Raw genomic sequence first — 72,089 nt, forward strand, 5'->3', positions numbered from 1 at the left:
TAGTATCGCTCATGAGGTGTGTTTTTCTTGGCGGTATAGGGAAATGAAATGTTTGCCCACCCGTCGTACACTGTTATTACAAAGTGTTAACTATTTATTTTAATGCTTGCTTCCAGGTAAGTGCTCGCGCGAAGGAAGTTGATTGACGCTCCACTGGGTGCAAATTTCAATTTTGAAGTGAAGAAACAGCGGTGGAGATGCCCTAAAAGGTTGTAAAGTTAAATTGAATACTTTGATTTTAGCATTTAAATGAAACAATATTCATCCTTTATAAGAATGGTAACATGAAGTTGGAGGTGACCTAAAAGTAATTAAAACTCATTTGAACACCAGCGGTAGAGATGCTCTTAACGATTAGAAACTCAGAGTTGGAATTCATACAAGAGCATCTCAATATTTTTTCTACACTCGAAATCAAGATGGAAATGTCATAAAAAAATCAAACCATTTAAAAGCATCAAGGGCATCTCCACTTTTACTCCAAAGTTCTACACTCGGAGTAAAAGTGGAAATGCCATTAAAGCTTTTGATGGGTTTGAGATTCTTTAAGGGCATTGCCATCTTGATTCCGAATGTAGAACAACGATTGAGATGCTTTAAAAAATGTTTGAATTCGATTCACCTTTTTAAACGGCACATTCTTAGTTTCTGAGAGATTTGTTCTGATTTAGAGCATCTCTACCGCTGGATTCCAAATGAAATTTAGATAGAATTAGGTCATCTTCAAACTACCATCGTAGCTTTTGAGATTCTATTAGGTCATTTCCACCATGATTCCCCTTTATGATTGTATAATTTGGATTGCCAGACAATTTTGATCATTTAGGGCATCTCTACCGTGTGAATTCCCTCAATAATATTTAAATGTATTTTCATCTCCATTTAGAGTTTAAATTTAACTAGAAAATTTAGTACAGATAATTACCTAAAACAAAATAAAATTAAATTTGGTCGGTTAAAATGCCCTGAATCATTTTTAACTATTTATTTTTCAAGTCTTGAATATTTGAGGAAATCCAGCAATCAAAGCATTCGACCAGCGTGGTCCAATTCTAAGCCAATTGTCCCACTTGACAGAACTTGAACTAATCGCCAGCTGAATTTGTCCAAATTGACAGCTTCCAAAAAATAAAAGACCCAAAACCAGTGCAGTTGCACTGGTATGGATCACGAATCGTTTTGCGGAAAAAAATATTCAATTATGATTCCACCAGTACCAGATTAATCGAGAAAGTTTTTACTCTCTCGTTTTTGACAGCTCGAGAAAAAAAAAACCCGTCAGAACTTTCGGCCACAGGAATGAAATTGAGAGGATTCCTGGTGAATAAAATATGCATCACAAAAGCCGCCGCGAGGAGGCTGATTGGTGCAAAATTGATTGGTTCCCGGAAAGCTGCTTTTGCTCTCTATTTCGGTGTTGAATGTGTAATTTATAGTGTGATTAAAAGAGAGGCCCGGTGAATCACACCGTTTTTTTCGCGGGATTTTTTCAAAAGCACTGCTGAAAAATCAGCTTTGCAGTTAAACTTCAGCCAAATTTGTTTGAAATATAACCTCAAAATAGTTGGCAACAAATTTACAAGCAATTCCACGTAATTTTGCATCTTTTTCACTGTGACCACCCCGGGTGTGACGGCCAGGTGAAAAATTAAGCCTCGCGCTCACCATGAATATGGTTTCGATTCTGTCGAAAAAAACAACAACAATAGAGAGAAGGCCGTATCAATGGCCAATATGGCCACCGACCGGCGGATTCCAGCAGGTTCGATGGCGTTGGGAGAAAGTAAGAGGTGGCCCGCAAAAAATCCCACCAATTCCGAAAAAAAACGGTGGACTGGCAGCTGTTGTGCACGGAAGTCTTGAAAAGTTTAGTTTTTTGGGTAGTTTGAAGCATGCATGTTAAAGTGACAGTCGACATTGAAGTGAGAGCCGTTATGTCGACTTAGCTGTCAGATTGGTTGAAAGCGTCTTGACGTTACAGTTAAGTTTCGTTTGCGTTTTAGAAATTGTTTATTTAAGATATTTTGAGCAAAACGTGTAAAGTGACAGTTCTCAAGTCGACATAGGGGAAAAATGCGCCAGTCGTTATGTTGACTTAGTTGTCCGATACATTTAAGTCGTTTTAGCTAAGACTTGCACCTTTGTTGGCCCTTATTGACATTGTTTTTTTCTGTAAACATTAGCAGAAAAGTAAGCGTTAGCATTAGCATTAGCAATTATTGACAATTGCTTTAGTTAAGTATTTCAAGATAGAATTTCCAAACGTCAAGCACACCGTGCTGCCAGTAACTCTTTTTTTTGTGTGCCACCAATGGAAATTTGAACTAAGAACAATGCCCACCGAGAGTGAATGGCAAAAATCAGCGAAAATTGCCTGAAATGGTGGAATGAAACCTGGAGATCGTTAATAAAATATGAGACGAATATGGCGCCGAGCTGGCAGCACTGTCATTCTAGCCATTCACGATAAAAGCCTGGATCGCTGGCGGTATGACAATGTCCACGGTTCCCGCGCGATAAGGATTCTCACTGTGGACGGGTTTTTGATGTAATAAAGGTAGCTCGGGCAGGGGGTTTGACGGGTTGAATGGAACTCCATTCAGGAAAGTTTGCACTGTTTGAATTAAGCGCTGTTTGCCGTAGAATGCACGTAAACAGAGTCGATGCAGACGGCATCGACTCCATTGAAGGGTTTCGGATTAATGGTTATCGCCTGCTCCGGAAATCCAATAAACAATACCAATTGATTCGCATTATTAATGAACTTGTCCCATTTGTCAAGATTATCTCCAATTACATCGTTTTCATCGCAAAAACATCGAACCAGTCGACCACGTGTCACCACGCACGCACGCACTACCCAGGAAGAACAATAACTCAATCACGCCCTTTTGCGCTGCGAGGGGAAACCCACTTTGTTATTGTAACTGATCTCATCAGTCCCGGGCACAAGCAGAAACCCATTTGGTCCTTCTGTTGCACCCTTCCCGCTTTGTCTCCCGGAAGGCTCGTGCCCGGTAACGGGACTCTCCGAAAAAAGGACGAAGCAAAAAAGCAGTTAAAATCGACTTCAACAAGGATTATCGTCCCTCTTTCGTCCTGTTTGTATAACGGAATATTGAATGCACTCCCTCTTGGGCTTTTTGGAGTCCCTTTTTTCTACGTCTCTTTGAGGGTCGTTGCACTTTGCGGGGAAAACGGGAGTCCTGGCGGCGCCTAGTCCACTTGACTTGAACGCCCCGATGCAGAAATGCACCTGGAGCAGAGTTTAATGGGAGGGAGTGCCGATTTGAAGTCGCTGTAACTTGGGACCGGTGCGAAGTACTTTGAGGTTTTGAGTGATTCTTGTGTAAAATTTGCCGGAGAAGACGATGGTGATGAAATAAATTGAATTTAACCACATGTTGTCGTGAAAAACTTTAAATTTATCAAAAAATCTTAAATATTGATTCAAAATTTGATAAAAATTAACGTTGAATGCTCGTTTTGAGCTCCTGATCGCACCCGAAGTATTTTTTTGCAAGTGAACTTTTATGTTTACATCAAAATCACTGTAACTTTGGATCAGTTCATAATATTTTGGGGTTTCAAGTGATTCTTACGTACAATTTTCCGGTGAATTCGATGGTTATGAAGCTGAGTATTTTTAATCACATGTTGTTATCAAATTTCAACCAAATTCGAAGTCAAATTGGAGGAGGTATTCACTCCGCATAGAAAATCCCAATTTTACATCCCGATTTCAACTCAACCACCTAACACAAAAGCATTTCGCGTGTGAATTTAGTGCGGTTTCGTCGAACCTCAACGCGATTCCACGAGGGGTTCGCCTTTTGTTTCAACGTTTTACTTTGTTCGGGCAAGGGGACCTGTAATGACGACTCCTTAGGGAACAAACACAACTTTTGCTCGACCAAAGTTCAGCAAAAAAGCGAAAACTTGACAAAAATAAAGCGCCATAAATTACGTGACATTTCGGCTTTCTTTCACCCCCCGAAAATCCCGGGTTATCCCTCCCTTCAGAATGGGAAAAAAGGGCCGATCGATAGCTCAAAGTTTGCTTCCTAGAGATCGTCGAGGCAAACTTCAGAAAATTACAAAGTAAAATCGCTGTTTGGCCAGACGTCCGAGCGGGGTTTTTTCGGCGGTCAAATTTTCACATTTGAATTACAGATTTGCGGGACGAAAATAGATGTCCTGAATAATTTTGTCGGTTGTTTTTTTCGTCTTCGTGGGTCACGGTTTGCTACCGTTCAGGTGAAAATTAGATTCATCATTCCCTGGTTGGGATGACAGAGGGGTTCGAGGATGGCCCAATCGGGAAGATTTCTTGAGATGGCGAAGGGGTCGGATTGTGTCCCGGGACGAGTCGGGTTGCATGAAGGACCTCCCTTTTTTCGTCCGGAAGGAAGCTCACACGCACACACGTGAGGATTTTTGTTTTGTGTTGAATTTGTTGGGTTTGAATTTCCCCTTTTCTTAGACTTTCAGTTGTTAAGGTTCAATGCAAAGTTATGTCGAATCGACTTCTTTTGTGTTGGTTGATCAACTTTCGGAGGGATGCTTGAATGATTCTCCATGTTTTTGGAAAATAAATGCTTGTTTATCGGCATTATGAAGCTCGATTGGAAGCTTAAATACTCTTGAAAAATAAAAATAAAACAATCTGAATTTTACGGTGGTGATGCCCTTAATGATTTCAAATGCAACTTCACAGAAAAAAAAATCATGGTAATATTACATCTAGAAAGGGGTACATCTTTTATGTCAGAAAAAATGTGTAATTTTACCTCTGTAGATGTGTAATTTTACCACTTTTCTGAGGTAAAATTACATCATGAAAGAGTTTATATTCAACCTTCCAAAATTACACCTTCCAAATTTACACAATTTTTTACTGTGTAGATCACAAATATTAAGGTAGGGATGCCCTTAACAGTAATTTAGTTTAATTAAATGTTTACTTACTTTCTTTAAGTTTAAAGAGTAAAGTGACAGTTCCCAATATAAACCTTTATTAGCAACTTGCATTGAACTCTTTTGCTTTTTGGGCATCATGACCGCCGCATCTATTAAAAATAATAATAAGCAAATTTGGAGCAACTTCACTTCTATTTCTTTGTACGAAAAACTTGTAATCACATGGATAGCAATCAACTTTTTAAATATTTTATAAGAAAATCAAATATTCAAAAATTAAATTCGGGTGGGGTTAGGTAATAATGCCCTAACTGTTATTTAAATTTGAACTTTTTTGTCTCTTAGGGCATCGTTACCGGTGCATCTCTTCTATCAAATTTAACCTCTTTTAGGCCATCGCCACCTTTAACCTTTCACATGGGTACCCAAGTAACATTTTAGGCTTTATCAAAGCTGTCACAACCGCTATAAAACCTATCAGCCAAAACCAACATTAAAACCCCTTAGTCGTAACAAACTCCCCAGAACCTTGATAAACCCCACTTAAAACCCAAAAGGACCTCCGCAAAAGGTTGTTACGGCCTATTTATAAAACCTACATAGGAGTTCAAGGCTATACAACTGAATCCTAACAACATCCTCAAAGCCTTGATAAAACCTTTGTTAAAACCTAGTCAGGAGTTATGGAAAAATGACATTTCATACGTCTTCAAACGTCTTATGCCAAATAGGTTTTATTTTGGCAAAAATAAGTCTTCGTCTTGCCAAATGAAATTATGGAGATGGTTGTCAAAAATGGCGATGATAAATAATAGATATTAGAGCTAATCCAAATAAGTTGAAAGCTTATTTCTCACAATTGATGGCTCAAATTCAACTGCGGTTGAAATTTTATTGATAAATGTAGGGGAGATAGAGCCAAAAAATTCAACTCGCTTCATCAAAAATCAATATTTTGTAATCATAGTGTTTAATGTTAAAAAATATTTTATTGCAATTCATTGAAAAAAATGTTCAAAATATTTTTAAACATCTATCGCTATATAAATCATACCAGAAATTCAGTATAAATGTTTGTTTTCATCAAATTTAAATCAAATTTTTCAGTTTTCTATTTTTTCAACCAAGATGGCGGTCAATCATATTCAATCAGAGCACGCGTCTAGCGCCATATTTATGCACTGCTATTTGGCCGCGATAAATGCTCTTTAAGGAGCTTATGGTTTTAAGTGAGCTTTTTACATGCCTAATGGCACTTGACAGCTACAACACCCTAGGTTTTAACAAAGCATGCGATAAAACCGTTTGGCATGGCATTGCCATCTGGTTTTAGAGCCTCTGTTAAAACTTTCATAAAACCTTATTGAAAGCCAGTCGGCTTTTATTTCCACCCGGTTTTATGTCCGAGGCATAAAACCCTGTTAGAACCTATTAATCAGCTCTTGCTTGTTGGTTGCGGTGAATGCTCAAATAAAACTATTAGGCAATCAAGATGCTACAATAAACCCTTAATAAAACTTGGTGGTGGCTAGTTGGTTTAAAAATGTTACTTGGGTAGCAATCAACTTTATTTAAAATTTTATAAGAAAATCAAATATTCCAAAATTAAATTCGGGTGGAGTTGGGTGATGATGCTCTAACTGGTATTTAAATTTAACTGAATTGAAAGGATACATGTTGAAAATTGGAGATATTTTTTTCATTCAATATTAAATTATCTACGTATGATTTGAAGTGTAGAAAGATCAATCTTTTTGTTAAATTTAGCCTCTTTTAAGTCATCTCCACCTTCACAAGAAACTTTTTACCTTCTGAGTAGGACCTAGGTTTAAAAGATCTAGATTTAAATTTTCAGAGCATCTCCATTGGCATTTTTTACATTGTTTTTACACTTAGGACATCATTACCGGTGCATCTTTTCTACCAAATTTAACCACTTTTAGGGCATCTCCACCTTTCAAAAAAACCTTTTCACCACCTGAGTGGCTTATAAGACCTTTTGTAATCTAGATTTAAACTTTAAGATCCTCTCCTTTTGATCTTTTTTGGCTCTTAGGGTATCATTACCGGTGCTTATTTTCTAACAAATTTAGCATCTTTTTGAGTATCCCAATCTCTGTTTTTTTATCAAGAAATTATTCATATTCTGTGTTGTCGTGACTCTTCTACATGTTTAAGGGCATATCTACCGACCCAAATCTTAAATTTTTCATAAATTTCTAACATAAATATTCATAATGTTGATGCCAACCAATCTTGATGCGTCTTAAACTCTTCAAAAGCTTATCTGCAAAAATCTAATAAATTTGGAGACTGTGCATGCGAAAGCACTTTGTCTCTCTTTGAAGCATTCACTTCCAATTTCGAAACAAGCCAAAAAAACCGTTGCAATTAGCTAATACCTGTGCGTAGCACAACTCCCTTTGTCTCTTGGCAGCCCAGCTTCCCACAGTAAATTACGAAACCCGACCTTTTATGATACCCCGCTCGATTTTCACTTTCAAAAACAGTAAATTAGAAATTTAGATCACTGTTCGCTCAGCTGCTCCAATGCTAAAAAGCCCCCCAAAACATAACGGAGCTAGAAAATCATAAAAAAGCGAAGAAGGGAAAATAAAACAAAACGAGAAAAAAAACAAGTCACCAGGAAATGATTCAACTAAAAATCCATTTACTGAATAGGGTGAGAGCATCTAGTCGGTCACCAGATGAAAGAGACGACTCCGACTCACTGGCCTTATTCAGCACAAAAATTGGCTAGGAAAAACACATTAAACGAAACAACACTAACCAAAAAACGAGTGGGGAGGGGCACCCCTCCCCCCTTAAGGGAAGGGGGGGATCGCGCTCTTTCAACGGCAATTTGCCATTTGCGCGCCAGACAAAGAGTCGTCACTTTCATTTTAACTATTCTGTGAGCCTCGGGTTTTTATACGTGTTTTGCTTGTTATCTAACCCTGCTGCGAGTGAGGCTCCAAAACTAATAAAACCTCCCGGGAAAAAAATGGTGGGAAGAGGGGTGGGGTAGCCCCCGAAAAACACTCAAATTTTCAGCGCCAACAGCCAAACTGTGCATAATTAAGCACATTTCTATTCTAAGCTAGTTTGAGTCTGGGTGCTGAATAGTCGTTCGCAAAGCGGCCTCAATTTAGAACTGTCAAAGCGGCACCAATTTACTGTTCGCAAAATGCTCCCAAGAAATAGCAAGTATTGTAATCGATCAATAATTTATTAGGTCAGGAATAAAAAAAAGTTGATGGCATCGAACTTTTGAAGCATTCAAAAGTGCCATTTGGATGCTCTTATGATTCACTAAATTCCACCCACTTCTGACGCAATTTTTCGTCACGTGGAATACGAAAAAGGCTTCTTTTGGCCGCCTATCGTTTAGTCTATGAACAAAACACGCGCGAAGTACTTAATTTTGTCAGCGAAAAGTCTAACTTCAACAGATCCAAAATGTTTCAAAACAAATCACTTCAGCAGCAAAAAATATGTCACGCTTGAGCTTGAACATAGCCTTCTACTTTATTTATGTTAACAGCTGTAGTGCAGTTGTATTAGTGAGGAGTAGTGGGGAGCATTCGAAAATCACGTTACGCATTCTGTCTTTTCAGCACCCAGGTTTGAGTGTTTCAATGTTTTGCGCGATGTTTTTTTTTCGATTTCAGCAAAAAAAAACTCTCACTTTTCGACCAACTTAGTTTTACGGCACACGAGGCGCCGCGCGTTCAGATAGCGCGATAGTTGACGATGTTCTAACATTTTGAAGCGGTAGTTTGAATACCAAATGACATTAGGCAATCGCGAACGAGAGTGAGAGAGAGTTCGATATCACGTTTTGGGGGGCAATTTTCGGACCAGTTTTCGGCGTTGTCACCCGGGGTTGATAGAACGTGATCGCAAATTGAGCCAAATCATGCGCGGAAATTTTTAAAATGTTTAGTTTGGGACTAACGAAGTCCCTTTGGACAGATTTGTCGTCGCTGAGTTTGTTGAACGTCTACTTGAATTTGTGGGACAATATTGGCACTAAATTCTCTCAGCTGACACTTTTATTTCCATGAGACAAAAGAGTGCACTATCCTTAGATATCCAAATGAATAGTTTTGAAACAGAACTGGTCACTTTGGCCGAATCTACAATAACTATATTCTTGGGACAAAGCTTGACTCTTTTGTCTTTTGAGACAAAACTGGTCAAATCAAGCTACTTCATTCATGGGACAAAACTGGTCACTTTGACCAAATATTTTATTGCTGCATTCTTGAGACAAAACTGGACACTTTTGTTTTTCCTTAAACCCCTACATTCATGAGACAAAACAGGTAATTTCCAACTAAATTCTTGAGACAAAACTGGTCACTTTGGCACAACTTGCTACTCTGGTAAGATCTTCAACTGAAGCATTCTTGAGACAAAACAGGTCACATTGGCATAACTTGCTTCTTTGGTAAGATCTTCAACTGAAGCATTCTTGAGACAAAGCTGGTCGCTTAAGCCAGATCATTACCAGCTCTTAAGACAAACCAGGTTACAATGGTCCGATTTTTACCACTACATAATGGTCTTAAAATCCTACATTCTGGAGACATAACTGGGCATCCAACAATAATGAGACAAACCTTGTCAATCTGGCACCATTTTAAAGCCAACACTACGAGTTATCTACGTGCGCATGTATTGCGTGTACGTACACGAAAAAAAGTGAGGTTAAATTTTGTACCGTCCAGCAAAACAAATGGCGTGCTAGTGTGCGTGAGAGCGGGCTTAGATAACTCTATATTCACTCGACTGTCAACTGCTTCATTCATGAGACAAAACTGGTCACTTCGGTCAGATCTACAACAGTTTTGAGACAAAACACAAGCCCCGGTTGTTGGTCACTTTTTCGTTTGACACATTTCAGTTCGTACTCCGTTGGTTTGACAAAGTCAATCTAAAAAATGACGAATTGACACTTTATAGACAGATCTCACAAGCACTACCAAAAAAAATGGTTTAGAAGTGTCAGTGACGGCCGTGTAAAAGGGGTGTCAAACTGAAAATGGACCCCGATGGTTTGACAACAATTGATGTCAAACCATCTTGAGACAAAACTGGGATCCTCCATCAGATCTCAAAATTGAGACAAAACTAGACATTTAGTCTGATTTGAGAAACGAATCACTTCTCCTCCACAAAGTCACTTCCTCTAAACACCAAAAATCCGGGTCCAAAACACAAAAAAAATATCGTGCCCTACAAAACTCGCCTTCCATTTTCGACAAACCCGACAACGAGCCTCATGATCCGCAAGACATTTGCCCTTTCGCTCGTTAAATTTTCGCTCCCTCTCTCCTCTTTTTTCTCTTTCTTTCTTTCAACATTCGAAGACAAAAAAAAACCGCGTCAATAACAACAAAAACAAAGCAAACCGCGCGTGTTTGTGTGACGCGACTACACTCTCAGCGCGCGCGGCACAAAAGTGCATAATAAACAAAACACAAATACACACGCTCAGGAAACCGCACAAGAGAGTGTGCGGGGTTTAATTCGCGCGCACTCACACAACGTGAAACGTCAACGAGTTGGTGAGTGCGCGCGCGCGCGAGAATGAGTGACTCGCGACGAAGGGAGAATGAGTGGCTCTAGGTTTCTTGTGTTGACAAATGTGGGGAAATCTTTTTGTTTTCTTGGGTTTCATTAAGATTTTGGACTTCTTTTTAACTGCGCTGCGCGCAACACTTAAATGTCGAAGGGTTGTTCTAAAATTGAATTATTCGCTAGCTGCACTTGACAGCGCGCATCAAACGTCAAAAAATCGAAGAGTTTTGATTCAAATCTGACCATCCCTACCCCCATTTCTGACCACGGGATGTCTGCAGTCGCACCAGTGACCTCTTTATGGGCCAGCCGCAGCCTACTTGGATATTTATCCCATCGTCATCGCAATCTCGGGGGCTCCACACCTCCACATCACATGTATTGGTACGATCCCTTCGCTAGTGTGAGTAATAATTATGCGCCATGCTGCGCAGACGAAGTCCAAAAAGTGTCTTAAAAACTGCGTCTAAACCGCTTTTTCTTGTTGTTGTTGTTTTCTTCTGGTTGGAGCTCGAGCACGTTGCGCGAAAGATAAATAAACCGCGCTCTCTTGGTAGTGGTGGTGACGGTGCGGCGCAACCGACTTAGTACGAATACTAAGAGCGGTGGTTGTGTCACGTCGACCATGTGTTTTTTTTTATCTCTCGTCATTTCTCGCTTAATTAGTCACTTTTTGTTCCCTTCCAGTCGCCGGCCCGATTATCAGCTGTGTATGTATTTACCGTTGTATAGAGTTATCTAAGCCCGATCTCACGCACACTAGCACGCCATTTGTTTTGCTGGCCGGTACAAAATTTAACCTCAATCTTTTTCGTGTACGTATACGCAATACATGCGCACGTAGATAACTCTATTGTTTGGGCGACCCGAACAATACCATGTGACAGCTAGCCGGTCGATTCAAGGTGAGCTAAGCTGAAAGGTGTAATGACTGTCAAAGCAGGCGGAACCAAGTGGACAAGCTCCATTCAGCGGGACCGGCCAAGATCGCGGGATCTGGTCATCGGAGTCGACTTTCACCACTGGCCACGGAACGGAACGTCGACGGCAGCGTGGTGGTGCACGCTCCATCGGCTAAATTTAGCCGACGCCACACTCTTCTGCCAATGGAACATGTGCTGCCGCTTTTTATTTTTAAATTAATATAACCTCCAAAGCGAAGCAAACGCACGCATAACGCGGGATTGAGTCAGCTAGCAGGTCGTCAGGATTCGCGAATGTCGACTGCGTCGACTGGGAATGGTTTGGGAGGAACAAGGTTGTACACTCAACCCCCGGTGGTTGGTCACTTTTTCGTTTGACACTTTTTTAGTTTGTACCCCGTTGGTTGGTCAAAGTCAAACTAAAAAGTGACGAACTGTCACTTTTTACACGGCGCTCACGCACACTATCAAAACAAACGTTTGGTAGTGTGTGTGAACTCCGTGTAAAAGGGGTGTCAAACTGAAACGTGACCCCGTTCGTTTGACAACAGTTGGTGTCAAACCATCGGGGTTTGAGTGTAGATCTAAAGGTAACTGTTCATATGTAAATAGGAATCCCAGAAAGCTTAATATAAGATGGGTATTAGGACAATGGATCAGCAAGATAACTATCCAAAATCCGATTATCTAGATTATCCTAATTTTAAGATTATGATCTGTACTTGATCTTAGTATCTATGGAAGACCCTACATGTATCTGGATACAGGATAACCTAGGAATTCGATTATCCTGGAAATGGATTACTAAGAACAGTTCAATTATCCGGACTACCCGTAACAAACTCAAGATTCTAGCTCCTGTAGACATCCAAATTGTTTCGAAGTTGTACCTTCTATTAAAATCCAATACTTATCCCTCTTCCAACAACCGTGTTACTCCAGCTATTGGCAGTACCTACCACTCTGGGCTGACTCACACGTGCCGTTGCACCAATCTCCAAACATCAATCTCGCATCGAGGAAAACAGCCGGAAAGAAACAGCAAAAAACGAGTGTGTCAGAAAGAAATGTGAAGGGAATTTTCGGAGGCAGCACAAAAAAACTAGTACACGCACGCCAAACTCCGGTTCGATAAAAACGAAACCATCTTTTGCGCGTTTTAGCATACGCCGCGGAGTTGCTTCAGCATTGATCACTTTCCCCTCGGTGGAGCTATTCATCGCGTACATTTTTTCCGATTAGTCGGTAGGTTTGCATGACTAGATCTTCACCACACGCGAGTAGGAAAGTAAAATTAAGTGGCTTATGCAAGTGCCCGACGCGGGAAAGTGAGCTTCAAGTTGAAGAAATACTCGTAAAGACCGACCACACTAATCCGGTTGAGTTTTCCAAACCCCGGCCAACCTAACCTCAAACGCTCTAATCTAGTCCGAATACATATTCAGCAGGAAGAGGAGGAAAAACGCCTTTCTCCGCTGTGCCGTTCGATTCCGGTCCCCGGGAGTCCCGTTGCAAGCGACAACTGACCTCTATTTGCAGAACCCCGCGATGACCAATCTCGCGGTGTGGGTCGTTGGAAAATTGAGAAAGTCACGTTATTCAACGAATCGCTGTGTGGTTAAGGTCGGTCGTCTGTAACGGTTCACAGCGCGACTTCGAAAGAGGTCGTAAAGGTGGAGATTTGGTGACCTGCTGGAGCAGATTTGATCTTGTAAAAAAATGAACAACACTAGTAGAATGAGTTCCCATTCGTTTCAGCACCAAACGTCTGCTTCTAACGTCTGAAGAACATGTATTTTGACAGTTCGTCACGGATTGGATCTTGACCATTATCGGCGCCGTCCAGGTCAGAATGTAGATCTCAACGAAAACTAGATTTCAAACCATATGATTTCCAGTTTGGACAAAATCAATCGGCCAACAAGTCAAGACCCAGGTCAACTCTCTAAACCGAGTTTGCCCAAGCTCGTCGACACTTTCTCCGAACCGGTACCTCGTCGTAATTCCTCAAGGTAATTGCACTCACCGAACCGCTCAGTCCAAAAGAAAAATCCATAACAACTTGGCAAAGGTTGTGCCCACCGAAATGGAACCCTCAAAAATGAAAGGTGAAATCTGACCAAAAAAGCGAAACATAACCTCTTTTCGGCCTTGTCTCCGTTGTCGCATGACTTGGAAAATAGTGCGGACTTCGCTTAATTTATGTGGCGCTATCGCGTCTTCGAGCCAAAAATGACTAAAATGGCTATCTTTACGAGCGCCTCCTGCGCTTCGCGCAGTTCCCACGTGCTGAAACCATTTTCAGCTCCTTTCGCGGCAGTTGTGTACACAAAGTAGAGCTAATCTGTATCTCTGAAGAAGCCATCCGCGTGCCCCATAAAGTTCGCGTTCTCTCTGTCTAGGTTATCTTGGCGAATAAACCAGTTTTTATTGACGGCTTCCCGGCTTCGCCGGGAAATCTAACCTCAAAATATTCTTTCGAAGGCAAACCGCGCGCCACTCTGTCAGCGCGAATTAATTCGTATATCGTTCTGAGGTAATAAAACAACTTCGCCGAATGTCCAACCGAGCGATCATCACTAATTCGATCTGTCAGATGATGGTGCTGCTGACTTCGTCAGCGGGAACACCCTATTGACCTTGTCGGGCAGGGTGGTCCACGCTGTGTTCTTGGCAGACTGTTGAAGTTTTTTTCTTTCAAGTTTGAATTCGGTGGACCGGAATTAACATGTGACTAGCGGTCGAAACATCCCGTGAATCTCTTAATCATAGTTCGTTAGGGTGGTTCAATCATTTATTGAAGTGTTGATATGTTTAAAATTTGCTTTTGTGATTAGAAAATCTGATTTTTTAGGACAGGTTGTTAAAACTGTTTGCACTTCTTGCTAAAAATAAATTGTTCAAGAAAATCTAAATAAGTTGCACTACCCTAACAATCTTTAGAAGCGATTTTCCGCCTTCTAATGCATGTGCGCGTTTGAGCTTTTCAGTGTTGTTTTTCGCGTGATGAAGATAAATCGTGCTTTCATTTCCGCTTGTAAACGAAAAGGAAAATGCCGCCGGTTTTTAAGGGGGACGAGTTAGAAGCAAATCTGACGTGTCCCCTTAACGCAAAGCAAGATCAGAGCGTTTTTTTATTTTTGCAAATTTTTGTTGAACATTCACACAGACTCTTGAAGAAAGGCCGACAAGGTGATGGACAGTGCAATGTCTCGTTCTTTTCCTGTATTTGAGGGCAAAAAATGTTTTTGAAAAATTTATGAGAAAAAAATTAATGAAAATTGATAAAATTTCAAGAAAAAATATTTGTTCAACTGATGAAATTTTTGAGAATCTTTATAAATTATCAATTTGTTTTATGCTGAAATTTCAAATTTCATGTTTACTTATTAAAATTTAAATGATTAATTCAACAAGAATAATGACTATTTTACCCCTTTCTTTCCCACTGTGATAGCAAATTTTGGTCGCCACAATTTTACACGCAATTTGAAAAAAAAAGTGTCACTTTCTTCCGCTCGATTCTTTTTTTCGGCTGCGGGGGTGACAGCTCGGTCAGGAAAATGAAATGACAAATAGTCAAACCGGCTGATTTGTGGGAAAATGGTTTGGGAAGCTGAGCTTGACTTGAGGCTTTCAAATGAGATGATTCACTTCACGGATGGTGGCGGATTAGAAAGGGGTAATTTACACGACAATTTGAGATTTTTCATTTTTTTGTTGAATTTGACTGCATTTTTTTAAAACAGACTGAGAAAGTTCTTCTCGATCAAAATTTGTGTGACTTGCATCTAAATTTGAACTACAACCCTAAACGCAGCGTATTCAAGACAATCTATCTTCCCAAAAACCAACCAACTCCAAAGATACTTACTTAGGGATACTGCGGAGATTTTCCCTTATCCTCTTAAAAAAGGAGCATCAACACTTCTTATCTACCAAAAAGTGGTGATAATCAGGTTCATATAGAATGGGTTCTATTCATAGTTATCAATTCTAGGCAACTTAGGCAATCATCAAATATACATGGCGAAATCCAGACTGCAATCCGCTGAAATCTCCAAGCGAAGCGAATCTAAACTTCTTCAAATCGTTCATCATCTTTCTCCATTCAAGAAGCGGTCCAACCTGCAACTTTGACCCTTTTGGCCGTCCCATCGACCCGTCGACGAGACAATGCAATTTCACGCGCGCTAAAATAATAAGCCCACGTGTGACCTCGGTGGGACAACACCTGTCCCGTGTCCTCGCCTCACCCCTATGTTGAATGACTATTTTTCGGGTTGCCCCCTTAATTTATATTCCGGTGTGTGGCAAAAGTTATCTCGGTCATTAATCAGGTACCGAGCGACGACTTGCCATGCAAAAGCCAGACGGCAGTGACTGCCAGGGTTACCAGGTCAAAATTTTGAAAATCTTGCAATGTATCGATCAAAAATCTGGAAAAATCTGGCAGACGAAAATCTAACAAATCTCAATGGTGAAAATTGAGAAGGATATGAATGAATATAAAAGTTTGTAGAATTCAGATGTTTTAACTGTTTTTAAGGCTTAAAAAGTTAGTATATACTTATTATTTAATAAAAACACATTCTAATATTTTTGTTTTTCAATTAAAATCATTCATTTTAATCAAAAAATTGTACAAAATGGGCATAAAGTGAAAAATCTGGCAAAATCTGTCAATATCTGGCACTGAGAAGGATGAATCTTTATTCTGGCTGACACTTGAAAAATCTGGCATTCCCAGATTTATCTGGCAACCTGGCAACCCTGGTGACTGCATTCTCTGCTGGGTTGGCAGGGCTTTGGGACAACCGGGACAACCCTTGCATCCCGGGACTGCTGGTTGAATGGGGTTGCCAACCTAACCTACCGTCGGTTGGTTGAAAGAGCTTGGTTTGCCGACGGAACTGAAACTCTAAAAAAATCATCAATGAGTAAACGATATTTTCATGATTTTCTCTTTTGATTTAGTGGTTTAATCATTGTTTACATTTAGCGTCGTTTGACGTTTATTTTGCGAATGTAGTAGTGAGATCTTATGCCGATATTTCGCGCAAAAGAGCCTTTATATCAGTGAGTGTTCAGTGAAACTCCGTTGACGAACCCTTCTGCTCCAAAAACCAACAAGCCGTCGGCATTCGCTCCCTCAACTGTTCGACTCCGTCCAGTTAACGAAAACCACCAAACCAACAAAAAAAAAACGAAGCCAAGAAAAATGCTAAAAACCAGACCAAAAAGGCAAGAACTCGCTGGCTTCAAAAAGGAGACATTGCGCTGCATATCGGCAAGTCTACACCAAGACCCCGGCGGCGGCACTAGAACCGGTTTCGGTTTCGGTCGTGCAACTTTTCCGAACTGCACTCTTTGGTGAAGCTGGCCCAGCCTGCCCAAGTTAGGCTTCAACGCGCTGCGCTAACCCTTAACATCGAGATGAGGAAACCACGTTGCGCTGGTTGGAGAAACTGGTTCAAATTGGCGCACACACACACACCAACTCAGTAAAGCCGTAGCAGGCTCTGGAATCAGGTTTTTTACGTGAAAGTAAAAGTTGGGTATTGCGAGTTACGGGGTAAATTTTGACCGGCGCTGAACGGTTTTTGTGATCACCTGATCACAAACTCCTCAAAATTTATAATTTTCTTGAAGAAATTTAAACAAAAAAACAATTGGACCATTTAGCCAAAGGTTATTAAAGTGTTGACACCGCTTATAAAATGCAGTTCAGTTTTTCCTTCTTTTTCTTTCAACCAAATTCAAAAGGCGCAAAAAAGAACGGAAAATTTACATCGCTTCATTATCGCACCACCACCACCACCACCGTCGTCGTCGATTGTGAAGAAATGTTTTATTACTAAAACCACGATGCAAAAAAGAAAAAAAAAACGCAAAACAAGTCGTCGTCGTCGCCGCCGACGAGGGATTTTCTGCTGGTAAATTTTTCTTGTTTTGTTTTAGCAAATTTTCCGCGCGCGTATATTTTAACGTGCCGGTTTGTGTGTTGAAGATGTCTGACAGCGAACAAAAAAAAAAAAAAAAAGAATGAATAAAATAGTCGGCGGCGAGAACCGAACCCGCGAGAGATGCAAGTCGTCGACGTTCGAGAATTGTGTGGGCTTTTTTCTGTTGATATTTCACGATCGCGCGCGCGATCGTATTTTTTCAAACCCGTCATATCGTTCTCTGCCCACGCACACATACTCATACGACGGTGGCGATCGTCGACAGAGTGTTGGGCACAGTGAGATTTATAATGTTTAATTTGTTAAATTGGTAATAGTTATTACTGCTGCTAAATAAAGAAGCTTAAAGCTTTAAATTTATTTTTTTTATTTCACAAAAAAAAAACTGTGAATGCAACTTCTTCGTATACATATACATGTGTAACAGAAATGAGCAAAATCCTAAATCTTCATAATATATAAAAAATAATAAAAGTTATTTTTTTCATTAGGCTGGTACAAATATTTTTTAAAGTTTTTGTCACCCCCCCCCCCCTTCAAAATTGGCTCGAAAAATCAGGGGGCAAAAAAAATATTTTTACAATAAACTTCAAAATTTCAATGAAAATTCAAGTGCAACCAGCTGAAATCAAATTAAAATACATTCTCCTGCGTTTAAAAACATTTTTAGCATGTTTGGGTTTATTAAAAAATCTCAAGATTTTTTGAAAATTTTCGATGCAATTTTTGTTTTTGTCAGATCTTAGATTTTTTGAAAACTAATGATTGCAAAACAACTGAACTAGTGTAAAATGCATTCTAAAACACTTTTTTCATTTAAATGTGAAGACTATGGCTTGTTATTTAAATTTTTATTTTTTTTTATTTTTTTGCCCCCCCCTTGACCTCGGCCAGGGCCGAGGGACAAAAACTTTTTTAAATATTTGCATCGGCCTTATCACGTTTAAAGAATTATTATTCAATATTAGTTCATGCAACACGTTGCAAAAAGATGAGTTTTGCAACAAGTTCCATACAACATATTTTTTGCAATTCTGATAAACATTCTTCAAGTGGAATTTTAAGTCAATTATCTATTTGTTTAGTCAATTCACTGATAAAATCAAAACAATATTGAAAAGTATAACTTTTCGACACACATTTCAGTGCTGAAAGTAGAACTTTTTAGCACTTGTATCGAGAAGTAATACTTTTCGATTCTTTTATTTTTAGTAGAGAAAAGTAGGCCTTTTCGTCATGCGAAAATGACAGGAAAAGTCAGTTTCACAACGGAATTGCAAAAATGTCACTTTACTCAATTATTACTAAAACATTCTCTCCAATACATAAAACTTTTTTAAGAGAAATGTTATATTGTCAAAAAATTAAATTTCAGCCATAGGCTCTACATTTGAATTAAAAAAAAGGTTTCGAAATGTATTATAATACACCAGTTTATTATTTTGCAATCATTTATATTAAAAATATCTAAATATTAACGAAAAGAAATCGCCGAAAAAAGCTTAATGCGTTACTGAATATCGGGATTTCTAAAAAAAATCTAAATATTTTAAATCAATTCCAAACATGCTAAATATGAATATCAACACAGGAAAATGCATTCCAAACTGTTCAGTTGATTAGACATCTATTTTCATTAAATTTTTTTAAATTAATTTTAATAAAATAAGGCCATTGCAATTTTTTTCATGTTTTTGTCCCCTCTTTTGGTGCAAGTTAGGCCGTTGCAAATATTTTTTGAAGTTTATGTCCCTCAACTCTGACGAAGGTCAAGGGGGGGGGGGGGCAAAAAAAATAAAAAAAATTTAAAAATTGAAATTACGAGCCATGGTTTCAACATTTGAATGAAAAAAGTGTTTTAAAATGCATTATACACCTGTCCAGTTGTTTTGCCATCATCAGTTTCCAAAATATCAAAGTTTTGACGATTTTTTTGTTTTTTGCGCAAAATAAAATTTTTGCGGTGCTGTGCATTGGAATTTCATAAAAATTCAAAACATTTTTTGGAAAAATATTTTTTTGCCCCCTGATTTTTCAGACCAATTTTGAAGGGGGGGGGCGACATAAACTTTGAAAAATATTTGCAACGGCCTTATTGCAAAAAAAAATAGTTTACATTGAACGAATCTGTACAATTGGTTATAAAACTTGAAGAATAATAATGTTTATTTTTGCATTTTTAACCAAACCGAGCATTTCGATGCTTTGAACAAAATTTTGAATTTTGGGGCCACAGATCGTAAAACGACATGAAATATTAATCCTTGCACTGTAACTTGGATTTGGCCCGCACTTTTCTCTCGCACTTTTGACAACAAAATTTCCAAAAACTAGGCACATTTCACATTTCCAGTCGCAGTTTCCACCAAACTGGACATTCGCACTTCAAAATTGCGATTGACAGGTGAGCAACATCGGCTCGCTTTGATAATTTTTTGAGAAAATTAAAATTTCCCAAGCCAGTTTGACAAGTCGCAATAGTGCGATCGATAGCAATAATTTAGTGCGAAGTCCAAGTTAGTGAGAATTGCGCAATATGGGGATTTTTTTTTAATAGATTCATTGATATTTTACAAATTTGTGACAGAGGCATAACTTTTATTTTGTATAGAACATTTTGTGATAATTTGAGCCTTTTTTTACAGTAACTGTTATGTTAATTATTATGCTTAAGATTTTAAATTTAGTTTGTTTTGCCCCTCCACCCTCAACCTCGACTAGTAAGAAAACTTTAAATACAAATTGTACCAGCCTGAGACAAAAATGCACAAACTGCAAGGTCAAAAATGTAGATCATTAAACTAAGGCAGCCTGATCCAGAAATACTGATAAAAAATATCAAACAATCAAGATAAAGCATTTATTAGTACACTGAAAAAAATGGTTATAAATGGTTTAACAAAAAATTTACATCAGGAACTGTTGATCGATTAAATTACTCGAAAAAGGATAATATTCAACCATCAAATTATCAACCCCCTGAAATTCCACTTTTTTGTGGAGGGAATATAACTGACTTGCTTGATATCTTGCATGCAAAAGAATTCGTAAAGTAGTTTATGCAACATGTTGTGAACAGAAGATTTTCTTAGCAAGAATCGTACATTTACCTTGCGAGCTGGATAATTAAAACGAGTGTTGAAAAAATCAAGTATTGCAATGAATAAAATACAACATTTTTTGCATTTCCGGAATTGAACTTTTCCAATGATACGTTACTTTTGGGTACAAGTGCTGAAAAGTTGAACTATTCTGCACTCTAATGGATGCTAAAAATTACTTTCCAGTAGTGTTATTTTTAGCGATAAAGCAGTCTGTTTTGTTATTCGAGAATTACAGGAAAAGTAAATAGTTTCACAACGAAATTACAAAAAGCTCTTTTGGACACTTCTTTAAGAATGCTGAAAAGTTCAGGTTGCTTTCATGTTTCTATGTTTTATTCTTTTTAGCATGTCAAAACTGATTATCATTTTAAAAATTAATTTATGTCAAAATTATTTCCATTTAAATGTTTATTTCTCAACTTAACAGGAGAACAATGTCCCACATTCATTCGCAGTCCGCCCGAAAAAGTCACTTTTGACAGAATCATAAAAATTAATCTCCCTCACTTATCTTCCGATGATCTTGGCCAAAAACGGCACCGCGGCCTTAAACACCACCATCTGCCCCGTCTTGTCAACCTCTCTCTCGAGTCACCGAACCTCGCGAGGAAATAGTGTGAGCAAACAGACGGAGCGCGAAGGGGGGCAAAATGGTACAAAAATATTCATATCTGTCATTCGGCGACATTTCTCCCCGCACGCGAGTGTGTGTGAGTGGAGTATTTATCGTCTTCACCACACGAAGAAAAAAAATAAAGATGAACAAAAACAACAACAAAATCGTAGAATGAAAAGAACAAGCGCGGTCGCTTTTCAGAGTGCGATGAATGTGTGTTGCAAAGATTTTCAAGAGTGTGTGACCGACGACTGTTCTTTTGAGCTCACACTGCAGTCGGGCACGACTTGTTTCTTGCGGTTTACTCATTTTCGCTTTCGTTTTGGGTTCTCCCCTGCTTGAAACACTAATACAAGCGGCTGGGTAGTGGGGGAGACACACTAAACCATTCGTAAGATTGAGCAGAAAGTTGTTTTGAATAAAAATAATAATATTCATTAAATAGTATGCTGAAAAATGCTTAAAATGTAATTAAAATATCTTTTTATGCGAACTTAAGCATAATTTTATTAAAAAAGATTGGAAAAGATTGTCACCTTTTAAATGTGATTCAACCTTAAGCCAACAGCACATACACTCACACAAACTCACACAGGGGTTTGGGTGACTTGGTTTTGGTCACCACACCAGCAGCAGACTCAAGCTTCGCGATATACATGAGCGCTCTTGAAAGACGAACTGGCGTTGCCTTAATTCTAAACCACGTTTTTGAGGCGCCCCCCGGTCCTGAGTCAGATGGCGGCGGTGAATACGGCCTGGACCCGGGCTGTGGTCAAAGAAGTGTAAATAATGAACTGCCAAAGGTAGGGCGAGTCGGGGCAGGGGTGTCATATTTTTAAAATGTAGTGAAAATGTATTTGTTTCAGTTTTTAAAATGCATGTTAATTTCTATTCTCAAATCAGAATTTTTTGATACTTATGAAACGATCTTAGCCTACTCCCCACCGATACTTATTTTATTTTTTAACAAAAAAATATTATTTTCTTTGAAAACAAGATAATAGAGATCTAGGTGGTGCGAGCTGTCAGATTTGTTTTGATTTTACCGTTGTTTTTAAGAAACTTATAGAAAGATGGTAATCTCTATGAATTTAAAAATTCTCGCGAATAAACAACTGCATTCTAAGGATTGGTTTATACTAGAGAATGGGTCGTTGTGGAGAATGGTATTCTGGGGAATGGAATTCTAGGCATATGTATAGAATCCGATAAAATATCAAAAATACCATGATCTACAAAGATTTGTCATAAACTTTGGAAATACTGAAAAAACATCTGGAAAAATCTGTTGATTTGTATATTCAAAATATCGTTCTTCGGAAGCTTTATAAATTTTTGGGGAAACATAAGGTTTGTAATTTTTTAAGAAAAAATATTGATTAAATCATGCAAGAAATAATAAAACCTGAAAAAAAGTTTAATAAATTTTCAGATTTCATGAAGATAAGCAAAAAATCTTACACAGAATGTTTTAAACAGTTTTGCTTATTAGTGCTAAATGTTTCGAAAAAAAAAAATAAGCAAAAAGAAATTCAACTTTAATGGGTGAAAGATTTTTTTGGGTTTATTTAAACTTATTGAATTCATAAATAAAAATTATGATGCATTTTAAATTTAGTGACTCTTTGTTGAAATTTGCAACTAAAATTTGAAGGTCGCACTGGATTTGGTCAAATTTATAATGAGCAAAAACTTCATTTGCAGGTAAATCTCCTGTTTTCTATATGTTGAGAACTGAATGGATTGGATCCGAAAGAGAAATGATGTATAAATAAAAAAATAAAAGTTTAAACTCCATCTATTTTTTCTATAAGTACAAATTTTAATTAAAGTTTTGTCATCAAAGAGCCTTTTCAAAATTTTCCCAAAAAAAATTAGGCGGCAAAAAACTTTATTTTAATAGAAATTTTCATCGAAAAAAAAACTTTGTAAGTGTAAATATTATTTTTGCATTTATAATCATTTGAGGCAGTTTGAAGCTGTTTGGAAATTTTGTTTTCAGTGGCACAGATCTGGAAAAGACTTTAAAAAATATTTATTGTTTGTCGGTTATATGTTTGTAAAACAAGCTTGGATTATGAAATTGCTCTTACCAAACATTTTGTAAGTGTTAATATCCAAACCGTGTAAAAGCATTTTTAATACAGCTGAAATTGTTAAAATAATGGAAAGGCAGAATAAAAAATAAATTTACTCATCAAAACTTGCACAATATATTCCATAAAACGTCTAATTTTCATATGTTCAGCAAAAAAGACACGTTTGAGAATTTTTAAACATTATAGTCTAGAACATTGAAGAACATTTTTTCATTAGGTTGATTGAACTACTTTTGTTTAATATTAAATTTGGAATTGAGCAAAACTTCAGAGAAATCTATCCTAGCATTGTTTTCTTTTCAAACATTTTTTTTTCAAAAAAAAAAAAATGTTTAGAAATAATCTTCTGAAAAATCTGAATGATACAAATTCTCACAATTATTTGTTTCAGATATTGCTCAGGTTTAATAAAAACTAAAACAAATAGAAATCCAAAAAAACTCCTGCAAAGAAATTCGCACTCGCAATCGCACCAAAACTCAAAGAAAATCTTAAAAAAAATCATTTTTTCAAGAACACGCCTAAAAACTCACAAAAATTATCTTAAAAATATAAGTTCAGCCTATTTTGGAAAAAAAAGTACAGCTCATTTTGTAAAACTAAAGCATTTTTTTCGTTTTTTCATGTTTCAAACCATATAGAAATTCTCAAAAAATAAGAAATGAAATTAGATAGCTTTTGTCAGCTATCTTAGAAAAAAAAGCTGTCGAAAATTATCACAGAAATTCACAAATTAACAAGAAATTCAAAAACAATTGTATGTACCAAAATTTAAAAAAAATAGCCAGATAAGTATTGAGGACTTTTAACAAAAACGGCAAAACATTGAATTTGTATTGCATCCTTATCCCCCTGGATAAGACACACAATTTATTTTTGATTTGGCCCATAAAAAATGAAAACCGATTACAAAAATGTTATGACAAAAAAATTATTGAAAAAGAAAAAAAAATATGAATGTAAATTTGTCAATAAATTTTCTTGGTTCTTGGAAAGATTTGAAATATTTTTTATTTCTTTGGAATCAGAAACATTTGTATATAATTTTTTTAGACTAGAAAAAAAATTGCAAAAATAACAGTTTATTGAAATAACAAATGATAGTTTTTTTTGTCAGAATTAAATCTTAAGAATTGGAGATAAAATTCAAGCTCTGAAAATAAAATCTAAAAATTGATATTAACAAGTCACAAAATCTGCACCTTTGGCACCCCTTTCAAACCGATTGCAAAACACTTCCTCAACACCGATTTCCAACTTCCGTCAACCGAAAAACCAACCTGATTTGCAAGAGCCCATAAAGCCCACAACCAACCACTTGAGGCCTTATCGGTTGCACACTACTCAAGTTACTCATTTTTTGTACGAAAAAAAAAAGAATAAAAAAAGCAACATTTTTGTGCAATACTTTACAGTGCACAAATACAAAAGTGCTGTAAAGATACGACAACTCTTTTCACAGCAGAAGAAGAAGGTGGTGGTGGTGGTGCAGTGAAACGAGTCGACAACGTCGACGACGACGATGTTGAATAAACATCAGATAAAAGAGGCGATTCACTGGAAGAGGAAGGAGATTTGACAAAGTTGTCGAAGCAAAAGAGAGAAACTTTGCTTCGAGTGTTGTTTTTTTCTTATTTTAGTGATGAAATTTTCATCAGGTGAAGTTTCGCGGGTGGAAAATCAGTGTGGACAAATCGCTCAAAAAACACAGTTGTGTGCACCTACGTTTGATTCTAAGCCGGGGGTTCCGCGGTGTCTGTTGTCAAGCTGCAAAAGCGCGTTGCTTTTTTTTTTCTCTTCGACGATGACGATAATTTCTTCCTCTCCTTCGCCTTCAGATGTACCGCTGGTGTAACACACTCTCTGACTTCTTTGATTTTGCTTCGTACGCTGCACAACGGAGCTCCTCCTTCGTCACACTTTCTACCGACAGCTGTGGGGAGCTGAAGGGGGCCCTCTTTAAAATATTTACGATTTGCTCGGAAAATTGATTGGAATAATTTTTCACACACTGATTCTTTCGGCTCGGTGCCTCTTCGGTTTGCCTTTCTCCAAAAAATTTACGACGCGCTATCGAGGTGAAATAAACTTTCGTTACTTTTTTTTAGTGATGATGAATTTTCATGAGAATTTTTCCTCACTCACTTCGTGCCTCTTGATTTTCGAACCACTCACTTATTCTTCTTCTTCGATTTCTTCCTCTTTCCCTTTTTAAGCGATATCACCTTCGAAACGCTGATTGGAGAGAATCCACCGCCTGGTCACCTTCGAACTTTCTCCGGCGAGTTTCGCTAGCGATGCACAACGCGCGGCGACCTTCGGCACGGCACACTTGGATTTCGCGATAAGCGGCTATTGTTCTCGCGCGAGCGTCAAAGCTGTCGTCGGTCCAGCGGCACGAAGAACGGAACGACAAAAAGGAAAAGCGATTTTGGGGATTAGTCGGGCGGAGCACAACCGAAGTTTGACGTTTGTTCGACTAAGCGGCAGCTACGCGCTTCTTTTTTTCCGGGGGGGTAATTTCGGCGAAAATCTTTTTTTTGTCTAATTTGTTTCCGCGGAGGATAGTTTTTTTTTACTGAGGAGGTCGCACGCACACACAGTTCTTCCCGGACACTCTTGACGGACTCTTCCGGATGGACACTTGGCGCTTTTCCCGACGACTCCTCGTTTTTAATTTGTTCCGCGGTTCGGCGATTTGCTTCCCGGCTCTTAATGTTTACCGACTTTTGGTTGTTCTTGTATTAACGCGGTAAGAGAGTGGGATTATATATTTTTGCACGATATAATATTTTTTATATGCGGTAGTATATATAATTCACCCGGATTTACATTAATAAGCAATAAGCGGCAAATATTGTTTGCGGGGATGCGAAACAGCGCGACCTTTCTTAAACGTTGTCGCTCGTAGACTGACTCGAACGGCAAACTCTAAATTTATAACTGAGCGCAAGCGAACGAAGCCCGATTCGGTCTACCTTCGATATCTAATATCGTACGTACACGAAGTGCGCTCGCACGATACACACGCAAGCAAAGCGCTCACGAACTCATCGCTCTCGCGAGCGCGCGCGCTCTCCCGAAGCTCCCGAACTCACCCAGCTCTCCCTGTGTGAGTGAGTGTGTGTGCATTTTATGGTCAATCGCGGCACGAGCGCGAGCTCGCTCGCACGCTCGGTATAATAAAATTTATCCATAAAAAATCGGCAGTCGCGGCGAACATGTGAGACTTGACGAAAATTTCGAGAGAAAACGCCGAAAATCGTGTGTGAGAGAGATGCGCTCTCTCTCCCAGCTCTCTCGCTAGCGCGAGATTTTATGTTTGTGATCCACACAATGAAACCACGTGTGCGTAAAGAGGGTTGCTATAAAAATAATACATGCAACGGAGGAGATGGGCTCGAGTCGCGTGCTGTGAGTGTGTTGTTTCGGTGGATTAAGGTTGCTATAAAAAGGGGTGGAAGGGGGAAGTAAATTTGGAGTTGGATAGGGGAGAGAGAGAGCCACTGCTGTGTGGATCGCGTTTTTATATGGCCGCGAGAGTTGATTGGGAAAAAATGTGGAACGTGTTTTCCTGCTATTTGATGATTGTGGAGAGATAAACATGATTTTTCTGAGTCATTCGTTTTAGTGTCAATCAAAGTAAGCCTGAAGCTTGGAGAAATGGGAAATGCAAGAGAATTTATGTAAAATTTTCATAATTGAACTATGCATCAAGATTTTAATTTTCTTAAGTTTGCCTTTTGACCTTGTATAATTATTTTTGTTGTTTATTCATGTAATGGTAACGAATAACCAATATTTAAGTTAAAGTCACTTAAATTCAATAAACATTAACATAACATTTTGATGTAATTTGATCATTTAACTACTAGGGGAACAGCATCTAACTCAATCGTGCTTCTAATGTCGCCATATCAGCACTTTGACGTTCAATTACAGCACATAAACAGCAAGTTAAGATAAGTAAAGCAAGTTTCTATCAACAGTTCTACAAAGTAAGTTGTTTAAATAGTGAAAATCAGCAAATTGAATGGAGTTAGGAGCGAGTGCTTAACCTCCCAAACATACGAGAATTTCCCCCTACCATAAGTAATTCATATATTGGTGACATTCAAATTTGGAGATCGTGATTTTTTTTATTAATGCCGTTGCAAATTTTGTTTGAAGTTTTTATCCGCCCCACGCCCTTCATAAATTCTCCAAAAAACTGAGAGGCAAAAAAAATATTGCTGAAAATTGAATGTTTCATTGAAAAAACTTGTGCAATTGATTGAAATTTTTGAAAAAATATTTTGTAACGTTTATTTTTGTATTAAAAATAAAACAGGGCACTTTTGGACCTTTTGCTTACTTTGAATTTTGGGATCAAAGATCGAAAAAGACATAAATCTTCACATTTGTACAGTAGTAACATAACTGTGAAAATGTATAAAGCATTTTTTAATACTCTTTAATTCATTATTGTTTTGAAAAAATGGGCTCAAATTTAAAATTAACTTTTGTCGGCGGGCGCTCTAAAATTCTTTGTGTAAATATGGGTATTCGGCGCCGTCGCTCCGTGCCATACTCTAGTACACTTAGGAGCCCAGGGCGGCGAAGTCCTTGTAGTTTAAAAGGAAGACACTAGTGGTTGGTACTAGCAATGGTGGCCGACAGCTATAAAGTCAACTTCGTTTTTTTGTCATTAAATGAAAAAAAGCATTCAGCTTTAAAATTGTTCATAACATACCGTATTTTTTCGAAAGTACACAAATTTTGATAATTTGCAGTATGGGTATCAAACAAAGCGAAATTTCATATGCTTTTCCACTCGATTAGAGTTTTTTGAAATACAAAAAAAATTACAAAATACCGTATTTTTTCGAAAAACTCAAATTTATTAACTTTGCAATATGGGTATCAAACGACGCAATTTTTTTTATGAAGCTTGCAAAATTTTAATGTATGTATGAAATATACAAATTTTCGCTTCGTTTGATACCCATATAGCATATTTTGAAAATTTTAGTATTTTCGAAGAAATACGGCAATTTGTGAAAATTTTTGTATTTAAAAAAAAACAACTCTAATTAATTGAAACAGCATACGAAATTTCGCTTCGTTTGATACCCATATTGCAAATTTAGAAAATTTGAGTACTTTCGAAAAAATACGGTATTTTCTGAAAACTTTAGTATTTTACAAAAATACTTTACTAAAGTGAGAAAAATACATACAACGTTTCGTTTCGTTTGATACCCATATTGCAAATTATAAAAATTTGAGTATTTTCGAAAAAATACGGTATTTTGTGTACAATTTTGAGTACATTTTTATACTTTGAAACTTACTAAATTTTCAAAAAATATATTCTAGGTGAAAGCATTAAAAATGTAACATGATTTCAATCATATCATATCATTTATCGATTTTAGAAAGAATTAAATAATGTGTTATCGTCTATTATTCGCGATAGAATTATCGAAATAACGATAACGATAATATTATCGACGATAATTTTATCGATTAACAATCTTGGAATTGGGGTCCACCTCAACTCCAAACATTTAAAAATTGCAAAAAAATCCGTTTTCGGTCGTTTTTCACCAAAAACAATCTGCTCAACATAAAACATAAAAAAAGTTGTTCAATGGTTGCCAATTTTTTAGGCTGGTATAAAAATGAATGTAAAAATGTATTTAAAGTTATTGTTATTTTTCGGATAATCGAATCACGAAAAAAAAACATTTTCTTTGTATTCTTTGATTGTGAAGCTTAATCCCAAACATGCTACATCGCTCAAAAGTAATTTAAAAATTTTCAATCCAAGATGGCGGCCAAAATGGCGGGATTTAAATACTGAAAAATGTATTTTTTTCATACAAACCTTCGGAAAATCGAAACTTCGGATAATCGAGTCTAGACTGTAATGCATTTTTCATGCCTTTTTGCATTGAAATGGTGAACTTGTGACTTGTTATTCACAGCCAATCATATATTTTTTCAAATCTTTTACGTCTATTACCGATCTGCGGTCCGAAAATTAAAAATATCAAAAACTGTTATAAATATTTGCACCAGCCTTCACAGTTGTTTATTCAAAAGCAATCAAAAGTATGGAATTATTGATAAACCACTCTAATTCAACTTAAAAAAAACTTTAAAAAATGTTGTGTTGCGGATTATAAAAACTTCGGACAGTATGTCGATCGATGAAATGCATTTTCTTTCTGGATTTTATATAATTCCGGATACCAAAATAAGTATTTATAGAATAATTTATTTTTTCATAACAACCTTGCCTTTTTCTGCATTGATAATCATATGAGCAATTCTCTACCAAAACCGGAAATGGATTTTATTTGTATTTTTTTATTTGGCTCAAACTTTGTGGGGGCCTTCCCTATGACCAAAGAAGCTATTTTGTGTCATTGGTTCACCCATACAAGTCTCCATACAATTTTGGCTGCTGTCCATACAAAAATGGTACAAAAATATTCAAACAGCTGTAACTTTTGAGTGAATTTTCTGATCAATTTGTAGGTATTGTTGAGGACTATTGAGAAAAAAATATGTACACGGCAAAAAAAGTTTGCAGATTTTTTAATCAACTTTCTTTTCACAAAAACTCAATTTCCCAAAATACGTATTTTTTTATTTTCGAGATTTTTTGATATGTTTGAGGGGACAAAAACCCACATCTTTCGAGCATGGTCAAAAAATCTGCCGCCGAGTTATGATTTTTTGAAAAAAATAGTGATTTTTTGAAAAAAATCGAAATTTCATGCAAAAACAAATTTGACCTCAATTTTTTATTGTAAAATTGAATTTCCAATCGAAAAGTACTTTACAGATTTTTTGATAAAGGGCTCTGTTTTCAAGATAAAGCCACCAAAAGTTTTATTTCATCGAAATATTTGCAGTTTATCGATTTTTAAAAATAGTGATCATGAGTGACCATTTCTAAAAATATATTTTTTTAAAGTTCAGAAAATTTGCTATGAAATTGTCTAAGAGACATTGAAGATTGGACCTATGGTTGCTGAGATCCAGCCGCTATAAGAAAAAGAAACACGAAAATTGAAGTTTTCTAAGTCGCAGCCAAATAGCCCACTATTTTCTAACGTCGATATCTCAGCAACTAATGGTACGATTTTCAATGTTAAAACATGAAACAATCGTAAAATTTTCCGATCTTTTCAAAAAAAAAAACTTTTGAAAAAAATTAAATCAAGACAAGCAATTTAAATGGGCATAATATTCAATGTTTGGTACCTACTTTTTTCTCAAAAGTCCTCAACAATACCTACAACTTTGATCAGAAATTCACTCAAAAGTTACAGCTGTTTGAATATTTACGTACCTTTTTTGTATGGACAGCTGCCAACATTGTATGGAGACTTGTATGGGTGAACCAATGACACAAGCTTATTTGGTCATAGGGAAGGCCCTCACAAAGTTTGAGCCAAATCAAAAAATACAAAAAATAAAAATGGTGGAAATCGGCCGATTTCGTAGAGAGTTGCTCATATCTAGTACGTTTGGACTCGTTTAAAACTTTTTTGAACATTTATGAAATTACAATGTACAGCACCGCAAAACCTCATTTTTTCCGCAAAAATAAAATTTTCGTCAATACTTAGAAATTTTGGAAATATAAATGATTGCAAAATAACTGAACAGGTGTATAATGCATTTTGAAACACTTTTTTCATTCAAACGTTGACACTGTGGCCTGTAATTTCAATTTGACTTTAAGGGAGGAAGTTGAGGGACATAAACTTCAAAAAACATTTGCAACGGCTTAATTTTTATTTATTACCTTTTTGATCGGGTAATATTTTGAAAATAAAATCTATGTTCTTCCATTGTTTTCATTTTGTTGTTCTATATTTTTTTTAATGTCTCACTTAAATATTGTAGCTCAATCTTGCATCAAATGTAACAAAGATTTTAACTCCTCCACAAACTCAAAATGAAAATTATCACCTCCTTTAGCTAATGCCACAAAAAACCGCCCACCCGTTATCACTGTCGCAGCCGCGTGCAATTTTCTGAAAATACCCCACACTGCCTTGCGCCAAATTTTTATCTATTGTCGCGTTGATCCCCTATCTGATTTTTCCTTTTTCTCGCCGATAATCCGCTCATAAACATGCTAAATTCCAGTGATTACCAAGCCAAATTTCGGTAGTTTTTCCCTCCCTCTCCTCCCTTCACCCCCTCTCGTGAACGTGCGCTTCCTGTGCGGAGCCAAAATTGATACATGCTTGTTTCTTTACCACCCTCGCCCGTGACTTCCGCCCGATATTTTCCCAGAACCAAGTCTGGGCTGGAGTTGGTGGGTGGATGGCTGGTAGAATCCATGGATAGGAGTCAGCCTCAACTAAAATTTAAATTAGAAAGTGAAAAGCGGCGGAGAGTCGGCTTGTGAAAGTCGAAATCTCATACACACAGATACGTAGACAAGCATTACACGTACTGAGAGATGGCACACATTCGGCGCAGAAATTTCCCTTCCGAAATTACAAACACGATGTGCTACCAACAACGACTTGGAACGGATATTCAAGCGGCTTGGCGACGGTAGGGGAGGGTGGTCAACTTTTGGTAAAAGAAAAGTGTCTGCTAATTTTCTAGCAACTCACACGAAATCGGGAAAAGTTGCCCCGACCCATCTTCGATTTGCCTGAAACTTTTGTCTCTGTTCACGAATCCGAGTTCCGTTTTTTTTATATCTCTTGACGGAGGGGCGGTACGACCCCTCCCATTTTTGAACATGCGAAGAAGACATGTTTTTTAATAATTTGTAGCCTGAAGAGTGATGAGATGGAAATTTGGTGTCAAAGAGACTTTTATGTAAAATTGGACGCCCGATTTGATGGCGTACTCAAATTTCCGAAAAACGTATTTTTCATTGAAATCAATAATCTCTTGAAATGGTTTTTTTCTAGAATATACTAAAATTTTCTCGAAATCAACAAAACAATGTAAAAAGGCGAAGTGTAAATAAAGAGTCTATCCTGCTCACGTCAGTTGATGTTTACATTAGGAACGAGCAGCAAAGAGTCTGTTGTTTACACTTTGGCATTGGCCCATTTGCATTGTTTTGCTTGAAATACCTTTTTTCAGAAATACTCAGATTTTCAAAATTTTAAATATGGGTATTAAACGAAGTGAAATCTTGTATGCTTTTCACCTTATTAGAGTTTTTTTTCTGGAATATGCAAAAATTTTAACAAAATACCGTATTTTTCAGAAATTCTCAAATTTTCAAAATTTTAAATATAACTATCAAACGAAGCAAAATTTTGTATGATGTTTCACTTATTTATAGTTTTTTTAAAACTAAAATTTTCACAAGATATCAAAAATACAAAAAAAATCTAAATTTGAAATCAGGGTTTCAAACAATGTGAAAATTTGTATGCTTATTCATATTATTAGAGCTTTTTTTTGAAATATAATAAAATTATCACAAAATACCGTATTTTTTCGAAAATACTCAAATTTTCAAAATGGCAATCAAGAGAAGCTAAATTTGTTGTGCATTTTCACATTTTTAGAGTTTTTTTTTTCTAAAATTTTCACAAAATATTTCTTTTTACGAAAGTAGGCAAATTTTCATAATTTACATCATTGGTAGGCTCCTTTCGTTAGATATCCATATTGCAAATTTTGAAAATTTAAGTGCTTTCAAAAAATACGGTATTATGTGAAAATTTAAGTATATTATAGAAAACTCTAATAACCCAAGTAACAAATGAAATGCTTAGTATTCTCATAAGTTTTTATTAAAGTTTTAAAAGTGCAATTAAGGATTACTAAAGCATTGATTAAAACCTACTTGTTTTATGGTCACAAAACTTAATAATAGTTTCAAGATTTCTTCAAAATAATGTTAAGAATTATATATTAGGTTTTGATTTGGTTTTATTCCTTACACTTTAAACTAGCTTGAAGAGGTTGTTTTGTTGCTAAATAACTTTAACGAAGTCTGCCTTAAATCAGTCCCGTCTTCAAAGAGCATTTTTACAATCCTGTAAGACTTAAACTGTCAGTGTCTCTGCAACTTCGTTCTGAGCAGAACGTGAAGCTGTTCCCTAAACAATTATTCATGAATATTCAGTTAGATTATTCATTGTTACGATCAAGGTGTAATAAAAATGGCTTTTTGTTGTTTCTTATTGTGTTTTAGTTTTGATGAAAAGAATAATATATAATATTTTCCTGAAATAGTTGTTACTGTTGTGTGCCTTGGAATTGGTTCCAAAAAAGTGCTTTTAAAGATTTAGTGAATTTGATTTCACCTGTCTTAACACATCCAACTCTGCCTGCGGTTCTTAAATTGTGGGAAATAATTCTATATTAAAAAAATAATAATATGAATTTATTTCCGATAAAGTGTGCTTGGTTGATAGTTTCTGGAGCATCATTTGGAAAGGTCGCAAAATCATTTTGATAGCTGGAACTGTTTTGAAAATTTTTAATCAACAGGTAACTATTTAACAAAACTCATAGTGTTAAAAGGTAACCGGGAAGCCAGCTTTTATTTTGTGAAAATGTTACCTTTTGTATCGAAACTTGTAAAATAGTTCCAGCAGTCTAAATGCTTATCCGCCATTTTCCCGTGTTGCTACAGACTATTGAGATTTAACAAGGACTGGCATAAATACTTAAGGTTTACAAAAGGCTATCCATAAAACTTTATATTCGTAAATTAGTCTTCAACAAAACCCATCAGATCTAGTTTTGTGTATTGTTACGCCCAATAATTGACAGTTGCGCTCAAGGTGTCATTTGTGCTATTGTTGCAGTTTTCTGTATTGTTTGTGAATAACTATTTCAATCAATAATATGGTCTTTTTGTGCTGTCTACTTGTGTAAGTGAAGTGAAAATTACAAAAACTGCAGTAAATGTTGCGACGATCACTTAACAATAGTGATAATGAGTACAGTGTTCATAAAGCTACACGAATAAATTTTCGTCAGTTGGTTCTTCATTAAGTGATCTTATGTGTGTTCATGCTGTGTGTTTTTTAAATGAATAAATATTGTTAAAAAGCAAAAAACCCTTCTGTTTTTTTATTCAGTTATTTTGAAATTCAATTTCTCCACCATCGAAGGCGATCTACTTGCAGCTGAAAAAGTTGCATGTGCTACGGTCCCGCCATGTGCGATATAATCTTGTAGAAAACCATGATAAAACATTTTGGTTCTGATTAAAGCTCTTATAAGTCTTTTATAAATCTGATATGTTCTGGCTAATTTTGATGCAGAACTGCTCAAGAATGAGTAGATTTAAAATATATTTAATCAAGAGCATTTATACTTATCGAATTTCGCCATATTGCTGAAAGAAGCAAGGGGCAAAAATACGCAGCCATATTGAATTTGGAAGCAACAACAAGCAAAAATTATTAGTTTTTGAAAAAATCTCAACTTTTTTTCAGAGAATTGAAAGTGCTCACACTAATTTTTCGAGCTATCTTTGAAAATTGGTCGATGATTTTTTTTTTTGGCATAACTGTTGAGGCTTATTGTAAGTATAAACTTTAACAAATATTTCTTAGTTACAATAAATAATATTTCCAAATTATTATCATCTGCCATCAGTCATTGTATTTGCGTGCAAGAATAATTTATTTTAATCAAGTAAATTTGTATGTCATTCCCTCCGATATACAACCATTTGGTTTTACTGCAAAACAAATAAATAAATACTTCATGCTCTGATATAGCATTCAAGAATAATTACAGACTTCAAGAAAACCTTTTTCCAAACCAAGCAGTTTGAATCTTGTTTTGAAGAGCTCTATAATGTATTTATAAAGCACACATTAAAACTGGTATGTTTTAACATGCTCCTCAAAAATACTCTTGATAACCTCCTAAAATGGTCCATTTTGGCTTTATTGTTGATTTAACTGGTATTTAACTCAGCATGTAGGACCATAAAGCATTTCATTTGAATTTTCTTAAGAATTCTACAGAAACTCTTTGAGACTGTTACAAAACTGAAATTGTTACTTGGGAATGTACAAAACCAAACAAAATTTCAATTCGTTTGATACTTTAATTCGAAGAAAATACGGTTTTTAAAAAATACGGTATTTTGTGAAAATGTTAGTATTTTCCAAAAAAAAAGACAATAAAAAAGTAAAAAAGCCTACAAAATTTCGCTTCGTTTGATACTCATACTGCAAATTATGAAAATTTGAGTACTTTCGAAAAATACGTACATAATTTTGAGTATTTATACTATGAAAATTAGGCCAATGCAAATATTTTTCAAAGTTTATGTCGCTCCCCCCCCCTTTTCCTTCAATATTGGCCCACATTTAAATTTTAAAATGTGGGAATGAAAAGAGAAATGATTTTTATTTAAATTCCAATATACAGTAAGTTAAGTGCAATAAGTTTTTTTTTTTTGAAAAAAAAAGATTCCTCAGCAGTGAAAATTAATGATTTCAAAACAACTGGAGTGGTTCAGATGTATTTGAAAATATTTTTTTTTATATGTTGAAAGTATGGCTTGTAAATTCAATTTCATATTTTTTGCCCCCTCCCCACCCCTTTGACTTTGGTAAGAGTCAAAGGACATAAACTAAAAAAAAATCATTTTCATAAAAATATACACTTACTGAAAGCATTGAAAATTGAACTTGATATGGTTGAATGAAGTCGAATTTAGAAAGATTTTAAAAATGAGTTATCGTTCATTATCGGCGATAAAATTATCGCCGATAGAATTATCGAAATAACGATAACGGCAACGATAGACTATCGTTATCGTTTGACGATAATTTTATCGAATAACAACGTTGAATTCGATATTTTTGCGTTTTGAGTGCCTTCCGTATGCACAAAGAAGCTATTTCGCATCATTAGTTTATTCATAGCATTTTCCATACAAATATGGCAATTGCCATACAAAAATAGTATGTTAAAAATTAAAAAACTGTATCATTTTAAGTATCATTTTTACCAATCTTCGGCAAAGTACCTTGAGGTCACAAAAAATTAAGTGAAACGTTTTTCAATTAATTTTTTTTAAATATATTTTTGCTGCATAACATGTCATCTTTTTAGAAAATTCCAGAAAGGGGAAACAATCTAGTAACTTAAAAAAAAAATCCTCCGATCGTTCGATTTTTAATGTAAAAAGTTGAAAATTTGGGGTTAATTTCTGATCTCTCCAGTACAAATTTTAATTAAAAAAAAAACCTGCCAAAAACAATTAAGATGTCAAAAATAAGTGTTTTAAAAATAAATTAACGCATATAAAAAAAAATCATAAATTGGACAACAAATGTTTGCCCATTCCGAAATTTTTAATTTTTGAAAGATTGCATGTACCCTCAAACATGAATATAAAAAAAAAACAAAATATTATATTTTTACATCAATTTTAAGTACCAAAAAACGATTTCCAAAAAGTAAGAAAAGAGAAATGAAAAGGAAAGAGAAAGAGAAAATTATCTAGACTGAATACTCATGCCTCAAATACAACTGCTCTTCCCTCCGTATTGATACTCTCAGCACCGAACATAGCCGAACACGTTTTTTGTGTTTACACACTCGCGTTTGACATCCTCTTTTTCTCTCACATTCCCACTTCCATGATCGTCCCACCGCAACAGCAAAACCACAAAAGCCGTCACAAAACCAATTTCGCCGTTTCGCGTTCTTTCATTGCAGTTTTCGGAAAGATTGAGAGACTCAGTGGAGAGATCGCGAAGTCAAATAAAAGGGGAAGAGTGATAAAGAGAGAGAATGCCATCGCTGGGAATCACGTGACACAAGAAGAGATCTCACAGGCTATAGTGACGGTCGCTATACTCTCTGATGTTTTGACACAGAGATTATCAAATGATCGCTTTTTCTATCACTCATTTGCAACACTGGTCGTGGAAAAAAAAAATTACTTTACAGAATGACCATGTTCATCATTCTAAAATGGTAAGCAATTATACAATTGACCACTCTCCCCTTCAAATCCTCCGCCAATCCATGTTCCACCTCGTCTCCTGCCGTTATCATATGTTTTCATCACGCTGCCGGGGCATGTCTTTATTAGAGCCGTTCCTAAGCCGTTCGGTTGCTCCAATTTCTTAACCCCGAACTTGCCACAACCTCCTACGGCGCGGCGGCTCAACACCTTCCGGACTCTGTGTACCAACCCCTTTTGCATGGCAACATCAACTAAAGTGAAAGAAAAAAAAACTAGAAAATGTCGCCAACTTTCGTGGAAGAAGCTTGGTCGGAGGAGATGTTGCTGCTGATTCTACGGCATGAAATGGCCGAGATTTGAATTTTTCAGCATCCCAACATTGCCCGAATCCGAGACACATCTGCATACATCTCAATAAACTGGTTGGCTTTATTCACGTCGGAACGTGGTGCACGGAGGGAAAAAAGTTGGTACACGTTGCAGATTCCTGACTGTGAGGTTAGGTTTAATTTGCCTCGGATGCCAAAGTGGGTTGATCGGTGGTAATATGTAATGGATTTCATGTAGAATAATTATTGTGAAATCCTAAATATTCCATTTTCACAGAGACCTGCTCATTAGGCTTTTCCAATCAACGGAACTGTCGTCGAAATCTTATCATCTGAAGGAAGAACTCTCGTCCCAACGCCGCTGCTGCGTTTCTTCAATATCCAAGGTGCGTACGAGCGGCAAAGAACATCGCCATTGATGACCTGCTACTCTTCACCACCGGGCTTAGACTCCTTCTCCCTCTCCTCAGCTGCTGCTGCTGCGACTGAAAAACGGCATCGTCGATTGTGTCCTTGAACGAACCCACGAAGAACCGACGACGCCCGGAAGAAACCGGGAACCGAAAAGCGATTTATCCATTGCAAACAGAGAAAATCGGAAAAACGGCAGCAACCAGGCCAGGCCAGCAACCAAGACCAAGCCCCGATGAGTAACCGACCGCCTGGCAGGCGAAGAAAGAGAAAGCATTTCTCCGCGGTGGTGCAAAATTCCGTACTCGCCGGTCGTCGTGAAAAAACGTGGAGAAAGGAGATTTGTAGAGGAAAAGAAACCGTAACGTTGGGTATTTGGGACCGTTTTCCACAAAGACAAGAAAGACAAGAAAGACAAGAAAGACAAGAAAGACAAGAAAGACAAGAAAGACAAGAAAGACAAGAAAGACAAGAAAGACAAGAAAGACAAGAAAGACAAGAAAGACAAGAAAGACAAGAAAGACAAGAAAGACAAGAAAGACAAGAAAGACAAGAAAGACAAGAAAGACAAGAAAGACAGAAAAGACAAGAAAGACAAGAAAGACAAGAAAGACAAGAAAGACAAGAAAGACAAGAAAGACAAGAAAGACAAGAAAGACAAGAAAGACAAGAAAGACAAGAAAGACAAGAAAGACAAGAAAGACAAGAAAGACAAGAAAGACAAGAAAGACAAGAAAGACAAGAAAGACAAGAAAGACAAGAAAGACAAGAAAGACAAGAAAGACAAGAAAGACAAGAAAGACAAGAAAGACAAGAAAGACAAGAAAGACAAGAAAGACAAGAAAGACAAGAAAGACAAGAAAGACAAGAAGACAAGAAACCAAAACAAATATTGTTGTGTCTCAAACTAAAACCTTTTGACGGTACCAAAGATAGTAGATCTTCACCCGAGAAGTCATTATCAGTTGTTGTTGGTGGATGCCCCCTCCCATCCTTTACCCTCCCCCAGCGCCTGTCACCATGAAAGGAAAGGACAAACAGCCTGGGGAAAGGATCAGCAACGGCAGCGGAAGAAGAAGTGATGGCAGAGAGATGTTTTCGAATCGTCACAAAGCCACACAAACATACACTGACAAAGGAAGGAGTGAGGAGAGACACCGAGTGCGCGCGTGATGATGAGTTATGAGCTTGATTACAGAAAAAGGTGGGAGAAACGGGAGAGAGAGAGAGTGTGAGCCGACATCAACGCTGAAGAGCTCCGGATTTGCGCGGAAATGAGAACTAATGTTGGATTTTAGCATATTTCATTAGCCGGCCGGGGATTTAGAACGGCAACTTTGCAATCCATTGGAAAATGTGAATTAATTGGAGGTGGATTAGGTTTGTGATTGGACGGAAATGAGCGGAAATCGCCGGTGGACTTTGATGGGAATAATATTTTGGAAATAATGCCAGGATTGATAGTGTAAATGGTAGCATTTTTTTAAAGTTCTGCACAGCACATGCATTTTTAGTTTTGGATGAAACTTTGTGTGTACTTTTTCTATGATCAAAGAAGACATTTTGCATTAATGGTTCGTCCAAACAAGTTTTCATACAATTTTGGCACTATCGTCTCAACGCCATTGGTCGAATCTTCAATATCTTTGAAGCAAAGAGGTGATTTCCTGATCTCTTTGAAGAAAATATTTTCAGAGATGGTCAAGTTTTGTCATGAACAGGTGAAAAAGTCACGTTTTCAACAAAAACTCAATTTTTGGTGTATTAAACTTGAAGAGTACAGGACTTTTCGATTGCAAAATTAATTTGAAATTTACAAATGGATAAAAAAAAACTTTACGACTTTTTCAACATTTTCAAAAAAAAAGATCGAAAAAGTAGAAAAACACACACAAATGAACTTTGATTTACTTGTGCCAAAGCTCAAGTTTTTTCCAAATGAAACATATTTAAAAATGTAAATTTCGAAAAAGGGTTATTTTGAGCAGCTATTTTTTTTTGTGTGAAAAGTATTCCAAAGTTGGCTTCTTCGATCAGAAAATCCGTAGACAAAGTACAGATTTTTGAATATTTTTTTAGCCTATTTGTGAATGGAAATTGTTGTGGAAACTTTAATGGACGAATGATCGAAGATTTTTCACACAAAGTTTCATCCATATAAAAAACTTAAAAACCCGATTTAATCCCACCTGGGGTGAGATAGAGCCTTTCTTACTAAAGAATATAACGATGGTAGAACTTCTTTCAATTCATAACATTGACTTTGTTTAGAAGAAGAAGAAAGTCTTATGATGAAAGCAAAGTATTATAAATGATATGATTTCCAAAAGAAACAAAAAACGCCATTTTCACCAAAAGAATATTTTTAATCGTACATATTCTTAATCAAACAAGCGTTTATGACAAACGCGAGCATAGCAAGCTTCACATGCGCCAGTGACAACGCACACCGCGGTAGGCGCAAAAAAAAACCGAGGTATAAGTGAACCGCGTGTGCCGCACGGTGCAGGGAAGATAGCCATTCAGCTTCTACGAATGTGACAGAGTCAGAGATAGCTATTTTTACAACCGCACCACTACACACTCAATCACGAGTACCTTAGGTAGAAAGCCATTGGCGTCGCCAGCATTGAAAACTTTGAAAACGATATAAACGATGAAAAGCTTAGAAAGCTCCTATTGGAATCCAATGAACCCTGTTAAATAAACTTACGAAATCACGAAAAAAATTAGTCTACTTTTAGGCGATTTTCGGAGCCCACGGAAAACAAATAGATTGTAGCGGGATGAATGTCCTATGTCACAAAAGTTTTTAAATAAACATAGGACAGTTATGCAAAAACAAACAGGGTAAAAGAAACCGAAAAGCTACGATATCTTACATGTTGTAGGAAACATCGGTAGACAAGCTACTACAAAAGAGTATAAGTCGAGCCAGCAAATATATGCGCCAGCATTCTCGCGCCAGTATTCGAAGCTCAACTTGACAACGACTTGGCGACGAAGCGTCGATAATCGATGCAGTGTGATTTTTTGACGATTTTTCCGATTAAAATTCATGCTGAATCGACATATTTACGAAGATGGAAATGACGTCCTGGCTTAAAGTAAAACCTATACCTTTCTTTAGTAAGAAAGGCAAAAAGTAAATCGTTCTAAAAATTGATCGGGATTGCCGATCGATGTCGAATTTGTTTCAGATGCTCACTCATGGTCTGTACTATGAACGTAGCAAGAAATTTTGAATAAAATCAGAAATGAAAAATGTTGGCGAAGTTCACCAGGTGGGCTTTTACCTTTTTTTAGGGATTTTTTTTCTTATGGTAGGTCAATCAAACGGCTCTAACTCCAGAACCATATTATGAATCTGGATGAAAATTTGGGAGGTTGTAGGGCTCAAAAAATGCAATTTTTGAGATAAATAAAAGATATGAAAATGAAAAAAATTTACCATATTTTCATTTGAAAACTGTGTATTTTGTTGAAAAGTCTGGCCGCATCCGAAAACAGATGGATATTTCGAAATTTGCACGGCAACTCGCCAAGGTTCAGCACACTAGCTTTCATCTGCATTTAGAAGAATCGAAATCGGATATATGGGAGCTGAGAACGGCGCGACACAAAATTTAGCAAAATTTTACCACATACGAACATCACTCGACCTCCACGGAATTTATTTTCTCAAAATTCGAGGGTTGGAGATAGACGAGTTCTGTCAAGGTGAATCGATAGAGCGTCAAAAATCGATGCAGTGTGATTTTTTGACGATTTTTCCGATTAAAATTCATGCTGAATCGACATATTTACGAAGATGGAAATGACGTCCTGGCTTAAAGTAAAACCTATACCTTTCTTTAGTAAGAAAGGCAAAAATGTTCTTTTTGAGGAATTTGCTCTACTTGTTGTTTTATTTTTATTTATTTTTTAGAAATTCATCTGAACTCCCATCATTTTCTAGGTTGATAACGTGCATTTTTAGGAAATTAGAATTTGATCATATTTAAAAGATTTTCTCAGTGTATCCCTGTGGATAATTTTTTCGGTATTTTTCTTGAACTAATCTTTCTATTTATTATAACGAAATTTATTTTTATTCTTCAAAAGAATAAGTCGTGAATTTTTTATTTCAATTATTCCCTTTTTTTAACAGTAGACAGAATCACATTCAAAAAATGTTTGTGAGAAGAGAAACAAATTTACAACGACAACATTTGTTTTGCGGAAAGAACTTTTTCCTGTACTGGACATTGAAAATTCACCAAAACTCAAAACAATTTTAAATTAACTCAAACATGTAGGGGAAATATACCCATTTTAATCACTCTAAGCCGTTCGACCAATTCTCACTACTTTTGCCGTTTTTCGCTATTAAATCAACATTTTCAGATGTATCAACAATGGAGAGTTGCTAGCTCACTTTTATTTGAGCTATTTATAACTTTGGAACAGTCAAAAACACTTTATCAAATCTGCAATTCATGATCAAAGTGCTGATAAGCCGATAATAGAAATAGGCTGAGAAAGGGTGTAGTACCCCTATGTATTTTAAATTGTTTTCAGCTGATTGCACTTTAAACTACGGTAACATTTTGAAGTTGTTTGAAAACATATTTATTCTGCGCCCTTATTTTTCTTATTATAATACAGCATGTAAAACAAGTATTTACAACCCATGGGCACTTTGCACATTTTGTGAAGAAACATGCAAACAATTCAAAGTTTAACAGAAACCTAGTACTACTTTTGACTAGAAACTCAGGCCGAACACTTTGCTACAAAAAGCTCTTGAAAAGATGATTCCTGTAAAAAGTTCTGTAACAAATACTTATACAAAGTGATTAAAAAAATAATGTGGATTGAATTTAAAGTTTACTAACTACTTCGATAAAAGTTTAAATAACTCTGGAAATTCTTTAGAAAACTTATATAAGCAGTAGGGTGGGTCATTTTTTTCGAAAGTGCTCGGATCCGGCTGAAATAAAGTCCATCTAGAAGAGGGTACCTATAGGGACTCTCATACCAAATTTAAGCTCATTTGGTTGAAAACTGGCTTGTCGCTCGGGGGTTAAAGTTTACATGGAAATTACTATGGGAAATGCGACAAGCCAGTTTTCAACCAAATGAGCTTAAATTTGGTATGAGAGTCCCTATAGGTACCCTCTACTAGATGGACTTTATTTCAGCCGGATCCGAGCACTTTCGAAAAAAATGACCCACCCTAATAAGCAGTTCTCTACGAAATCGGTATTTTTCTTAAATTTAAATTTTTGTATTTTTTAATCCGTCTGAAACTTTTATGGCGCCTTCGGTATGCCCAAAGAAGCCATTTTGCATCATTAGTTTGTCCATATAATTTTCCATATAAATTTGGGAGCTGTCCATAATGATATATGAAAATACAAACATCTGTATCTTTTGAATTTTTTGATGATTTTTTATTTCACTTTTGGTCAATATAACTTGATTTGCAAAAAAAAAAAAACGCTATTTTTATTTATTTATTATTTTCTGATCTGTTTTAGGGAACATTAATTGCCAACTATTCAGAAATTTATAGAATGGGAAAAAAATCTTTTACCAAGTCATGATTTTTTGAAAAATACAGTTTTTTCAAAAAAAATTAAATATTGGTCGCAAAAATTTATATTTATTAACAACATACATAGCCAGCAACAGTCAAGTGTTCGGAGCTCTTTAGACTTTTCGATTTTTTCGCCGTAATTTACCGTGATTACCCGCGAGTTTGCTCCTCCAGCATGCCAAGGGCCAGCCGTGGCCGAGGCAGTTCGAGTGCGGCCTCGAAAAACCCGCGAAGTTCATCTACCGGCAGAGTGCAGAAAGGTAAACATACCAACGCCGCATCGACCGCCATCGCGCACGGGAGCGTGCCCGGTGACGTCACCGATCCTTCATTTTTACACGTGTCATACCGTCCACGTGAGTCCCCGGTACGGACGAGACAATCGACCCGGGCATCCGGAAGCACTTCCGACCAGCAGCAGCAGCAGCAGTCCACCAGCACTACGACAACAACCACTTCCAACGTTCCCACCAGCAACGAATTTGAGATGCTGAGTGGAGATGAAAACAACACCGCCAGTGACAGTAGCAGTGCTGGCGACGACGATGACGATGATGAACTTGCGCGCAAGCAAGGAAAGCAGAAAAATGGTGACTCTCCGAAGGAACGACGTCCACCTCCAATTTTTGTTTTGGATACGTTGGCTGACGATGTTGACGAGTTGCTTGAGGGACTCCAATATTGTCTCAAAATTAGCAAAACTTCCGTGCAAGTGATTACCCACAAGAAGCTGCATTTCGACTTGGTGGTGAAGAAGTTGAAGTTGCGAAACTTCAAATTCTTTACATTTGACCCTGTAGAGAAGGTCCCAGTGAAGATCGTCCTTCAGAGATATCCCGACCGCCCGATCTCCGACCTGGAAGAACACCTGACGGGCGTCAAGGTTAAGCCTCGAGAGATAAAGGTGCTCTCAAAATCGACTACGGTGACAGGTACGTACACCTTGTACCTCCTGTACTTCGATCGCGGGTCCGTCAAAATCCAGGACCTACGGCGGATAAAAGCACTGGACGGCTTCTTTGTGACGTGGCGATTCTACACGAAGAATCCGGCCGACGCAGCCCAATGCCACCGCTGTCAGAAATTCGGACACGGCTCAAGAAACTGCAATCTCCCACCCCGGTGCGTAAAGTGCGGTGAGACCCACTTCACCGAAAGGTGCAATCTTCCGCGGAAAGACCAGCTGGGGGAAAACGCCCAGCAGCACAAAGCGCGCGTCAAGTGCGCGAAATGTGGTGGCTGTGTCGCGCGGAAAAAGTACCTCGAGGAGCAGGACAAGAAGAAGAAAGCGCCAGCGTCCCGCCAACCTCCGAAGACTTCGAGCTCGACCGCTGCAGCAGCTGGCGGCGGAGCGGTTCCATCGACCAACCCAGCGTTCCCTCCCGGTTGGGGAGGTTCGTACGCTAGAGTAGCCGCTTCTGGGAGCGGTACTTCACCGGGACAAGCAGACGTCACCGGAGATGACCTCTTCACGCTTCCCGAGTTTTTCGCTCTTGCTGGAGAGATGCTCACGCGCTTCCGTGCCTGCCGGAACAAGGCAGAACAATTCCAAGCTCTCAGTGAGCTGATGATGAAGTACATCTACAACGGATAAGCTGCCTTGTGCAGCGAAGTTTTTCGACGTCAATAGACAAAACATACTGTGATTTAGTTTTAAGCTTTTCTATTTCTATCCTTTTCCTTAGTAAATCTAGAAGGTTTTTTTTTTAATTTTTCCTTCTCTTGCCAAATCCATTGTTAGAATATCCAATTACATCAAATGAATTATAGTTCAAACCATAGTTGAAAGGAACTCCAAAACTCTATTAGGTTATAAGAAATACGGAATTGTAAATTGATTATTTACTAATAAAATAAATTGAATTGAATTAACAACATATTTTTTAAAATCTGAGAAAATTCTCTTTATTTTGCTATTCTGAACTTTGTTGATACGACCCTTAGTATGATATATTGCCATGCAAAGGTTTAAAAACAGGAAAAATGATGTTTTCAAAGTCTCACCCAAACAACCCACCATTTTCTAATGTCGATATCTCAGCAACTAATGGTCCGATTTGCAATGTTAAAACATGAAACAATCGTGAAATTTTCCGATATTTTCGAAAACAATATTTTCAAAAAAATTAAATCAAGACTAACATTTCAAAGGGGCGTATTGTTGAATGTTTGACCCTTTTGAAATATTAGTTTTGATTTAAAAAAAATAAAAATATTGTATTCGAAAAGATCGGCAAATTTCACGATTGTTTCATGTTTTAACATTGCAAATCGAACCAAATCCACCGACATCCGAACCGGTCCACGTTTCACCCGCAACTTAAAAAAAAAACTCCGGTATTTTTAACGAACCGTTCCAAGATGAAATGATTTTGTGTAATTTCAAATATTAGATTTTTTTTAAATAATGCCAAATTTGTCAAAACTGTCCAACGGTGTACTTTTTCAAGTAACAGACGGAAAGTTAAATAGTGGCTATTTCAAGAAATTTTGAGAGCCGATTCGATTTCGTTGGGCGGTCAATGGCAACTTTCTCATCAACATACATTTAAAGACTCTAAATAGAATTTATGCCAATATTTTAATATATCAGTTATAATAACCATATTTTATAGTTTCCTAGTTTTGTTTGAAATTATTTTAAAACTGAATGATTTTCTTAGAAAAAAATAATAATTACACAACTAATCATAAAGACACATTTAAGTAATACCCAAAAACAAATTTGAGTACCGTAAACAGGGGTCAATCGGGACACCTGGGGTGAATTGGGACAGCATTTTATATTTTTATTTTTCTGGTTGGTTTCGATTAGAACAGACTCAGGCCAACAAAATGTTTACATCCATTTCCAAATTTAAAAGCTTTAAGTGCTCTAAAAACTGCTGTCCCTATTCAGACTGTAGTTCCGATTCACCCCAGATTACGGTCTTCAAAATGCTTGGCTTGGATAATTTTACCACCTACAAAAAACCAATACGACTATGAAAAAAAAAAAACAGATCATTTTGCCCGATAATACTTTTGGATTTATAGACTTAAAAGATCAACATAAAATGTAGAAAAGAGTTCGTTGAATATTTTCTGAAAAGAAAAAACTAGCATTTGTAAAATTTGAGCAGAAATCAACGCAATGTTGTAAAATTAATAGCAATTTTCTTCACATTCATAGATTCAAGTTTGAGTGCACGCCTCGTTCAATTATTCAAACGTTTAGATCAGACATCTTGACTTAGAGACCGTTAAGATCGAGCGTCTCGTTTAAAGTTTTTATTTTCAGAATAATTTCTGAAAATCCAATATAAGATCCTAAAGAAAAACACCATTTTTTTAAACGGCCTTTTCATCAAAATTTAGTGAAATCCGTTCAAAAGAACCGCTCATTTTAATGAGCGAGAGAAAATGAGCGGCTCCTAAAAAGAGCGGTTTTCCCACCTCTAAAATTATGATTTTTTTTTATAAATGAAACATAAACATATCTATCGCATATTGCAGTAGAACTCGATTCTGTAAAAAGAAATAATCTGAATAATTTTCAGTAAATTTCAAATTTCCTGAAAAAAATTAGGAATTTTTGTTGAAAAATTCTAGTTATTCATCCATTCAAACAATCGATGTCCAGACAAATTTTCTTCACCAGGTTTTACTTAACGTTCCACCACGTATTCAAGTGTCTTTCGTTAGGATTTAGCTTAAAAAGAGACAACAATTTCACGACAGTTTTTTCTTTCTCCAAACCACTGCATTTTTTTTGTTCCTTTCCTGCAAACAAAGCCCCATAAACAACCGATTTCCCAAACCCTCAACCCAAACGCAGCACGGCAAATGGAAAGTAAATTTTCTCCCGAATGTTCAATTATTCGGAGGACCCTGAACCTCTTCGGACTTGCAGCAATAACAACAAGCCACCAACCGGCAGCATACCTTCAAGCAGTGAATTGAAATGCTTTGGGATTTGCTGGAAGGGTTTTGGCTAACTTGGGAATTTAAGACTTTCCAGCTGCAGCAAACGTGCTTGAAAGGGGCTTTTGTGTTGCATCAAGTTGATTTCTTGCCATCGATTGGGAGAAATTTGAAAATTTTGATTGCTTTAGTTTTTTGAAATGTTGGTTTTAAAAAAAAATCATTTACCCTCGATTTCTTACGATCAGTGCGATTAAATCACGCAATAAAAAATGCAAAACTAAAAAAAAGCACTCAAGAAAGTAAGTCAGACGTAATCTAATACCGGTTTCATCGACATGGGGCTGGAGGACACGACGACGATCGAAACGGCCACCCGGTTTCTGGTTTCCTGTAAACAGAGGTAGGTTTCTGCTAGATGGCATAATAGCTGCTAAGTTGCATTGCTAATCACTTCGATGGGGTGCTATCATGTTTACGGAATTTGCATACACGATGCATTTTGAGACGAGAGGTGGACTTGAAGCATCACATGTTGGGGAGTTTCAAAGTGTAAATAAATATTGACAAATTCATTGAAATTGCTCAGAATTAATAACATTTATTAACTGTTAAGTAACAGGTTTTTATTTGCGAGTTGTTCTCCTACAACAAACTATAATTGTGTCTACTGTCTACACAGCTAAAATGATCTTCAAAAACTCTTGGTTCTTACAAGTACAATTCTTAGTTGATAAACTAATGACATAAACAGAATTGAAAAACATTGAACTAACAACTGGATACCATCAATTAATTAATGTTTTGAATCATCGCCAAGTACGAATAAATCTTCTTGTAGATCTGAAAACACACAAAAGTCGACAGTTTAAACTTGAAAGCATTACTTCGATCAGGCGTCGCTAACAAACCTCCAAAAAGCTGTCCAAATCGATCGGGGCAAATCCGTCCGAAAGGGTGACCGGGTTTTGAGCAAACTGCAGCAACATTCCTAACGCTTTCTGGGCCGGAATAGGCAGCTCGTTCCAGGGTGTGTTGTAGATTTCGCGAATAAGTTCATCGTTCTGCATTATGAAATAATGATGGAAATAAGGGTTTCTTGAAAAACAACTTTGAAAAATGATTTAAGCTGATGTATCACACTTGAAGTTATCTTACCTTACATTAGAAATTTTACTTCAAGAGAAGCGATAGTTTCTTCAATAAGTTTTTTTTTGCTAAATACAATACTTAACATAAATTTAAAAAGAATACAGTTATTCAACTGTCTCAAGCATGTTCCCATAACGAAACACTGCTTTAACCAAATTGGCTCAAAATTTTGGCGAAGACTCGTAAAAACCGTTTCCGTGTTCATGACAAAGACCAACTTTTAAAAAAGTGCATAAAAAATTATGTTTTTTTTATAAAAAAAATGTTTCTGATTTTTGTGTTTGTTTGAAATGCGTGGCACCCGTAGTTGATTTAACTTTCTGAGCGTTTTTACGAGAAAAACGCTCAGAAAGTTTTACAGTTCACTTTGCGCAGTTCAACACCTAAACTCCCAAGCTCGGGAAAAGGGGGAATTTATATGGAAATTCCCCATTTTTCTTAAGGGTTAATCATGAAATACCTTCATGTTTTTTTTATAAATTTCATGCAATTTTCAGCAGTGATTGAAAATCATCTTTTCGTGAATTTAATAAATTTTCTGTAAAATCAAATTTTGGGATTCTCTACACAAGCAATGCTGTCTAAAACGAGTCCAGTAAAATTTTTGGTTATCACAGTTGACAGTATTTTTGAAGATACTCAAATTTTGTTTAAATGCCATAATAATAAAATAATTTTGATAACACAAAGCAACATTTTATATTGATTTTAACAGCATTAATTTTTAAAGAAAAAATAGCTTAATTTTTTAGCAAAATATCGTATTTCATGATTTTTTGGGTAACGTCGTTGCAAATATCCAAAATCTTTAAAATTTTAATGTAAATGGAACTGTATCAAACGGAAAACTATTTCAAATTAAATTTCCTGCTTGGTTAATCATATTTAACATGCTTGGAAACGCTTGAAAATATTTTAAATTTCTGTAATATTTCAATCTGCTATACCGCAAAAAGCTTTTTTTCTGCATTTTATTTCTTCAATGCCTAAATATTTGAAAACTAATGATTTTAAAACAACTGGAGTGGTGTATAATGCGTTTTGAAACACTTTTTTTATGTTGAGATTTTGACTTGTGCCCTTTCAATACTTTTTCTATTTTTTTAATTTTCGTTGTTTTACTTTTTATAAAAGTTTTGGTAAAGTCTCCATATCTCATGGTCAAAATAATGACCTTGATAAAATTGGTTAAAATTATTGCATACTTTTAGCCATACATACATGTAGAAAATCACAAAATTTCATGTTTCAGAAAGTTTATTAAATCAACTTAAAAGATGATTTCCAATCACTCCTGTAAGTTTCATGAAGATATTTTATGATTAAAGTAAGTTACAGACGATTTAAGCTGAAAATTTTGCCATGCGCAAAGCGAACTGTCAAACTTTGCGAGCGTTTTTCTCTGAACACCGAGTTGATTTACGGGTGCCACGATATCTCGAGATGGGATTGACCAAATTGGATGAAATTTTGGGTGAAGACTCCCAAGATATATCCTGTGTGCATGACGATGCCCGATTTTGAAATTTTGCATTAAAAAAAACAAAAATCAAAAACTATCGATTTTTTATATGAAAAACATAAACAAATTTTTATCTTTTTTTAAAATAAACTTTTTGAAAATCGGCCTTCGTCATGCACACGGGACCGGTTTAAAGAGTCTTCACCCAAATTTTTGAGCCTATTTGGTCAAGGCAGTGTTGAAATATCGTGGCACCCGTTTTTTGAAAATGCTAACTTCATATAGCTGTATCTCGGCAATGATACAACCAAATGTCTTCAAATTTATTTGGTTAATAGTTGAAAATGTATATTTTAATGTACTGTAAGGCCGTTGCAATTATTTTTCAAAGTTTATGTCCCCCCCCCCTTCAAAATTGGTCTGAAAAATCAGGGGGCAAAAAAAATTTTTTTCCAAAAAACTTCAAAATTTTCATGAAAATAGAAGTCTAATCAACTGAAAACAATCTAAAATGCATTTTTCTGCATTGATAATCATTTTTAGCATGTTTGGGCTTGTTTAAAAATGTTTTGAATTTTTATGAAATTCCAATGTACAGCACCGCAAAAAAATTATTTTTCGCAAAAAATAAAATTTTTCTCAATACTTAGATATTTTGAAAACTAATGATTGCAAAACAACTGGACAGGTGTATAATGCATTTTAAAACACTTTTCTCATTAAAATGTTGAAACCATGGCTCGTAATTTGATTTTTTTTACTTTTTTATTTTTTTGCCCCCCCCTCGACTTTGGTCAGAGTCGAGGGACATAAACTTCAAAAAATATTTGCAACGGCCTAAACAAATTTAAAAAAAGGTTAAGTTTGTGCTCAAACCAACCTCTGACTAAAGACTAATGTTTTGACTTACAGACCACATTTCATGGCCAAAATAATGTCCTTGAGTAAATTGGCTAAAATTTATCCACAGTTTGGCCATATTTACACAGTAAAAAAAAATCATGGTAATATTCGGCTGGGAATGGGTACATCTTTTATGTCAGGAAAAGTTTTAATTTTAACCTCAGAAAATGTGTCATTTTACTCCTATTAATTTTAAACATCACTTTTTCAGCACTTTTTTTTAGGTAAAATTACATCATAAACGATGTAAAATTACATCAACCAACCAAAATGACACCTTCCAATTTCATAAAAAAATGCGGTTGAAAATTGGTCAGCATTTTCGAAAAGATTATGACGGCTGATTGTTTTTTAATACTTGGAATATGACATGAATAACGTGACAAATGATTGAATGGTTTTCCATGTGCCATAACTTGAGTTGTTATTGAATTACTCTTTGGCATTCTTTCATAAGATCTGATCGATAACAATTTTTCACCTAAGTTTTTTGGGGTGTTATTATTTTTTCTTCTCATAACCGATGGTCAAGATTTTCTAAAAGTAATTGTTAAAAGAACGAAAATGGACAGTCTATACAGTAAAAATGTGTATAAATCTGGAAGGTGTAATTTTGAAAGGTTGATTATTACCTCTTTTATGATGTTATTATTTTGCTTCTAAACGAGTGGAAAAGTGACATTACCACCAGAATAGTTGTAAAAAAAATTCTGACATAGAAGATGTACCCCTTCCCAGATGTAATATTACCATGATTTTTATTCTGTGTAGGTATTTGCTGATTAGGAAATACATTTTATTTCCCATGATATGATTTGCTTCACCATTTTTTAAAGGTTGAGTAACGAGTAAAGATAGTAGTGGAGGTTTCAACCCCATTTTTTTGTTTCTTATCAAACTTATTATCAATTTGTTTATCTTTGATTTTCGTAAGCATTACTTTGATTGAATCCCAAAGAGAGAGGACTTCAAAACAAATTTTTAAATTCAATCTTTCAATCAATAGGTTTTCATATTTTGAATGAAATCCGATTGTTCAAAATCTGCACATTTTAGATTATTTTTGATATTTGTAAAATCCTTCTGCTGTGCGTGTAGTACAAGGTGAAGCCAGTGAACATAATTATTCGTAAAAAGGTGTCAAGTGTCAAACAAGAAGAGTAATCTAATTGTGAACGTGATTGACTAAACTTTTTCCCAAAACATCGCAGCTGGGACGGCATATCGATGGGGATTTAAAAAGGGGATGTATTGTGTAAAATTCAAATCAAATTTGAGCACAACATCTACCGAGGTGAATCCGGTACCTACCCTTTGATGGACAAGCTAGTGAAGCTACAAACCATTCTCAGGTTAGGTGGTAACAACTTTGGTTACCAAGATTTTGGATACTGGTATAACAGAAAACAAACTATAGCCAACCTTACCTTAATGGAAAGAAGTGAACCCATAAAGCATGGGATAATAAGTTGAAAAGTACAGGCAACTGCTATCAATATGCCAGGTATCCAAATTTCATCACTCTGCAAACAAAAATCGATAATTTGAAGTGTGGCAAAGAGAATTGAACACTCTTACGGTTAGAATAACGAACAACGACGTTACTGTTTCAGCAATTAGGCATCCATTATTGATGAAGAAACCAGCCTTCATAAGTGATTCCATCTTCGTGAGATACCTGTAGATTTATTTGTGTTGAATTTGTTCTATAAAAAATCAAAGGCACAATACTTTCTATGCTCGCAATGATTTTCAATCAGTTCACTTAAGAGTTCGTTTAATTTTGTTTCGGCCAAGGTTTCCTCATATTTGTCCGCGTTAGCAGCTACTCCTAATTTCTTCAAATAGATGATCATAACATCCAGCTGTCCGATGGCATTTATCATCAGATTGAAGAAGCACATATCGGCCGCCAGCAGTCCGGTGACGGCTTCGAACACTTGCAGAATGTGAAACGCCAGATTCAGCAGATATCCGATCCACGTGGCGCGATCGGGGTCGGGTCAATCGGCAGAAAACCGAACGGCAGAATGCCGAATGGCAGAATGCCAAATGGCAGAAATTTCAATCGGCAGAAAAATAAATGGCCGAATGATAAATGGCAGAAAAGGTCAAATGGCAGAATATAATATGGCAGAAAAGGTCAATCGGCAGAAAGGGTCAATGAGCAGAAAATTAAGAAGCCGAAAAATCCAAAGGCAGAAAAATCAAAATGCAGAAAAATTAAAAAGCAGAAAAGTTAAATGGCAGAACGGTTAATAAGCAGAAAAATTAATTGGCAGAAAATTAATTAGCAGAAAATTAAATGGCAGAAAGTTGATCAGCAGAAAAAATAAATAGCAGAAAATTAAATGGCAGAAAATTAAACGGCAGAATAGTTAGTTGGCAGAATAGTTAAATGGCAGAATATTCAATTGGCAGAACAGCCAAATGGCAGAATAATCAAATGGCGGAATAATTAATTAGCAGAAGAGTTGAATGGCAGAATAGTTAAATGGCAGAATGTCAAATGGCAGAATAAATAATTCACAGGAGAGTTGAATGGCAGAATAGTCCAATGGCAGAACAGTCAAATGGCAGAATAGTCAAACGGCAGAATAGTCCAATGGCAGAGCAGTCAAATGGCAGAATAGTCAAACGGCAGAATTCACTTGATTTAATATTAATATTACGTTCATTTGAAGTGCCGGTACGGCACTGAGTGCCGCACTCGTCGGTGCCAGTTTTAATTCAATCGAACGTCATTTGTCAGTGTGCGTGGAACTCGCATGAAACTGAAAAAATATCGAGTGCGGCACTAGAGTTTCAGTTCCAAGATGGCAGCGAAACTCGTGCGGAACTAGCGCGAGTTTTTCCAAAGAAACACTTTGCTTATATTGTAACTTCAGTGTTTATTCAACATAAACAGTTTATCAAACAGTTCATGCAATAAAAGTAATAATTTTTAATAAATTGTACTGTTTAACATTTAGAGTCTTTTGAATAGGTCCTTTAAACATATGAAACACAATAGCTTATAGGACCTTTTTTTTTAAAAAAAAAATATGAACCGATGGAGGTTATGTTACACATGACCAGTCTGCCCAAGAACTATGCAAGAAGCATGTTGTTGGACAGTGCATGTGTTTAAATGGGGAAAAAGACCGCAATGTAGTACCGCCCCTTTCAAATGTTGCTCCAGCCAGCCCAGTCACGAAATATTTCAGCAGAGCTGGTACTGCTAAAACCCTGCTAGAACGGTGGAGCATTTCTGCTAGAATGCTGTAAGAATTTCCAGCTTTGTTAGAACTGTGCTAGATCGTCGTAACTGGGAGATTTCTACCACTTGAGGCAGTGTATGCACTTGGTAAGAAACCAGTCAAGGAAAATTTCAAATGGGCAACAACAGCAGCGAAAGCAAGCCAGAGATGGTGTAGAAAACCCCCCAAAAAATCGCTTCGTTGTTCTGCTGTTCGTAAAAATGTTTTTTGACTCCTTTCCCTTTCGAGCTGCGTACTGGCCTTGTGTCCTAAATAGTTCCTTAGTAACTTTTTAAAATGGCGTAACCATTAATGTAAACAAACAGTCTATCCCACTTGCTCTGGTGACAGTTATGGTTGTGTAAGAGTGAGATAGAGTTATCTACGTGCGCATGTATTGCGTGTTTGAACACGAAGGGTTTTTAGGTTAAAATTTGTACCCGCCAGCAAAAACAAAGTGTGCGTGAGATCGGGCTTAGATTTTGATTATACTATTTTCGAGTAGATCAATCGCCTGTAAAAACCAGCTGTTTACCACGTGCACCACCACAGCTGATTTTGACAGACGAATCATTCTACTCGATTTGTCTAAGTATGCGTGTCAATTTTGTTACGAACTAAAACACTCTCGCGCGTGGATATCTCTATCGAGCTGTCAAATCTTAACATGGAGTTAAACTTTCTGTGCAGTTGCTGTGAAGCTTACCAAGGCTTTTCAAAAAGTTTAACTCCATGTTGCACGCACACACTCTCACAAAAGCAAAATGAAATGGTACCCTAATGTGCGAACGCGTAATGGGCTATCTACAATCACTTAGCTTAGAACATCTAAGTAAAGTAGTTACTTAGGAAAGTACGCAACTTACGGCCGTCATCCACAATCAACTTAGAAATTTTGCTGGGCTGATATACGTTGCTATGCAGTTGTTTGTTTACCTTTGATATTGAAACGTCAACTTACCGTAGATTTTGAAATTTTTCAAACCATACGTCAGTTTCTAATTTGATTACTTTTCCATTGTAGAAGCTCGGCTTCATTTCCATTGATTCAAATTCCTAAGCTAAGTGAAATTTTCTAAGCTAAGTGATTGTAGATAGGCCATAATAAAGAGTTATCTACGTGCGCATGTATTGCGTGTACGTACACGAAAAATTTTGTTGTACCAGCCAGCAAAACAAATGGTGCGCTAGTGTGTGTGAGATCGGGCTTAGAAAGCTCTATAGAGATCTCCACGGTTTCTCTTACGCGCGAGAGTGTGTTAGTTCGTAACAAAATTGACACGCATACTTAGGCAAATCGAGTAGAATGATTCGTCTGTCAAAATCAGCTGTGGTGGTGCACGTGGTAAACAGCTGGTTTTTACAGGCGATTTATCTACTCGAAAATAGTATAATCAAAATCTAAGCTATCTAAGCCCGATCTCACGCACACTTTTGGTACGTTCGTTTGAAGAGCCGGTGCGGGACTGAGTGCTGCACTCGTCGGTGCCAGTTTTGGTTCAATCGAACGTCATTTGTCAGTGTGCGTGGAACTCGCATGAAACTGAAAAAATATCGAGTGCGGCACTAGAGTTTCTGTTCCAAGATGGCGGCGAAACTCGTGCGGAACTAGCGCGAGTTTCTTCAAACAAACACTTTGACAGCTCTGAGTGCGGCACTCAGTGCCGAACTAGCCATCAAACGAACGTACCATTTGTTTTTGCTGGCGGGTACAAATTTTAACCTAAAAACCCTTCGTGTTCAAACACGCAATACATGCGCACGTAGATAACTCTATCTCACTCTTACACAACCATAACTGTCACCAGAGCAAGTGGGATAGACTGTTTGTTTACATTAATGGTTACGCCATTTTAAAAAGTTACTAAGGAACTATTTAGGACACAAGGCCAGTACGCAGCTCGAAAGGGAAAGGAGTCAAAAAACATTTTTACGAACAGCAGAACAACGAAGCGATTTTTTGGGGGGTTTTCTACACCATCTCTGGCTTGCTTTCGCTGCTGTTGTTGCCCATTTGAAATTTTCCTTGACTGGTTTCTTACCAAGTGCATACACTGCCTCAAGTGGTAGAAATCTCCCAGTTACGACGATCTAGCACAGTTCTAACAAAGCTGGAAATTCTTACAGCATTCTAGCAGAAATGCTCCACCGTTCTAGCAGGGTTTTAGCAGTACCAGCTCTGCTGAAATATTTCGTGACTGGGCTGGCTGGAGCAACATTTGAAAGGGGCGGTACTACATTGCGGTCTTTTTCCCCATTTAAACACATGCACTGTCCAACAACATGCTTCTTGCATAGTTCTTGGGCAGACTGGTCATGTGTAACATAACCTCCATCGGTTCATATTTTTTTTTTTTAAAAAAAAAGGTCCTATAAGCTATTGTGTTTCATATGTTTAAAGGACCTATTCAAAAGACTCTAAATGTTAAACAGTACAATTTATTAAAAATTATTACTTTTATTGCATGAACTGTTTGATAAACTGTTTATGTTGAATAAACACTGAAGTTACAATATAAGCAAAGTGTTTCTTTGGAAAAACTCGCGCTAGTTCCGCACGAGTTTCGCTGCCATCTTGGAACTGAAACTCTAGTGCCGCACTCGATATTTTTTCAGTTTAATGCGAGTTCCACGCACACTGACAAATGACGTTCGATTGAATCAAAACTGGCACCGACGAGTGCGGCACTCAGTGCCGTACCGGCACTTCAAATGAACGTACTATTAATATTAAATCAAGTGAATTCTGCCATTTGACTGTTCTGCCATTGGACTATTCTGCCGTTTGACTATTCTGCCATTTGACTGTTCTGCCATTGGACTATTCTGCCATTCAACTCTCCTGTGAATTATTTATTCTGCCATTTGACATTCTGCCATTTAACTATTCTGCCATTCAACTCTTCTGCTAATTAATTATTCCGCCATTTGATTATTCTGCCATTTGGCTGTTCTGCCATTTGAATATTCTGCCATTTAACTATTCTGCCAACTAACTATTCTGCCGTTTAATTTTCTGCCATTTAATTTTCTGCTATTTATTTTTTCTGCAGATCAACTTTCTGCCATTTAATTTTCTGCTAATTAATTTTCTGCCAATTAATTTTTCTGCTTATTAACGTTCTGCCATTTAACTTTTCTGCTTTTTAATTTTTCTGCCTTTTGATTTTTCTGCCTTTGGATTTTTCGGCTCTTTGACTTATTCTGCCAATTAATTTTCTGCCTTTTAATTTTCTGCTGATTGACCTTTTCCGCCATTTAATATTCTGCCATTTGACCTATTCTGCTATTTGTCCTTTCTGCCATGTGATTTTCTGCCATTTGGCATTCTGCCATTCGGCATTCTGCCGATCGGTTTTCTGCCGATTGACCCGACCCCGGCGCGATCTAGTCCCGGGAGATAGAATCCAAACGGCAGCTCGAATCGACCGTAATACAAAGAAATGACGATCGAAATGAGGATCGTTAAGGCTCCCATCGATGCATAACATGGTCCAATCAGTTTCACCGAAGCGGTACACAGGGAGGCCGTATCAATCAGAGAGTGGTGAATTTCAGGCATTCTTTTTGATTTTTCAAATCGTTTCAGATTGTACTGGAGGAGCTCATAGATGGTGTCATGCGAGTACATGTAAGCTTTAACGAAACCCTTAAAGTGCAATCGATCAACTCGGGAATCACAAACCTTAAGCATCAACCATCAACCTACCTGCACACCAATCCCGATAGTAACGCAGCAGAATATAAACTCCACCCGTTGTCCCCAAAGGAAGGTCAAACTCCAGAAACTAACCGCCATGAACACGCAAATATTCACCATCAAAAACACGAACCGCACGTTCCAACGGGTGAAATTTGGCTCGAAACGTTCGCACCCACAAACCCAGAAGTATTGCGTAACCGAGTGGCAAGCCTTTTCGAACAACTTTTTCGCACTGCTAAACTCGGACTCTAGGCCGTTGCGCCAGCAGAGAAAACGTCTTCTTAGGAACTCCATCGCTCGAGAACTGAACCCTCGACGAAACACCTTTTTCAGAGTAGAACTCTTATGGTGTGAGAATTTCACCATTGGCACTATATAGTAATTAAGTTTATAAATAAATAATATAATTTTATTCCTTGGGATATAATAACTCAATTTACTGAGCCCTTGGAATTTTTCAGAATGCTTTTACAATAAAGTAGTCAATTAGGCAAGGATTTAAATGTAGAGCAGTTCTCACTGATTTCGGTCATTCGATTTTTTTTGTATTTTTTAATCCGACTGAAACTTTTTTGGCGCCTTCGGTATGCCCACACGGAGAGACTGTGCCCAGAAATTTCAACAATTTAAATTGTTGATTTTACTTTCGTAAATTTTAACAAAAACGTACTTGTTACTGCCAATATTCCGTAAAAATAACTAAAATTCAGTATTAATTTAATAACCTGTTTGTTGAAAATGCTAGAGGCAAAAAGCTAACAGATTTCCCGAACTCGAATGAACGTGCTCGACTGTTAGCTTTGGTTTTAGGAAAATCAAAAATTTTATTGGTTGAATATAATTAACAATTGGTGAAATATTTAAAAGATGAACTTGGGTTTGTTTACGTCTGTCATTTGAAGTCAGGATTCGAACAAGAGCGGTCGATTTGTTGAGTTTGTGTTGTTAATTATGAAGTGAGAGGATGTGAAAGGTGAAATAACACTTTTTAGCTAATGTTCTTTGCAGGTGATAAACTATGAAGAGCAAGAGGAAGACCTTCGCCATGAGGACCTCTAATGCGAGTGAGTTGAACACGTTATAAGAATGTTTGATGGAAAGAGAGGGCAGTAGAAGGGAGATGCGGGTCAACTCTTTACGGATGGAGCAGCCCGGGCAAATTTAACAAAATGTTGGTTAATCCAAGTAAGTATGGGTTTATTTTTGCACAATAATTTATGTTATGTGATTCTTATTAGAAAACTGAATCTATAAAAAGCTTCGTGCTTACGACGGATAAAAGCCTAATGAACCATTCTTTTTTCAGAATCATCAATTATAAAATACATAGAAATGCGTACACATGACACCATAACAAATAGAAATGAAGTAAAATATCAAAAAATAATAATAAATAAAATATATAAAAGAAGATAATTATTATCTTGAAAGTTTTGTTGCAATACGACTGCTCAATAAACTGGTAAGTTAAACTCAAAATATTTTTTCAGGAATCAAAGTGCGTTGAATAAATTGAATCAAATGCAGTGAAAGTATGTTGCCAAAAGTAATTGATAAATCAATGCAAGCTTGGTAAGTAGCATTATTGATATTTCTTCATTCCTCATTATAATTACATTTATTTACGTTCCTTTTTCAGTTTATAGCCGAAATTAAGAATTTTGTATTAAATTACTAAAACATTTCATATGTCTATTTGCAGCAAAAGGTTCACTTTAGTGAAAATTCTGTGTCCAACCACAAGAAAAATAACTAAACCTGAGACCATTGTAGATGATGATGACTTATCATCACATTATTATGATTTCACAGTGATGGTAAGTGAATACAACACTTAATTTTATACAACATAATAAAAATATAGAATTCACGAGAAATTAAACATCTTTTTTAAATATGTTTAACAAAATTTGTAATATGCTTTTTATTATTTTTTGAGATTAATGCAACGTAATTTTTTTAAACATTAGTCAAACTTTACAACAGTTAAAAAAAAGTTTTATTTTGATGCTTTTTAACAGTAATTTAACAACTTAATGCAAAAAAAAAACAAATTAGTACAAAACGTTAAATTTTTAGGCAGAATAAATGCGAATATAAAAACACTCAGCATTAATTTGTGAGGCATTATTACAAAATTTACTGCAAATTCAATAAAAATATTGCTAACAACAGCTAATTATTGACTACATGTACGAATATTTTTCTGTATTCAAGTAAGACATTAGTTAAAATATAGCTAGAAATTCGGCCCAGCCTATATCGTTAGATAATTAAAGAAAATATATATCAACACTTACATAAATTATGTCTAATTAAGAAATGTTTTGTTATAAACCACTAATAATTTGCTGCATGCAAAAATATTTCGGTTGATACAACAAAAAAATTGTTGAAAAATAGTTGAAAAATATGTCCCAGCCAGTTTTTAACAGAATATTCCACAATATTTCAGCTGAAAACAAGAAATTTTTAGTTAATTTTCTGAAAAAAATATTCTAGCAGTCGACTGCTAGAATTTTTTTCGGCCATTTAACCAACAAAAATGGCAATTCCAACTATTTTTTTAGTTAATTTTAGGTACTGGTGGTCAGCAATTTCGGGTTAACAAAATCAAAAATCGATTGTTGAAAAAAAGCTGTGTAAAAAATTAACCCATACTTTTAGTTAAATTTACCAAGATTTTCTTAGATTTGCCCCGGCTGGTCTCTCCGTGCAAAGAAACCATTTTGCATCATTAGTTTGTCCATATAATTTTCCATACAAATTTGGCATCTGTCCATACAAAAATGATGAATGAAAATTCAAAAATCTGTATCTTTTGAAGGAATGTTTTGATCGATTTGGTTTCTTCGGCAAAGTTGTAGGTATGTCTGCCTGTGTGGATCAATCGGACCGCGCACTGGACTCACAATCCAGAGGTCGCCGGTTCGAATCCCGAGGCGGACGCAAAAAATTCTAAGTGTTAATATAGGTACTCGGTGCCCTCTCCCCGTGCCATACCTTCACACTTAGGAGACCCGGGAGGCGGAGTCTTGTCGCAAAAAGAACGATACACGCCTGTGGATCCGTTGACGAAACCGCAAGGTTTAAGAGGGCCACATTATAAGGTGTTACGTCGATTCCGTTTGTAGGTATGGATAAGGAATACACTGAAAATAAATGATACAGGGTAAAAAAAATGATTTAACTTTTTGTCACTAGAACTTGATTTTCAAAAAAACACTATTTTATTTTTTTATTTTTTGATATGTTTTAGGGGACATCAAATGCCAATTTTTCAGAAGTTTCCAGGTTGTGTAAAAATCTTTGAGCGAGTCATGATTTTTTTTAATCAATACTGATTTTTTCAAAAAATTGAAATATTGGTCGCTAAATTTTTTCAGCTTTATTTTTCCATTTAAAATCAAATTTACAATCAAAAAGTACAGTAGTAAAATTTTGATAAGGTGCACCGTTTTCAAGTTAAAGCCATTTTTCGGTATTTTTTTAAATAGTCGCAGTTTTTCAATTTTTAAAATTAGTGCACATGTTTACCCACTTTTGAAAAAAATATTTTTGGAAAGCTGAGAACATTTGAGATGGGCCAAACATTCAATATTACGCCCTTTCAAAATGATCGGAAATTTTCACAAATGTATCATATTTTAACATTGTTAATCAGACCATTAGTTGCTGAGACATCGACATTAAAAAATGGTGGGTTGTTTGGGTAAGACTTAGAAAACATAAATTTTCCTGTTTTTTTAACCTTTGCATGGCAATATCTCAGCAACTAAGGGTCGTATCAACAAAGTTCAAAAAAGCAAAATAAAGAGAATTTTCTCAGATTTTTAAAAATATTTTTTTCAAGGGTGGGCAAACATGGGCACTTATTTAAAAAAATGAAAAACTGCGACTATTTTCAAAACAGTTGCCTAAAAATGGCTTTAACTTGAAAACGGTGCACTTTATCAAAATTTTACTACTGTACTTTTTGATTGCAAATTTGATTTTACATCGAAAAATAAAGCTGAAAAAATTTTGCGACCAATATTTCGATTTTTGAAAAATCAGTATTGATTCAAAAATTCATAACTCGGTCAAAGATTCTTTGAACAACCTGGAAATTTCTGAAAAGTTGGTATTTGATGTCCCCTAAAACATATAAAAAAATAAAAAAATTAAAAAAAAGTGTTTTTATTTTGGAAATCAAGTTTTAGTGACAAAAAGTTAAATAAAAAATCACCCACAATTTTTTTTCCGTGTATAATTTATTTTCCGGGTCCAGTGGTTTAGAGGTTAGCGTGGTAGCCTCTATATCCCAGTAAGGCCTGGGTTCAATCCCAGACGGACCCGGTGGCATTTTTCGAGACGAGATTTGCTTGATCACGCCTTCTATCGGATGGGGAAGTAAAACGTCGGTCCATTTGCGTAAAAGAGGTTTTGGGTGACTCACCACACATAACCTTCGGACGTCTAGCAATGAGCAGAAACTTGCAACAGAGACCACAAAAGACCCGGGGGTCGTTAAAGTGGATTGCTTCGCTTCATTTATTTTCAGTGTAGTCCTTATCCATACCTACAACTTTGCCGAAGACACCAAATCGATCAAAAAATACCTTCAAAAGATACAGATTTTTAAATTTTGATACATCATTTTTGTATGGACAGTTGCCAAATTTGTAAGGAAAATTATATGGACAAACTAATGATGCAAAATGGCGTCTTTGGGCATATCGAACGCACCACAAAAGATTCAGCAGGATTAAAAGATACAAAAATTAAAATTAAAAAAAAAGACCGATTTCGTAGAGAATTGAACTGTATAGAAAATAACAGAAAACCAACAAATTATTTCACTATACACACCAACTAATTGAGGTCATTCTTTTACACACCAGAGTATCATCAGGGTACTTCAAGATATAAGTGAGCAATTAGTGAACTACCAAACTTGCTACGCGTTCAAAATGGAAACATAATGTTTATATCTGGATGGCATGCACCAATAGGGTGTAATATGGTTGTATGGAAAAAATAAAGTTGTCCAAATTTTGTGAGCACAGCAACTTTTCAGTACCTTTTGAGGTCCTAAATAACTCCCTAATGTTTGGTAAAAGCAATTCAATTTTCCATATAAGTTTGTATGGGGAAAACCATTTTTTGGATTTTGATTTTTCAAAAATCCATGTTTCACGCTGTATTAAAACCGGATTCATATTCGATTGCTCTGGAATGTGCTCACCAACTTTCCCGAAAAGAGTATGGTGCTAACTTGCTCCTATAAAAATATACAGCGTGTTTAAAACTCGTCTAGATAGTGTTTTTTGCTCGGAAATCACGTTTTAGACGAAAAAAAAAACAAGAATATTTTCAGAAATTATCAGTCATGGTTTCTTTTTTTAAAAATCGAATAACTGCAAATATTTCGCTAAAATCAAACTTTCGGTGGCTTTATCTTGAAAATGGAGCCCTTTATCAAAAAAATTGTATAGTACTTTTCGATTGTGAATTCAAATTAAGTAATAAATTGTTTTTGCATGAAATTTAGATTTTTTCCAAAAATCATTATTTAAAAAAAATCATAACTCGGCGGCAGATTTTTTGACCATGCTTCTCTATGGCTCAAAAGTTGCGGGTTTTTGTCCCCTAAAACAAAAAAAAAATCATGAAAATAAAAAAAAAATACGTAATTTGGGAAATTGAGATTTGTGATAAAGAAGTTAATTTTTTTTCCGTGTACCTATTTTTTTCTCAATAGTCCTCAACAATACCTGCAACTTTGCCATGGACAGCTGCAAAAATTGTATGGAGACTTGTATGGGTGAACCAATGACACAAAATAGCTTCTTTGGTCATAAGGAAGGCCCACAGTTTGAGCCAAATAAAAAAATACACGCAGAAAAATGTTTTGTAGATTCAGCCTTTACGAGGTTTGAATCAACAATTTTTTTGTTGAATATAATCAACAAAAAATTGCGATGAAACAAACCTTGATTTTCTCAATTCCACAAAATTCTTCTGTTGTTTTCAAAAAGCTGCTTTGACTTTTAGCGTTGATTCAACAAAAATCATGATTTTCAAATCAATAAAACGTTTTGTTCATTCAAATATGCCCTATTTTTCTGCGTGTACAAAAAAATAAAAATGGTCAAAATCGGCCGATTTCTTAGAGAATTGCTCACTAGCTTTTACACAGCGAAAGTAATGGCGAATTTAATTTTCAAAAAGGCCAAAAAGGACCCCAATACCGTAGGAAGGTTAATAGTCACGGTTGTTTGCAGCTCTATTTTTAAATAATTTAGTTTAAAAATGTAAGTTTAATATCAAGCTTGTTGTTGCAACAGATCTATGTCAAAAGTTTCGTCAAAGTTATTTATTAGGGGTACCTGATGTAAAACTACACATTTTGCTATGTGTGCAAACTATCTAAGAAAAACAACAGAAAAACTTGCGGCTTTTTCCATACAACCAAGTTCTGAATGCTCTTGTCGAACATAGTGTGGGTCCTACGAGAAATAAGCTTAGCTTGGCCTGAAAGCACACATACAGTACACACTGACGCGCACAGAAATATATGAAATATTTAGGACTGCTGGAAAATGGACAGCACAGGCAAGTCTCGCATAATCATGTTTTTTTCCTAAATGGTAACAAAAGTCAACAAAAAAGGAAAAAAATTCTATAAGTTCAATTTGTGGGGATTGGCGAAAAACTCACTAAATCTTCATGCTAACATTGAGCAGTGTAGCCATGTGATAAGCGGCAGATCGGGAGTTGAAATTGATCGCAAAGATGACTGAAAAAGATACTTTTCCCATACAATATCGTATGGAAAATGTATGTTGGAGACCTACTGCTGAAGATTGAATTTGTTACCCTAGATATAAGATTTTTTGGACTGTTCTAATGTAATCATGAATTGTTGCGTTCTCTCAATCAATCTCTTATCGCTCTCTGCGATCTTTTGCATTTCCGCCGACGATCGTCAGCACGATCGATCGGGTAGCCGATAGGGAGCTGCGGCTCATTAGGTCAGTTCGTATTCGACAACGTTACAGAGAATACATCGAGGAGGAACCTCTGCCAACTTTACTTTTGCTTTTTCTTTAAATAAATGGCCCAAGACTAAGCCGTAGTTTTCTTCGAAAGTTCGTTTTTTGATTTTGGCAAGTTCCCCACACCGAAACAAACCCCACGGAGAAGACGTCCTGCCGAGTAGCTGCCCAGTTTGCGTACAATGTACTTGACTAGAGACGCTTGAGTTTTCGTCCAAATAGGCTCATATTTGGGGTTAGGATTCAGTACATCGAAAAATGTAGCACTGTTATGGGGCGTGTTTAGGAGCTTTGCTGAATTCTATTCAACTTGCCTGACCTTACCAGAAAGAAATGATCCCATGTAGCATGGAATCAGCAAATGAAAACTGCTGCAAGTTGCTATCATTATCCCGGGGAACCAGATTTCATCATTCTGTAAGGTATAAGAATGCTTTAAATAATGTTCTAACTGAGAATTTGAGTACTCGCACAGTCAAAACAATATACAAAGATGTGACAATTTCAGCAATAAGGCATCCGTTATTGATGAAGTAACCTGCCCTCATAAGCGATTCCATCATTGAGAGATACCTAAAATTAGACGTTTTTCAACTATTTTTGGCTTCGTATCCTGACCCATCTGAATACTTGACATGTTCCATATGTTCTTGAATTATTTCCTCCAAAAATTGGTAAAGCTCAGCTTCAGCATGTTTGCCCGATGTAGCAGCTTCTCCCAGTTTCCGCAAACGGATTATCAAAACATCCTGCTGTCCAATGGCGTTAACAATAAGATTAAAGAAGCACATGTCCGTGGCCAGCAACCCGCCACCCGCCACGAACGCCTGCAGTTTGTGAAGGGCCAAATTCAGCAGATACCCGATCCACGTGGATCGATCGACTCCCGGAATGAAAAATCCAAAGGGCAGCTCAAATCGGTGCTCAAACGCGGAAATTAGCAAAGAAACGATCCCCGTTACGTAACTGGGTGCAATCAGTTTCACCGAAATTGTACACCAGGAGGCCGTTTTCATCAAGGAGTTGTGAATTTCCGGGATTTTCTTCGGATTTTCAAATCGTTCCATATTGTACTGGAGAAGCTCATAGATGGTGTCGTGGGAAAACATGTACGCTTTGACGAGTCCCTAAACATCGATACGAAAATGAAATTTGTGGAAAAAACACAAATGTAATTTTGTAACTTACCTGAGAACCAAGCCCAAGCGTAACGAAGCAGAAAATGAACTCCACCCGAGCATGGGTAAATAACAAGGGAAATGCGTAATAATACCTTTCTCTGGTATCAATACCAAATTTTGGTATTCCTGGACCCTTTAAAATTTGTCTTAAGGATTATGCAAGAGCAAAATGTGCTATCATACCAATTAAAGGTATTGTTTTGATATTGCAAAATTGCAGAATTTGTCAATGGTCGAGCACCACATATTGGTATTCTTTTGGTATTACAGTGTTTTATCAATTTTCTCTGAAACTATGGGATTTTTTTACCAATTTGGACAAGATAATAAATTTTGCGCTAAAATGACTTGAAAAAAAAACCAAATACTTTGAAAAACGAGTCAATCGAAAGATTATTGAATTTTGGTTAATTTCAATCCAGTTTTATTTTAATAACACTTATTTTTCAATCTTGTTATTTCTCAGAATCCTCAAGAACTTCATGCACAGGCCGTTCATCAATGACAAATGCATTCGGTGTGGTGAAGAATATCACTAAGAACAACATGGAAACATCAGGTGAGTAGATTTGGCTGTTGCATATGGATCATTTCCGTTTTTTCACTAACTGCAACTGCTGCACTAAAAATGGTATGAAAATACCAAATTTTGGTATTACTTGTGCAAATATCAGCGACCAAAATGTGATCTTGGTTGCCCAGTAATAGATGGTAAAATACCATGAAATCATACCAAAATAATGTATGTGGAAGACCACAGGAATACCAAAATATGATTTTCCAAGGGCGCGGGAATACCTAAAAATTAAACCATGGCAATACCAAGTTTTGGTATTCAAGCGATGTTCAAAAATTCAGAAGACCTCAACTTGGTATTGAAATGGTTTTATTTTGAGGTATTATTTTACCCTTGGAATAACATGGTTTGGTATTGTTGTGCCCTTCCACATACTAGACATTGGTATGATTTCATGGTATTTTACCATCTATTACTGGGCAACCAAGGGCACATTTTGGTCGCTGTTATTTGCTCAAGTAATACCAAAATTTGGTATTCCCGTGTTATTTACCCCTGCTCGGGCACCCGTTGTCCCCAAAGATCCTTCAAGCACAAAATGCTCACCACAAAGAAAAAGAAAATGTCCACCATCAAAAAGATAAACCGTGGATTGGCACGCGTGTTATTCGGCCCAAATCGTTCCCAGCCACAAATGGTCGACCATTTCGAAACCGAATTGCAGGTTTTCTCGAAAAACAACCTGGGATTGCTAAACTCGGACTCTAAGCCGTTGCGCCATTGGCGGATGCGTCTTCTCAGGAGCTCCATGGCGTTCGTGATGAGTCCAGAAAAAAAACCAACACACATTCTGAGGGGAAATTCCCAATATCGGAAAATTTGCAATATTGTGAGAACTTTACCGTTTGCAGAAGTAATTATATTAGTAAGTGTTTGTCGAGAATAAGACCAGGATAATAATTATTTGCAAAAAGAACTTAAATAAATAAATGATTACATGGAAAGTAAGACGAAGAAATGAATAATGACCGTTTCAAATGTTAAAGTCGAAAATCGATTGTGTTTGATTTGCTGAAAAGCAACGACGACAAAGACGACGACGCACATAAAGCGAAGGCACCCTCGTGTGCCAAGAAATTGGTGAGCAACGTGTACACCCTTACCAAAAATCATGATTTTTTGAGTTCCAAATCCCACGTTTCATACGAAATTTTCAGTTCAACCCATATAACCATTTTTATGGTTGTAGTACCTGAACTCAAAAAATCGTATGAAAAGTGGGATTTGGAACTCAAAAAATCATGATTTTTGGTAAGGGTGTACCACACGCTGTATGAGTGTGAGTGCTTCGTCTAGGTTGGGTCTGCTGCGCAACGTAAAGAGTCGTAAGTGTGAGTGCGCTCTTAGAATGATCGTGGTCTTCAGTCTTGTTTGCAAATTTGTTTGCAAGTCATCCCTCATATTCGAAACAGTTTACAGATCTGCCAATGTTCAAAAAATCATAGAAAATCGATAATTGAACTTAATGATTCGCTTTTACCATCATCTGAAAGCTTTTTTTACGATTTTTCGAATGCTCCATCGAACAGCAGCAGATTTTAACTTTTATATCAAGTTTTTGAAGTACCTTGAAATCCACAAATTCGGAACCCTTTTTTCTTACGGATGTAAACAAACTTTGGTTCTCTCAATGCGTACATATTTTTACAAAATAATGACTTCACGCACTGAAACCAACGAAACTCAAGCATAGTTATGTTTTATTAATGGTCTAATAACTTTATTTGTAAAAATATCAGTTAAATTCAGGTGTTCCACAACTGTGGGAGGCACAATAACATCCCACAATTATGGAACAGGCAATTTGGAGGCAGTGTTTTGCTGCTCTGAATGAAATAGTCTTGACTTTTTTGTTTTGAAAGTACTACTTTTACTAGTGAAATAGCAAGAAAATGTCGAAATAAAGGTTTATTTTTCTTATACATACGATAATTTGAACAAAAGTAGGTACCCTATTTTAGACAATCCATAAGAAGTTTAAAAAAGTCATAATTATGCTTCAAGTATCAACACAAAATTACATTGATTGACTTATCCAGCATTATTTAAACTACATTTAAATTGTCTGTCTGTGTAGATCAACAACATCGCGGACCGCTCATTGAACTAACAATCCTGAGATGCCCAGCGGATTCAAAAAATTCAAAGTGTCAGGTATTCGGCGACATCCACCCATGCCAAGCCTTTACACTTAGGATCCCTTATTATTGAGCTCAAAACAGGACTAACCATTTGATGCACAACCAATCGAATCATCCGTACTAGGCGAGAACTGACTGTAAACAGTTTGCATCGTCCGCGTGTATTAGAGTTCTCATTATGGTGTAATAACAAACTCGTTTTTCCAGCACAGCAATTTTCCAGTTCTTTTTGGGGTCCTAAAAAACTCCACAAATTTTGGGAACGATTGGTTACGATTGGAAAACTTTTTTGTACCAGAATCAACTTTGGGCATTTGTTTAGGACCCCGTGACTCATGGAGAGTATCAGGGCCGCATTTAAAAAGCGGATTGAGAGGCTTTATTCCCATACAAACTTCACTTTCGGGTATCAATGGGTAAACTGCCTCTGATTGCATAAATGTCCCATATACAATTTTATCACTCTCGAGTTATTTATGCAGTTTGGTTCAAAATCATGTGCTTTTTGTAGATAAGCCAAAAACATCTAGTACATTGTTCTATAAATCTAGTGGGAATCCAGTTTTTTCGCGCAAATTTAAAACGTAGCCTTTTGTGTGAAACAAACTTGCCTTGCGTTTTCCAAACTTGCGTAATATTGAATGTTTGGTCCTTAATAAATGTTAGTCTTGATTTAAAAAAATCGAAAGTATTGTTTAGAAAAGATCAGAAAATGGCAAAATGGCTTCTTTGAGCATACTAAAGGAACCTTAAAAGTTTCACCTGGATTAAAAAATATAAAAAATAAAATTTTAAGAAGAACGATTTCGTAGAGAATCAGGCAATGAATCGATAAATAAAATCTGGAAAAATCTAACCGATGAAAAACTAACAATTCTGAAAGGTGAAGGGGAGAAAAAATATGAAATTATTCAAAAGTTGAGATGATTTAACTGATCTCAGGGTGACCACTCAAAGCCCATTTTCAAATTCCCGATTTTTTCCCGACTTTTTCCAGACTTTTTCCAGACTTTTCAAGAATACTCAAATAATAGGCATTTCTTTTCTAAAGAATAATTTCAAACATAACACTTTTTATAAGAAAAGTCAATATTAACCACGGAAAAAAAATCTAAATGAATTGAAAAAAAATCCAACTATAGGCAAATTTTGTAAATACAGAAACTGAACAACAAATAAAAAAATACTTCAAAAATGGAAATTCATTATAATGATTCAGAGTAGAAACACAAACAATTGGTCTTTGAAAAATAATCGAAAGATCAACAATAATTATAACTTCCATGTTATTTTTTAAATTGGCAAACGTATAGTTTTGGATACTTCGTTTCAACTGGAAATGACAAAAAGTTAAAGATAAAGGAACATAACATTTCGTTCCTATTTTTTAAATTTCATCATAATTTAAATTCTTAGAACGATTGAAACACAATTGCTGTTATTATCTTTCAAAGGATTTAGAAAAATGCTAAAGAACTCATAAAAAATGTTTTTGTCAAGTTCCCTTTTTCATTTTATATTTTTTGATATTGAATTTTTTAATCGATGTTAATGTATCTGGTGGCCAGTGTTTAGCTGTTTTTTCTTTTCAATGAAAATTAAGTGTGATATGATTTGTGTTTTCACACTTATTTTAACCAAAATGTTTGAAGAGACAAAATTTTCAAGCAATTTTGCAATAACACAAAATTTCTTGGATTATTTTTTTTGCAATTTCAATATTTTCTTCATGGTTTCAAAACGTAAAAAAGTTTTTCAAATTTGGATTTTATTCGATATTTAAGTTTTCCGAAAACTGAAAATCAAGCTTTATTTATAGTAGGTAATTTTCTCATACTCACAAAAAATTTCAAGGGGAACATTTGAAAAAAAAAAAACATATTATAAATAACTTAATGAATTTAGTTAACCTTCCCTTGGTATTAAAAAAAAATCACACATAAGGTATTGGGGTCCTTTTCGACCCCAAACTTTAAAAAATCGTCAAAAATCCAGTTTTTGACCGATTCCGGTTCTTTTGGTCACAAATGAAAGCTTAGATCGTCCCCTTTCCGAAACCGACCTGGAAAACCGGATTTGGTCACTGTGGCCACCGGGAATCGGCTACAACCGAAAAAGGACCTTTTTGAGACCCCAACTTTGACGACCTGTATCTCCGGCAAATTTCAACCAATCAGGATGCTCTGGGTTGCATTCGACAGGTATTTACCTATACTTTGACCACAAATATTAATATCAGGGCCAGGTGACCTACCGGTTCCGGAAATCCGGAACATCCGAAAAGTTCATATTTTACTGTTTTTCACATATAAGCGATACCAATACTCTCATGATAGTTGAAATTGATCCATAAAACTTACTAAAAACACAATACACGACTGCCAGAACCACTCTGGAGTGTTAGTGGCCACTTCCGGGTAACCTGGAACCGGTTCCCGGGTACCCGATGAACGGCCAACTTGACTTTTTTGGTGAAAACCCATCATGTTGCACATCAAACTCCATGAAATTGAAAGATATGTCCATCTTTGGTAATGCCGTTGTTCGCTGAGCCATCCTGGCCAATCTGGAACCGGTTACCGGTGGCCCCTTGGGGACACTTCCGGAATATGAGAGAAACCCTATCATCCGACATATCAAACTTCATGGAATTGAAAGATATGTCAATCTACGGTCATGCCGTTGTTCGCCGACCCATTCTGGCCAATCTGGAGCCGGTTACCGGTGGCCCCTTGGGGACACTTCCGGAATATGAGAGAAACCCTATCATCCGACATATCAAACTTCATGAAAATAAAAGATATGTCAATCTACGGTCATGCCATTGATCGCTTATCCATTCTGGCAATTCTGGAACTGGTTCCCGGTGGCCCCTTGGGGACATTCCCGGAATATGAGATAAACCCTATCATCCGACATATCAAACTTCATGAAATTGAAAGATATGTCAATTTACGGTCATGCCGTTGCTCGCTGACCCATTCTGGCCATCAAAGAACCGGTTACAGGTGGCCCTTTGGGGACACTTCCGGAATATGAGAGAAATCCTATCATCTGACATATCAAACTTCATGAAATTGAAAGATATGTCAATCTACGGTCATGCCGTTGTTCCCTGATCCATTCTGGCCATTCTGGAACTGATTCCCGGTGCCCTTTGGGGACATTCCCGGAATATGAGAGAAACCCTATCATCCGACATATCAAACTTCATGGAATTGAAAGATATGTCATTCTACGGTCATGCCGTTGTTCCCTGATCCATTCTGGAACTGGTTCCCGGTGCCCTTTGGGGACATTCCCGGAATATGAGAGAA

The 72,089-nt window shown here is 36.4% G+C and overlaps 3 protein-coding genes across 11 annotated transcripts in view; all 3 read right to left on the reverse strand.

The window, feature by feature from the left end:
• The window catches only part of LOC120417562 (protein muscleblind), a 526,440-nt gene extending 500,221 nt beyond the window's left edge, over positions 1–26,219 (reverse strand). For 4 of the 9 annotated variants that reach the window (XR_008212114.1, XM_052708168.1, XM_052708167.1 and 1 more), the window contains exon 1: positions 24,940–26,146. The gene's annotated coding sequence lies outside the window, so the exon portion shown is untranslated. Of the gene's footprint in view, positions 1–24,939 lie in introns of all 9 variants that reach the window. The other 5 variants (XR_008212116.1, XR_008212115.1, XM_052708165.1 and 2 more) reach the window with 5 other exon arrangements.
• A 21,916-nt stretch (positions 26,220–48,135) lies between these two features.
• Positions 48,136–58,127, reverse strand: LOC128092950 (odorant receptor 94a-like). The gene is made up of 7 exons (XM_052708171.1): positions 57,924–58,127; positions 57,520–57,779; positions 52,623–52,886; positions 52,470–52,569; positions 52,319–52,414; positions 48,286–48,438; positions 48,136–48,217 (listed from the first exon to the last, which is right to left on the reverse strand). The coding sequence occupies exons 1-7, from the start codon at positions 58,125–58,127 to the stop codon at positions 48,167–48,169; spliced, it is 1,128 nt and encodes a 375-aa protein (XP_052564131.1). The 3' UTR covers positions 48,136–48,166.
• Positions 58,128–65,174: 7,047 nt separating this feature from the next.
• LOC128092670 (uncharacterized) lies at positions 65,175–67,381 on the reverse strand. Its single transcript, XM_052706993.1, has 4 exons — positions 67,178–67,381; positions 65,504–66,000; positions 65,347–65,446; positions 65,175–65,288 (listed from the first exon to the last, which is right to left on the reverse strand). Exons 1-4 carry the CDS (start codon positions 67,379–67,381, stop codon positions 65,175–65,177), a joined length of 915 nt encoding a protein of 304 aa, XP_052562953.1.
• Positions 67,382–72,089: the final 4,708 nt, after the last annotated feature.

The sequence above is a fragment of the Culex pipiens genome, chromosome 2 (genome assembly GCF_016801865.2).
Source record: "Culex pipiens pallens isolate TS chromosome 2, TS_CPP_V2, whole genome shotgun sequence".
NCBI lineage: Eukaryota > Metazoa > Arthropoda > Insecta > Diptera > Culicidae > Culex > Culex pipiens.

Excerpts from the sequence above, each read along its gene's own strand:
- LOC128092950 (XM_052708171.1), bottom strand. The coding sequence starts at position 58,127 with ATGGAGTTCCTAAGAAGACGTTTTCTCTGCTGGCGCAACGGCCTAGAG. Across the intron at positions 57,780-57,923 it reads ATATTTGCGTGTTCATGGCG|GGTTTCGTTAAAGCTTACAT; the intron begins GTTAGTTTCTGG and ends TTGCACTTTAAG. Across the intron at positions 52,570-52,622 it reads AATCATTGCGAGCATAGAAA|GTATCTCACGAAGATGGAAT; the intron begins GTATTGTGCCTT and ends ATAAATCTACAG.
- LOC128092670 (XM_052706993.1), bottom strand. The coding sequence starts at position 67,381 with ATGGAGCTCCTGAGAAGACGCATCCGCCAATGGCGCAACGGCTTAGAG. Across the intron at positions 65,447-65,503 it reads GAACATATGGAACATGTCAA|GTATCTCTCAATGATGGAAT; the intron begins GTATTCAGATGG and ends GTCTAATTTTAG. Across the intron at positions 65,289-65,346 it reads CTTTGTATATTGTTTTGACT|AATGATGAAATCTGGTTCCC; the intron begins GTGCGAGTACTC and ends TATACCTTACAG.